Source organism: Apium graveolens, chromosome 6 (genome assembly GCF_009905375.1).
Source record: "Apium graveolens cultivar Ventura chromosome 6, ASM990537v1, whole genome shotgun sequence".
In the NCBI taxonomy this organism is placed as follows: domain Eukaryota; kingdom Viridiplantae; phylum Streptophyta; class Magnoliopsida; order Apiales; family Apiaceae; genus Apium; species Apium graveolens.
Genome location: NC_133652.1, coordinates 67,898,091 through 67,970,179, shown reverse-complemented (window position 1 = coordinate 67,970,179; position 72,089 = coordinate 67,898,091). Strand labels below are relative to the sequence as shown.

Sequence of the window (72,089 nt, the reverse complement as noted above, 5' to 3'; positions counted from 1 at the left end):
TCATGAGTAAGAAGGATATTGGTGTAAAGATTCCAATCCTGGAAAGAGATAATTATCATCATTGGAAACTGAAGATACATCTACATCTTCTCTCTCAAGATGAAAGTTACATCAACTATATTAAAAATGGTCCTCACATCCCTCACAAGGTAGCCACAGCTGCAACTGCCACAGTTGCTGTTGGACAGTCTATTTCCAAGCCAAAAGCCTGATGAAGATATTGAAGAGGTTCACAAGGACAAGAAAGCCATGAACATTCTGTTTAATGGCCTAGATCAAGATATGTTTGATAATGTCATTAACATCCAAACTGCTAAGGAAATTTGGGATACTGTGCAACTTTTCTGTGAAGGTACTAAACAAGTTAGAGAAAATAAAATGCAGCTTCTCATTCAACAATATGAATACTTTCATTTTGAAGAAGGAGAATCACTGAATGACACCTTCAATAGATTTCAGAAACTGTTGAATGGATTGAAGCTGTATGGCAGAGTGTACCAAGTCAAGGATTCCAACTTAAAATTTCTGAGGTCTCTACCAAAGGAATGGAAACCTATGACTGTTTCACTAAGGAATTCTCAAGATTATAAGGACTTCACACTTGAGAGATTATATGGAATTTTGAAGACCTATGAACTTGAGATGAAGCAAGATGAGTTGTTGGAAAAGGAAAAGAGAAAAGGTGGATCAGTTGCACTTGTAGCTGACAATGAGAAGACTGAAGCCAGGAATGAAGGAAAGACAATGCCAAGTCTCAAAATTGGCACAAGCAAATCAGAATCAAGCCAGGGAAAGGAGCAAGTAGTTGAGGTTGAAGATAGTTCCAGTCAAGATGACTCTGATGATGTTGACGAACATCTGGCTTTTCTGTCCAGGAGGTTTGCAAAGATGAAATTCAAGAAAAATGCTAGATTCACTAAGCCAAACAAGAATATGGTGGACAAATCTAAGTTCAAATGTTATAACTGTGACATAAGTGGGCACTTTGCAAATGAGTGCAGAAAGCCAACTTCTGAAAAGAAGAAATTTGAACAAGTGGATTATAAAAAGAAATATTTCGATCTGCTCAAACAAAAGGAAAAAGCTTTTCTGACTCAGGATGACTGGGCAGCTGATGGAGCAAATGAAGATGATGATATGGAATATGTCAACCTAGCACTGATGGCTAATTCTGATGAAAATGAAACTAGTTCATCAAGCAACCAGGTAATTACTACTGACCTCTCTCAGCTTTCTAAAATTGAATGCAATGAAGCTATAAATGATATGTCCAATGAATTATATCATTTGCGTGTTTCTCTTAAATCACTAGCTAAAGAAAACACAAATATTAAAGAGAATAATTTGTTTTTAAGTGATATGAATGTTGTGTTAGAGGGTAAGGTAATTGAGCTTGAAAAGATTAAAATCAAATGCTTATCTGTTAAGAGTGAACTAGAAGAATCTGTTAAGAAAATAGAAATCCTTCTAAATAATTAGAACGTGAGCAAGATGTAATCAAGGCCTGGAAAACATCTAGGGATGTTAGTGCTCAGATTGTCAAGGTTCAGGGAATTGAATCACTCTGTGAGAATGCCTGGAAGAAAAACAAAAAGGAAGAAGAATTAATTGATGGATTGTCAATGGATGTGGAATCAACGGATGATGAAAGTTATTCGTTGAAGGAAAAAAAGGAGCATCCGTTGAAGGCTCATCAAATAAAACAGGCAAGTGATTCTAAAAAGAACAATTTGAAAAATCTCAATAAGAAGTTTGGTTCAACTTCCAAGAACTTTGTCAAAGAAGAAGCTAGCACATCCAAAAATGCCAGTAAGGTGAATATAGGACACATGACTTTAGATCAGTTGAAAAATAGGCTTAAGTTGGTTGAGAATAAAAAGGAAACTAAAAGGAAATCTAATAGAAATGGGAAGGTAGGGATTAACAAACACAATAATTTCACACCTGATAAGTATGCTCCTAGAAAAAGTTGTGTGCATTGTAAAAGTGTTAATCATCTATCTTCTAACTGCAAGTCTGTTAAGAATGCTCCCATGCCTTTAACTCCTTCCATGCCTAACATGTCTATGTTACCTCTGCATGCTATGGCTGTTATGTCTCAACAGAATCCTCATGCACATTTTGCAAACATGCCATATGTTAATAACCCTTATTTTGCTGCATTCAGTATGCCTCAAATGTCATACAACATGCCTATATGGAATAATATCTTTGCACAATCTATGCCTTATCAAATTCAACCAAATGTGCTAAATGATTCTGTGACTAACCCTACACTTCAACCAACTACATCCGAGACCAAGGTTGACCCAAAGTTACCTAAGTCAAAAGATGCAGGAAGTATGAAGTCTAGGAAAAAGACTAACAAGGTTGGACCCAAGGAAACTTGGGTACCAAAATCAACTTGATTTGGTTTTATTGTGTGCAGGGAAAAAGAAGGAATCTATGGTACTTGGACAGTGGTTGTTCAAGGCATATGACAGGAGATTCCACTCTGCTCACAGAATTCAAGGAGAGAGCTGGCCCTAACATAACCTTTGGAGATGACAGCAAAGGGTTCACTATGGGATATGGCTTGATTTCAAAAGAAAATGTCATTATTGATGAAGTTGCATTAGTTGATGGACTCAAACATAATCTATTGAGCATCAGTCAACTATGTGACAGAGGGAATACTGTTTCCTTCAATTCTGAATCCTGTGTTGTCACAAGTAAGAAGGACAACAAAATGGTTCTAACTGGAGTTAGAAAAGGGAATGTGTACTTGGCTGACTTCAACTCTACAGATGCAGAATCAATTATTTGTCTTTTCAGCAAAGCAAGTCCGGATGAAAGTTGGCTATGGCATAAGAAGCTGTCCCATTTGAATTTCAAGACAATGAATGATCTAGTCAAAAAGGACTTAGTTAGAGGAATGCCTCTAGTGGAATTCTCAAGGGATGGACTGTGTGATGCTTGTCAGAAAGGAAAGCAAAAGAGAGCATCATTCAGTAAGAAGCTTGAATCAGCAATTGATGAACCATTACAACTGCTACATATGGATCTTTTTGGACCAGTCAATGTATTGTCAATTTCAAGAAAAAGATATTGCCTAGTGATTGTAGATGATTTCTCAAAGTTTTCATGGATCTACTTTCTTGGATCAAAGGATGAACCTAATGAAATCATTATCAATCACATCAAGCAAGTCAACAATCATCCAGATTTCAAAGTAAGGAATATCAGGAGCGACAATGGAACTAAGTTAAGGAATTCTACCATGAGGTTGTTCTGTGAAGAAAATGGGATCATGCATGAGTTCTCAGCTCCAAGGACTCCATAACAGAATGGTGTGGTGGAAAGGAAGAACATATCACTCATTGAAGCTGCAAGAACAATGCTTGAAGAGTCAAAACTCCCAACATATTTTTGGGCTGAGGCTGTTAACTGTGCATGTTACACTCAGAATATTTCTCTAATTAATCAGGAAAAAGGCATGACTCCCTATCAATTGTTCAAGAGAAGAAAACCAACCTTAAACTTTCTTCATGTCTTTGGTTGCAAATGCTACATTCTAACGAATCAACCCGATCACAAAGGGAAGTTTGATGCAAAGGCTGATGAAGGGATATTTGTTGGTTATTCTGCTGAAAAATCTTATAGGGTCTACAATCTAAGAACCAACATTATTATGAAATCTGTGCATGTTGTGTTTGATGATAAAAAGATTGATAGACTAACAGATGAGGGACATCATGAAGGACTCAAATTTGACAACATTGAGATATATTATGATGATATTGAAGATGAGAATGATGGAGAAGGCACCTCGAAAAGGATTCAAAATCTGCCTTTGGATAATGCACAAAATGCTGCATCAGTTGAAAGTCTTAATTCAACATCCGTTGATAGAAGTAATGCAGCATCCGTTGAAAGACAAAGTGCATCATCCGTTGAAGTACATAATGAAGCATCCGTTGATCATAGTATATCAACGGATAATCAATGTACTTCATCAGTTGATAGAACTCCCAGTTCCTTTTAAAGGATCAGTAACTCAAGGGGAGTTTCAACCAAACAACACTCTATCTCACATCATGACAATACTGAGGCAACCTCATCTAGAGCTAATCTACCACCTCAAAGGAAATGGACCAAGAATCATCCTTTTGAATTGATCATTGGTGATGCAACATCTAAGGTGCAGACTAGAAAGGCTACTCAAGATGAATGTCTATACAGTAGTTTTCTATCACAGGAGGAACCTAAGAGAGTGGAAGAAGCTCTATTGGATCCAGATTGGATTTTAGCAATACAAGAGGAGCTAAACCAATTTGAGAGGAACAAGGTATGGAAGCTGGTACCCAAGCCAAAGAACAAGAGCTCTATTGACACAAAATGGGTATTCAGAAACAAGATGGATGAAAATGGCATTGTAATAAGGAATAAAGCTAGATTGGTTGCCAAGGGCTATTCTCAACAAGAGGGAATATATTTTGATGAGACATTTGCTCCAGTTGCAAGACTTGAAGCCATCAGAATCTTTCTAGCCTATGCAGCCCATGCCAGTTTCAAAGTCTATCAAATGGATGTCAAGAGTGCATTTCTGAATGGAGAATTGGAGGAAGAAGTTTATATAAGCCAACCTCCAGGATTTGAAGATCCAAATTTTCCAGACTATGTGTATTATCTGTTGAAAGCACTCTATGGACTAAAGCAAGCACCTAGAGCCTGCTGCAGATTATGCAGGTTGTAAAATAGACAGGAAAAGTACAACTGGCACCTGTCAATTTCTAAGGAATGAGTTTGTGTCATGGTTCAGCAAAAAGCAAAATTCTGTTTCTACATCAACAGCTGAAGCTGGGTACATTGCTGCTGGTAGTTGCTGTGCACAGATACTGTGGATGAGGAATCAACTATTTGACTATGGGCTAAATGTTGACAAAATTCCAATATTCTGTGACAACACAAGTGCCATTGCCATTACTGAAAATCCAGTACAGAACTCAAGAACCAAGCACATTGACATCAAGTACCACTTCATAAGGGAACATGTGATGAATGGTACAGTGGAACTCCATTTTGTTCCAAGTGAAAAGCAGATTGCAGAAATATTTACCAAGACACTTGATGAATCAACATTTACAAGATTAGTAAGTGAACTAGGTATGCTTAATTATTCATAAATTCATGTCCTTATTATAATCTGTTTTGAAGCCTGAAATGAATTTGTTGCAAGAACAAAGTTGGTTTTAAGTAAAGTTTATTCTATCAATGGATATTCCCTATCCGTTGAAAGCCAAAATTGTTCTATCAACGGATGTTCATTATCCGTTGAAAGGCAAATATATTTCTGGTAATTTTATCCTTCAATGGATAAAACTGTGTTAATCTTCAACGGATAACTGTTTACCTCATCCGTTGAAGTGTCACATCAGTTGTTTTAAGTAAGTCACAGCCGTTGATTCTTTTACTTAACCGTTGATACATATATATATACACAGTTGTATGTATTTGTATTAAAGGCAGTTTTTAGAATTCATACGGTTTTCTTTATTCTCAAACGGCTGTAGTTTACTTAAAAATAGTGTTTAATCATTTTCTTTGTGTTTTAATCTGAGAAAGTATAAAAGCTCTTTGAATTCTTATTTTCACTTTACACTTTCTTGCAATTTTTCAATGCTTTTACTCTCTTTCTCTCCCAAAACTCTCAACTTTTCTCTGCAACCTCTACCCACTACAATGACACCAGTAGTAAACATAATGTCCCAGTCTGGATTTGTCTATGAGAAAAACAATTTCGTAGCTTTGGTGGAAAATAATGAAGCCCACTCAGATTATCACAAGATGATGGACTTCATCAGGAACTGTAAACTAAGCTATGCAATGCTGGAAGCCCCAACTATTTATTGTGAGGTAATTGAGGAAATTTGGACAACTGCAGAGTTCAACCCCACTGATATGACCATCTCTTTCACTCTCAAAGGTAAAGATTACTGTATTAACTGTGATGATATACAGTCCTGTTTCAAACTACCTGAGAACAATACCATGACACCACACACTGATAATAATGTATCTAGCATGTTAGATTCCATAGGCTATTCTTTTGATTCTGCTAGTTTAGGGAGTATTAGAAAAAAAGGCCTTAGGAAATAATGGAGTTTTCTTGGTGATGCCTTTATCAAGGTTTTCTTTGGGAAAATTAGTAACTTTGATGCAATAACTTCATCTCTTGTTAATATGCTCTATATGCTAGTTTCTGATAGGTATTTTAAATTTAGCAGCTATGTTATGCTAGAATTAGGTACCAGGTTAGGTAACAAAGCTAATAGACCTCATAACATCTACTATGCTAGATTCTTTATGTTATTGGCTAACCATGTTGCTGAAGGTTTGGTCATAACTAATGAGAGTAATAAACTCAAGTGCTGGGCACAAGAGAAAAGGGTCCTTGCAGACCTTTTGAGAATTAACCTCAACAATCAGGTGCCATTGGTATATTTACCAATAATGAATGCACCTCAGGTAAGTGAGGTAAATACTTTTTCAACTCTTACTACTTCCAACCCTATTATTTCTTTGCCTTCAAGTGTGGCCATGGAATCTGTGTCTTTGTCCCAACAGATTCCTACCAAGGCCACCAAACCTAAAGTTTCAAAACCAAAGTCAAAGAAAGCCACATATGTTGTTTCTCAAAAGACAACAGTTGTTACAACTACCATAAACCCTGAGGGGAGTGAACAGGGTGTGAGTGGTGAGGGGAGGGGTGAACATCAAGAAACCCCCTAGGATAAGGTAGGAGAGGTAAGTGATACCCCAGCTAGCCAAGCCACAGTTTCTCAAAAGACTGTGGTGGTTGAAAAGGATTCAAACTCATCCCTAGTTGCATCCTCCCAAAAGGGTGCAACTATTGAAAATAGTCCCCAACCAGGGACACAGAACAAAAGAGGGAGGGACACTGAAGCCACACATTCACCTGTAAAAGCCTTTACAACAAGAAAGAGGGTCAAAACCTTAGTTTCCACACAGGGTGCACACACTGCACAGATACACTCACCTGTATCTATGCTTTCTCAAATTCAGCTTGATGTGACTCCAACAAATGTGGAGTCACAGCCCCATTCTCTCAAAATTGACACACATCAATCACCAAATTCTCCATCACCATCTCTGGATGTGGACATGATATTCACATCAATTCCTGATTCTTCCTCTTTACAACTCAGGGAGGAGCCCCACTCAAATACTGGTGATCATCATCTGTTAGATGATTTGTTGGATCAACAACCAATTCTTTCAGACTTAGTTGAAGAATCTGTGTCACCTAAATTAAAATCAATCCACACAGATTCAACAATTATGTCACTTTCAATTTCTACTTCTTTTCCTTCTTCAACGGATATTCCTCATCCGTTGACAAGTGGTTGTTCTTCGACGGATAAGCTTAACAGCAGTTATCCGTTGATACCATCAGTTTCTACTTTAACGGATACTCCCTATCCGTTGATAGTCTCTACACAAACAACTGACTCAATTCCAAGTGTAGAAGACATGGTTACTGTACAATCACTTCTGGGATTGAGGGAAGGGAGTGAAAATTTGAGTGAGAGGCTGGGTTGCTCCCAGGAAAAAGGAGAGGTTGAGAGTCTAAATATGCATGCTATTTCTTCCAGCATGGCAAAAGAAAGTGAGAGGAGTGCCACCTTGTAGGTGAAGGTGAGGGTGTGAGGAGTGTGAGCCAGGGGGAGCCCCTGATGCAAGAAAATAGAGAAATTGAGAGAAAAGCAGGTACAGAAGGTATAAGGGTGGATCCAGCCATTGCTAATGAGTCAATGATTGTGGATGATGTTGAAAAGGAAAGACAATTTCAGCAACATTACAAAGTTGTAATTGATAACATTTCCTTGGATGCTGACACTTTTACTCATCCTGTTTCAGCCTATCAATTATTGGCTACTCAGGGCAATGAGGAGGCAGAAAAGACTTTGAATCTAGTACATACTTCAGAATCTCTTCAAAGGGATAAAGCTGCTGTCAACTTGATGCCTTCTACAGCTGGTGAGCCATCTGAAGAATTTTGAGTAAATTCTAATGATGATGACTCTGTTTCATTTGATGGAAGCATGAACTTAGGGGGAGATGAAGGCCCAAGTTCTATTCCAGATTTACCTGAATGGGAATTGACAAAGGAGTCAACACCAGGACAATTTAATGTATCATTAGTCAAACAAATCATGTCTATCTAAAAAGCCATTCAGAACACCTCCAATGCTGGTACCAAGGCTCTTCTTCAAGCCCACCTAGATTCTCTACATCTCATGAAGCTACAACAATTAAGACAAAATATGAGTGTGGATGAACTCAAGAAGGATATAGCTGACTTGAAATCCTACAACTCTGAGAAGCTGGATTCAGTCATGCCCTATGGTACCATGCAGGACTTGTTACTGAGACTGAGAAGAGAATCAGATGCTGAAAAGAGGCTGGCCAAGTTGGAGGACAAATTTCAAGTCATTGAAAACTCTGTGGTCACCATTCTTCAAAATCAACAGTCTCAAACAAGTCTTCTAATGCAACTGGCTAAAGCAAAAGGCTTGACTCCTCTCCTTGATGATAACAAAAAGGGGGAGAATAAAGTGGAAGGGGGAGGGGAGTCATCTACAAACATTCAAATATCCAAAGTGCTAGTTCCTGCCATCACTACTTCTCCAACACTCCAAATCAAAGGAAAGCTTGATGGAATTGATCTAATCCAGCTAGCAGCAGCTGAGATGAAGGTGAAGGAGCAAAGGAGAAAAATTGATGAAAGGATGCAACAGATGTTTGTCTCTATAACTTCAAAATCATTATCTGTGAAATATAGCACAAATATTGAACCAATCATTATGGAGCACAAGCCAGTAAGGAGGAATAAGGTTGGAGAAACTTCCTTCAGGAATTTGAAATCCATGGTACTCAAGCCATCCACTAGATTCAACAGGGATTCTACAAAGAACCCTCTAAACTTTAGTCAATCAAAAGAAGTAGATTTTCCTCTTCCAAAACCTGATGAAGACAAAGTTTTGGGTGGTAGCATCATAAAGCACAAAGAGACCAATGATATAGTGGAAAGAATGAATGTGGCTATCATTTATAGAGAGGGAAAGAGTATCTGTGTGATGCAAGGACATCCCAAATTCTCAAAAGCCAAGAGGGAAGAAACCATGAGGTTAAAGGAAGAAGCTAAAAAGCTGAAGGCTGACAAAAGAGCACAAGCAAAGCTTGAAAAACAGCTAAAGTCAAGTCAGGATGAAGAAAAGAAGAAGATTAAAGACAAGAGTGAAGAAGACAAGATTGAAAGCAGAAATATGGATATGGGAAATGTGGTTGGTGAGAGTGTGGAGGAAAGAAAGGAATGGCAGAAAGGAAACAGAAAGAAGGCCAATGCAAAAAGGAAGAGTGAAGATGACACTGTGGAGGCCCAATCAAAATATAAACCACTACCTTCCATTCCGGAGCCTTTTATTGTTGATCTTAGTATAAATGTCCATGGTGAACCAATCATCCCTAAAGAGGAACCTATTGATTGGGACACCATCAACTTGCCTACCTTCCTAACTACCTCTCCACCACCAAAGAAACTAAAAAGAAAATCCAAATCTACACCTCCCCTAACCTCAAATAAATTCACTCAGAAATACAAACCTAAGCCCAAGCCACAAGCCTCAAAGGATGATTATGTTCACATTTGTGACATAAAAGAGTTTATAGATATTGAACTCTATCTGGATGAGCTGGAGGAAGTAAGGGGAATAAGTGCATACAAATAGCTCCCAAAAAGGCTAGTGTTCAAATATAAAGGAACTGAGGAAATGACTTGGCCTCTTCAAAGAATTCTGAATGAAGGCTATTCTACCTTGATTAGAGTCGACTCAGCTATCAAAAGGGATTCTGGCTTTACCAGGACTGCCAAAACTGAGATTCTCAACAAGATTGCCAGCATAAGGAAATCTTGGTGGGAGTCTAATTCCTTGCCTAGAACATTACTCATCTCTGAGCATGGAATTGCAGTTCATAAATCACCTCATTGGCTGATGGAGTTCAGAGACAATAAAGGAGTCAGAAGATTTTTCAGACTTGAAGACCAGCTTAAAATTTCCAGTAATGAAACTCTCAAGGACATGCAATCTAAGTTGGATATCAGTGAAGAAGATGAAGCTAAATTCTACAGACAACTCCAACTCCAAGTAGAGGAAAATGACAGGAGGCTAGGGAAGAAAACAAGGGATCAAAGGAAAAGAAAATAATTTGCTCAGCCTAAAGGAGCATCCTTGAAAATAATGTAATTCTTCAATTCTATCTCAGTACATACACTTTTGCAGCACTGTTGAATTTCTACTTGATTTCAGTTCATATATTTGTTAAGTATTTTGTTATCATCAAGTTAAACCCAAATTTATGCCTACAATTCTAGTAGACACAAATAGGGGGAGATTGTTAGGAATATGTGTATTAGTTTGATGATAAGTTAAACAAAACACTTAAGTAAAAATCTAGTGTTTGTAGCCTCAACGGACAAGACCACTCTGGCTATCCGTTGATGGAGTAGCATTACTTAGAAATAAGTTTAGTATTGTAGCACATTTCAGTTTCTGTATTTAAGCTATAATTCTTAGATGTTGTGGGAAATTATAAGTCATGTTGACTACTAGTGGATATGCAAATAGGAGGGCTAATTGTAAATATTTCATGCCTTGTAATTTTGTATAAATGAAGTATTATCAACTGATAGATTAAAGGCTTTTAACGGATGAGAAACAAAGCTTCAACGGATGTCTCTAAAGCTTCAACGGATAACATCCATCAACGGATGAGTGCATCAACGGATAAAGCTTCAACTGCTAATGCATCAACGGATAAAGCCATCAACGGATGAAAGCTTCAATGAATGCTAAGTTCAATAGTAGTTGACAGTGACAATTCGTAAGCTGACAGAGGCACATGGGTTGACAGAGACAATTGGAATGTGGTAGCCTCTTGGAGGAATCAAGAAAATGCAGCATTTCCATTCTGGTGCAAACAAGAAAGTATTCAAAGATTCACAGATTATCCTAGATTGCATTGGATAGAGAAATGAAGAAGAAACATGTGAAGAATCTTTTAAATTGTATTTGTGCTTTTGTCTTCACTTGTAATCTTGGTGATATATAAACCAAGTTGCAGCTAGTAATTAGATAGTGAATTTTCCAGAGCTTTTTATAAAAACATAGAGAGAAAATCATCTAGTTTGTACTAGGACGCAGCTGTGATCAATTCTTTTGAATCACAGATTTTCTAAAATACACATCTCTGGTGGAACAACAAATCCACCAGAAAAGTTTTTAAGGCCTTTGTGTTCTTTACATTTATGTCTTGAATATATATCTGTCTGCTCCTGCTCAAAGCAATTCACACACAACTGTTCATCAAAACACTTAGCCTTTGAAACTGCTCAAAACTTGAAAAAGTTTTGAGATTTACATTCAACCCCCCTTCTGTAAATCTCATTGTTAGTTCCTTGGGAATAACAATGGCCTCTAGCCATCTCTCAGAGTCTGAACTGTTCATAGCATCTTGGTAGGTGAGAGGCTTGTCATTATCCGTAAGCATCACATCACCATCTTGAGTCAAAAGAAATTCATAATTTCTCATGGGCTCATGGTGAATCCTACTAGATCTACGAATAACCTGTGTTTCTTGGACGGAATTACTTTCAACATTTTGATGTACATCCTAATCTTATTCCAACTCTGGTTCAATGTTATCATGTGGTTCTCGATCTTCATCGAGATGTATTGTCCTCGCACTGATTTTCTTAGAAAGTAGTTCTGTTGAGCAAGATTGAAGCTATACGAATAACTCAACAATACTTGTTGGAATAACTCAACATAGAACAAGGACTTTGAAATAATCTATGTTCCACTAAGATCAGTACAGATTGGTTATTGGGTATATGCACAAAAGGTTCTGTTAGTTGCAGTGAAGAAGACGTCAACAGTGATCCGTATGAAGTTCATTAATATGTTCAGGCATCGGCGGAATAAGGGTGGAGTCATTCGAAGCAATTGTCAGAATAAGTGTGAAAACCCCAAGGATTCCTAGTGAAGTTGGTTATATTTGATAGAAGACTTAACATTGGTTTATACGGGTATAATACCAAGGCCTGAGAGCGGAACTAGTCGTCTGTGAACCAGACCCGTGCACTAGACGTCAGTGATCCGTGAAAGGGAAACGGAGTATTATATTTAAGGAATACTGTTAAGTGGATTTTGTACTCCAGGAGTCTGGAAATATTTTGAGGTACAAAATTCAGGAGATTAGAAGGCCTGCAGATACAGAGGAGTACAACCCGAGGATTTACATGATTTATTTTTTTAATCAATGACTGATTTTTTATTAAATGAATAAATGGAAATCAATTCATTTATTTAATTTTATATCACAATTGATTTTAAAATAAATAAAGTAAAAAATGATTTTTATTAAATGAATAAATGAAACTCAAAACATTTATTTATTTAATTTAATATCAACTTTTAACTTTGGAAAAATAAATTGAGGTTTGATTTTTAATTAAATAAATAAATGAAATCGAATATCATTTATTTGTTTAGTTAAATTAAAAATCAAATATTTTTTTTTAATTATCAGCCAGATTATTGTACTTGCATGCATGAGTTTACTCGGGATTAAAAACATAAAGGAAAACATAGTTTGCAAATCAAAAGATCAAAGTTTGGCAGCTTGAATTTCTTGTGATTTGTTTAGTGCCCTGTTAGGTCACACAACATTGTAGAAGGGGGTTGAATACATTGTTTATACAATCAAATCGATTTAACACAAGTATGTAACAAAGATCAAGTATATTTTATAAACTCGGTTACAATATGAACTGTTGTTCTCTCTCAGTGATGAACAAATATCACTAAGAGCTGCTAGGTTACAATGTATAATCTTCTCGATAATGATAACACATATAGTGTAAAACCTAAGTTTGTGTTTATATAGTACACAGTTACAAGATATATTCTAATTGATATGGAATATAATTATGTCTCCTAAAATATATCAATCAGATATCTTCTACAAGTCTTCCAGTCTTCTAACTCTTTTTATGCATATCTTCTTTTGTTTTAGTCTCGATCTTCTCCTGTAAATCAGCTTCATTCCTTAACTGAAAGTCTTCCCGCACTTAAGTTCTAATATGACCTTAAGTTATGATATTAAGTTCTGACTTTCGGTAAGTCCTGATTTTGGTAAGTCCTGATTTGTCCTGTTGTTAAGTTCTGAAAACTAAACACAAATCATATTAGACATGACATCTTAAATATATCTAACAATCTCCCCCAACTTGTAAATTATGCAAAATATACAAGTTAATAAATTTGATGATGTTAAAAATATTTTAAGTATAAATGCAATCAGAGTTTAACTAGATAACTAACTACAACTTACAATTATTGTAGCTTTTACCAATCTCACTGAGTCAATCTTAATCCAAAATGATTCTTGACAAAGCTTGATATCAGCTTTTCTTCTTTAATCCTCAGGACTTGAGCTATTGCAGTCTTGACTTGCTTCATCTCTTCATGATGACTTCCAATCTGGTAGATTGCAGTCCTTAAAGCAGAGATATGGTTTCTTTCTAAACCATCATTCAGTCTTATTACCCTTGGATGAGAAGAATCTTCATTGTAGCATATACATTTCTCTTCCAGTATCACCTCAAGCTTAGCAGAATCCTTCTTCATTGGAATTTCACTTCCATTATCTTCAACAATATTAGGAATGAATTTTGTAACCCTTGAACCAGAAATTCTAGTTTTATCTCTTATGGTCTTCAATATGAAATTTGACCATCTCTTGGTAATATCATAATTTACCTCTAAAAGGTAATGAAAGAATTGAAGTTCTTTCAGTGATTTGTTTAGCACATCTGATTCTGACATCTGATATGTCCTTCCATCTTCAAGAAATAAAATCAAATTTTCCTAGACATTGTGCTTGTCATGAGCATCCGGTACCACTTGAACAAAGATAACCTTATCGAGGTGTTTCTGTGTAACATCTTCAAGAGGTTTGTCAGTTAGAAAAAATGGATCTCTAGTAGCAACTTCAACTCATGTCTTGATCTTAGCTTCATCAGAACCTAGTCCAGCCCTGTCTCTTGGTTCTCTAGCATTTAACCCAATAGTCATGAAATCAGACAGTAATTGGCTTTTTTTGGATATGATGGTTTGACATTTTTCCACGGGAGTTTCTTTTTGTCAGCTACTTTCATTTTGTCTAAATCAACTTGAGCTATACCAGTGGTTGATGTCTTGATGAATTTGTCAGAACTTGTTGTTTCCGTTGTAGCTTGTAGTTCTTCACTCTGAATAACTTGAGCCTTGTCAGATGTTGTCTTTGATTCTTCAGAAATCTTCCTTCTTTTCAGAGTTTGAACAGATTCATCTTCAGCAAGAGTATCATCAGTAACTTGAACCATTTTGTACACTGGTTTCATCAGGATTTGAGAAATTTTCATCTCCAGTGGCTTGGTTGGTTCATCAACTTTTCCCTTCCCTTTGTCTTTGGGATCAATCTCAGTCTGTGATCTAGTTTTGGGCTTTGATGCCTCAGTATTTGACTTCTCCTTGATCACAATGCCTTTTACCTTAGGCTTTGGAGGTTTCTTTGCAACATAAGCTTTTGTCTTTAGATTTGTCTTTTCAGCTTTAAATCTAGCTTCTTCCTCCTTGAGATTTTCTAAATCCATTCCAGGATTATGCTTCAGAAATAATCTTCTAGCAATTTCCTCATCAAGTGTCTGAATCTTGGGATCCTTGTAGTAGACTGTAGTCTGCTTCCCCTTTAGCTTCAGAGTTTGCATAAAATTTTGAGAGTCTTGACTTCCACCTTGTATCAGAACATCAGGCTTTGTCAACAGACTTTGCTCATCAGAACTTGATATCAGATTTTGATTATCAGCACTTGCTATCAGATTTTGAGTTTGAGCAGCTTATAAAACTTGTCCTCTTTTGAGTAGAAGATTTGCTTGCATCAGTATTTAGTTTCCTTGAAGAAAAATTGTTGCTCTGCCCTTGACCTTGACCTCTACCCTTGCTAGGGTTTCCCTGGTCATCAACTTCATCATCTTTCTTCTTCAGTACTTGATCATTAGAGCATTTGGACTTAGCTATCTTTTCCCCCTTTTTGGCATCATCAGGTAATAAGAGAGAGAGAGAGAGAGAGAGAGAGAGAGAGAGAGAGAGAAGAAGTTCAACTGAAGATTGGATTTCATCCAATTGAGATTTTTGAGAAGCTTGATTTTGTAGGACCTCAGTAATTTGGGTCTGTTGCTTCTCCTAAACTTTCTCAATTGCTTCAACCTTTTCAGAAATAGGTCTGATAAACCTCTTTTTATGAAGCTTGATCTCCATATCTATCTTTTCAGCTTTTTCAAGAAGCTTGTCAACCTTTTCTTGAGTAGCAGAGTGTAGACCTTGAATATTTTTGGTAGACAGGGCTGTGACTTTGAGTTGTGTCTTGAAATCAGAATTTGTGAGCAACTCATCAGCTTTTATAATATGGTCTTTCAGTACTTTTGGAGCTTGGAATGAAATCAGTTTCATTCCACGTCTTGGTCCACTCCACACCTCTGTGAGTATCTTCCCAAGGAATAGGAGGAGCTTGCTCAACAAACTTCTCAATAAGTGTCTCATTTCCTAGAATGAGAGCTGGAGTATCAACAAAAACACTGTCCCCAGTACTGGAAGAAGACTTATCATTCTCTGATAAGACAAGTGTATGTGAGGCAATGGGAGATTCTGGAACTACCTCATCTAAATTCTGATATTCAGGTTCCTGATCAAGAATTGGTGTGGATGGCATCTCAGCATTTATCTGTTGGGTTGACCCTTCAGCTTCTGTTTCTTTCTGAAAAACCACAATTTCAGCTTCAACAATCACAGGTTTTGATGCATGAACCTGTGCTTCCTCTTCACTATCAGATTCATCCCTGAGAATCATTTTCCTTCTCTTTTGTGGAGGTTGAGGGACAGACTTTGCCCTAAAAGGTTTGGATCTTGATGCTTTAGCATATGGTTGTTGTTGTGAAGATTGAGCTGATGGTTGGAAGTAAGTTCTGATGGTAGGTTGAGTTGGTTGAGGTTGAGAGGAGGTTGATTGTGTAGTTTTTGGAGGTACTGATGGAGGTTGAGTTGGTTGGACATCAGGATATAAGGTAGCATAGGTGGCTGGATCAGAATTTACCAAGACTTGTTTGACAGATGTAGGAATTTAGAGGGTTCTCAAAACAGTCTTCTTATTATCAGTAGATAATAAGTCAGTAAAGGCTCTATTAGCAAGTTTAAATGGTTCAATTAACTCACTTTCTAGTTGGGGTGCATCAGAGCAACAAAAACTATAAATAAGCTGACAGAATCTAGCAAAGTAAACTGTATTTCTATCTTCTGTCATCCTATCCCCAATAAATCCTAAAATAGCATTTGCATAATCAAAATGAGTTTGATTAATGAGAGCATACCCGATTTGTTGACTGAGAATTGGGATTGCATCAAAATTAGAATATTTGTTGGCAAAGGCCTTTGTGATGCAGTCAAAGAAGAAACTCCATTCCCTCATAATGTGAGGTCTCTTCAATTGACCCAATTTTGCCAAAGTCTTTTCATAGCCCAAACTAGTCATCTGCTGAAGGGATGGCTCCTCAACTGTTGAACTTTAGACACAGTTTTCTGGAAAATGTAAAGCCTGCCGAACTGTAGCCAAAGTCACTACATGCTCAGTCTCCCCTGTTGAAAAGATAATACTTGGGACCCATGAGCACCACCATCATCATACATGCCATTTCTCCAAAACTCTAGCACTTGAGTCTTAGAGATTGCTTCTGGTTGGGTCAAAGCATACCCAATCTCAGAGTTAGCAATGAAGTCCTGAATGAAGTGAAGTTCTGAATGAGCTTCACCCTTGCTAAGCATAGCCAAGTAGTTGTTGGGAACAAACTTAGCTCCATTGAAAACAATGTCTTTTGGTGCCATTTCTGTGAAAAATCAAATGAGAAAAAGAGTGTTTGCAAGGTGTTTGATAAAATTCCTGTATGAAAAATAGCTTCAGAGAATATTAGTGGGTGAGAGAAAATAAGAAAGATGAGAGAATAAGAAAAGTAGGTAAAAGATTAGAAAATCTTTTAACTCTCTTATCTATACAGCCCATGTGATAACAACTATATTTTTGAAACATGGCAGACAATTTACACGTGACAACATGTGAACAGTCAGTAAAAAGTTAAAGCAGGAGTTAGTGGGCACGAGCACTAAGCAGTAATTAATGTGCACATGCAGTTTTTCAAGACAAACACGTTTCCCACTTAACCAAATGATTATGACTGTTTTTATCTCACCTAATTATATTCTGATAAAATATGACCGTTTCAGTATTTACCACAAATAAGTCAAGTAAATAAATAATGCCACGTAAGCATCAAAGTGTCCATCAGGATTTGCATCAGAACTTGACTAACATCAGAATTTAACGATCATCAGAACATGGCTTCTGTACTCAATAAGTGAATGTTTGTTACTGTGATTCTTCATACAAATACTGACTTGTTTCTTCAGAGTTTAATCATCAGAACTTCCATCAGAACTTGTCCTCAGACTTTATGCAAATGACATTTAACTGTTTATCTAAAACAACTTAATCACCACAATAATTTTCATCATTCATATGGAGTGATAGTGTGTGCATTAACAATATATCTAGATAAAGATTAAAGTCTGATAAACTTCAATACATCTTAGAAATAAGGCATAACTAAGAAAAGTGCTTAAAATATGTCACTAATAAGGAAGTCTACTATAGAATAAATTTATGCAAAAATCCACCTCAACTGTTTGTGCTCATTTTATGCATCTTTTAAAATTCCTTTTTACAGTGGCTTCTCGGTGTAAGTGAGTCACAACTGCTATCAGAATTTATGTTATTATCAGAGTATTTCTCCGGTAATCAGAGAATGTGAAAAGTCACCAAGAAAAATTTATTTGCTTTTCTAATGCATATTACTTAATACCAGCAATGCACTTGGGTCTTCCCTTCCACATATTTACTCTAGATCTCAAAGGAGTACTTAACTTCAATTTTCTTTTCTTTTCTTTTCTTCGGATAAGTGAGGCTTATCAAGCATGTGGTTCATCCTTAAGATTTACTGACATCAGAATTTTACAGATAAGAAACAAGAATCTAGTTTGTGACTTAGTAATAAGATACACAAAGTAAATTTGACTAAGCTCAAAATCAGAATTTGCTTGTGTTAATGAGTTTCCACATAAACAACTAATTCAAACATGGGATTTCTAGTATGTTAAAGACTACTAGGTCAGCATCTAGCACAATTATCCTCATTGGATTGAATAGTCACAGAACATTCAAAACACAATCAGAGTATATAGATCCACATCAGAGAACAATCAGTATTTAATGTATTACAATTTAAGCACAGATTACATGAAGATAAGACAATCTGGAAACACTGATCATAAAGTCTGATGCATGTGAACAAAAACTAAGCAGATTTAGAGAAAGAACCTGAAACCATTCCAAGTTCATTTACCAGTCTTGTAAAAGTAGTTTCACATAGTAGTTTTGTGAAGATATCTGTTAGTTGTTGATCTGTTGAAACAAAATGCAATTCCACTATACCTTCCATCACATGTTCCCTTATGAAATGGTACCTAATGCTGATGTGCTTTGTCATTGAGTGTTCAACTGGATTACCTGTCGTAACAATAGCACTTTGATTATCACGGTAAATGGGTATTTAGAAAATTCTAACCCATAGTCCAGTAACTGATTCTTCATCCAAAGAATCTGTGCACAACAGCTTCCGGCAGCAATATATTATGCTTCTGCAGTTGATGTGGAAATTGATTTCTGTTTCTTGCTAAACCAAGAAACCAATCTGCCTCCAAGAAATTGGCAGCTTCCACTAGTGTTTTTCCTGTCTATTTTGCATCCTGCAAAATCTGCATCTGAGTAACCTATTAGCTTAAAATCTGATTCTCTAGGATACCATAATCCTAGATCAGCTGTACCCTTGAGGTACTTGAAAATTCTTTTCACAGCTATTAGATGAGATTCTCTTGGATCATCCTGAAATCTTGCACAGAGACAGGTAGCATATATGATATCAGGTCTACTTGTAGTTAAATAGAGTAAAGAGACAATCATACCTCTGTAGTTAGTAATATCTACTGATGAACCATTATCTTTATCTAACTTGGTTGCAGTGGCCATGAGAGTGGATGCAGTTGAACAGTCTTGCATTCCAAATTTCTCCAGTAAATTTCTGGTGTACTTGGATTGATTGATAAAAGTACCTTCTTCATTTTGCTTGACTTAAAGTCCCAGAAAATAGCTAAATTCTCCCATCATACTCATTTAATATCTTGACTGAATTAGCTTTGCAAACCTTTCACATAGTTTGGCATTTGTAGAACCAAATATGATATCATCAACATATATATGTACCAAAAGTAAGTCATTTCCATGGTTGAGGTAGAACAGTGTTTTATCAATTGAACCTCTGTGAAATCCACTTTCCAGAAGGAATTGAGCTAAAGTCTCATACCATGCTCTTGGAGCTTGCTTAAGGCAATAAAGTGCTTTATCAAGCCTGTAGACATGATTTGGAAATTTTGAATCTACAAAGCCTGGAGGTTGTTCAACATATACCTATTCTTCCAATTCTCAATTGAGAAAAGCACTTTTCACATCCATTTGAAAGAGTTTAAACTTTTTGTGAGCAGCATAAGCCAAAAAGATTCTTATGGTTTCCAATCTAGCAACTGGTGCAAATGTTTCATCATAATCAATACCCTCCTGTTGAGAGTAGCCTTTAGCAACTAGCCTTGCTTTATTTTTGTAATTATGCCATCACTGTCAGTTTTTTTTTCTGAACACCCATTTTGTGCCAACAATTGATCTGTTTATTGGTCTTGGCACTAGGGTCCAGACTTTATTTCTTTCAAATCCATTCAACTCTTCCTGCATTGCTTGCACCCAATCAGCATCTTGAAGAGCTTCTACCACTTTCTTTGGTTCAGTCTGATATAGAAAAAAATGATAGAGACATTCATTTGATGTTGTTGTTCTAGTTCTGACACCTGCTTCAGGATCTCCAATTATTAAGTCAGGTGTATGTGCTTTAGTCCACTTCCTTGCAGATGGAAGTTGTTCTCTAGAACTGGATCCTCCCCCATGATCCATGTTGTCTCCATCAGCATTTTCCGATGCTCCCCCTATAGTTATGCTCTCTGAGACTTCAGAATTTGAGTTGGATCCTTCAGGATTTGAAGTATCAGAGTTTCCAGAATTATCAGAATTTGGCTCATCAGAACTTGATGAATCATAACTTGAAGAGCCAGTGATAGGTTATGATGCTTCTTGAGAGTCTTGAGTTGTGGTAGGATCTTCAGCTTGCTCCCCCTGGACAGGTGCATTTTCCCTTGGAGTAGCTACCACAGTTTCAATGACATTAGAACTTAACCCGTCAGAACTTACAGGATCAGGATTTAGGTCATCAGAATTTATAGAATCAGAATTTAAATCTTCATTTTCAAATCTCAGCTGATCATGATCATTGAAATCTTCAAGTCCAGTAATCTTCTTATCATCAAAAGATATATTGATAGATTCCATGACAACCCTTGTTCTTAAATTGTAGACTCTGAAGGCTTTTGTGGAAAGTGGATATCCAACAAAAATTCCTTCATCAGCTTTTAAATCAAATTTCGACAGCTGTTCAGGATGAGTCTTAAGAACAAAACACTTGCAACTAAATACATGAAAGTATTTCAGATTTGGCTTCTTTTTCTTCACCATCTCATATGGTGTTTTTCCATGCTTGTTTATGAGTGTAGCATTCTGTGTAAAATAAGCAGTCTGCACAGCTTCAGCCCAAAAGTAAGTTAGTAGCTTTGCTTCATCAAGTATAGTTCGTGCAGCTTCAATGAGAGTCCTGTTCTTTCTTTCTACAACTCCATTTTGCTGTGGAGTTCCAGGTGCAGAAAATTCCTGCTTAATTCCATGGTCTTTGCAGAACTCTTCCATTATTAAATTCTTGAACTCAGTGCCATTATCACTTCTTATAATTTTGACAGAATCTTTGACCAATTTTTCCAGCTGTCTGACATGATCAGTTAGAGTAGATGCAGTTTCATTCTTCTTGTGCAAGAAATACACCCAAGTGTACCTTGTGAACTCATCCACTATAACCATAGCATATTTCTTCTTTGCAATAGACATGATATTGACTGGACCAAATAGATCAACATGCAGTAGGTGATAAGGCTCAAGAATTGAAGATTCAGTTTTGCTCTTGAATGAAGATTTCCTTTATTTTGCCTTTTGACATAAATCACAAAGGCCATCAGGAGCAAATACTGATTTTGGCAGTCCTCTCATAAGATCTTTCTTTACTGGCTCATTTATGTTGTAGAAATTTAAATGAAAGAGTCTTTTGTGCCAATTCCAGCTTTCTTCAATTGATGCTCTACTCAACAGACAGATTGCAGAACCATAAGAACTTATTGAAAGTCTGGCTTCATAAATGTTACCATGCCTGTAACCTTTCAGAACCACTTTGCCTTTAGAATTGCTTACAACTTCACAGTGTTCTTCAAAGAAATCCACATGATAACATCTGTCACAGATTTGACTCGTACTTAGAAGATCGTGTTTAAGTTTTGAGAGAAGAGCTACTATTTCAATGATGACGTTCCCAAGATTGATATTGCTATATCCTAGAGTTTTTCCCATGTTGCCATCTGCATAAGAAACTCCTGGGCCAGCTTTCTCCACAAAGTCTAATAACAGGGCTTTATTTCCAGTCATATGTTCTGAACATCCACTATCTAGCAAAAGGATATTTTTCCTATTTCCCTGCAATCACAAAGACCACTATTGGTTAGTTTTAAGGACCCATACTTGCTTGGATCCTTTGGCCTTTTTAAGTTTATTAGCATTTGAGCGGATTTAATTTCAGAGTTTATGCTAACATGCTGTTTATCAGAATTTATATCAGACTTTGCATCAGACTTTACACTAGAAGGAATAATACTGACTTTCTTCAAAGAAGGTTTTATTTGATAATAATCATAGTACAAACTATGATATTCCTTACAAATATAAATGGAATGCCATAAACTACCACAATGAAAACAAGGATTTTGTGGTTTAAACCTAACAGACTGACTCTTAACTCCTGATTTAAGAGGTAAAGAGTTTATATCTTTATTTTTCCTGCAAAAAAAAAGCAAGATGGTTAGAGTTTCTACAGTTATAACATTTCTTTCTAGGAGCATTAGGAACAGGCATATAATTATTGCTTTTATTTACACCTTCCTTTCCATTCCTATTTTTTCTAGCTTCCTTTACCTTGTTCACATTTCTAATCTCTTTCAGCTTATACTTAAGCTGCTTCTTTGTCATTAATCCTATGTTTACTTAGCTGGTTTATCCTGTTTCAATTTGTCAGAAGTTGACTTTTCTTTGACTTCTGTCCTAGACTCTTTCATCTTTTCAGAATCAGACTTTACAGTTTTTGCTACAAACTTAACAGGATTTACATTTGGCTTAGCAGTCTGTTTAACAACAATTGGCCTAATTTGTTCAGTTCCTTTCTCACTTTTATCATCTCCATAACCAAAGCCCTCTTTCCAGTTTCCACTACTTAGTAAATTCTGAGTTGTTCTGCCAGAGTTAGTCCAAGTTCTGATAATCTCTTTTTCCTTTTCTAAGTCATCATTTAGAGATTCATTCAATTTTAACACTTCATCTCTAACATACAAAGCATCATCTCTTTCTTTCTTAGTTTGATGAAGAAAAACTCCTTTTCTATATAGTCATTCCTATTTTTAAAAGCAAGATTTTCAAATGTTAATCTTTCACATGTTAAAGTCTGATCTCTATAACTAATGAACATGGTTTTAAGATATAATCTCAACTCAGTAATATCATCAGTATGAAAAGCATAAGTTGTTTGAGGTACTTTTAATTCAGCAGTTTCAGGACTGCTATCAGCATTTTCCATCAAGGCATAGTTCACCTCATGTTCAGAATCTGAAGTATTTGTCCAGCTTTTCTTCTTTGTGACAAGTGTCTTGCCTTTATCAATTTTTTTTTCTTGCAGTCAGGAGATATGTGGCCTCTTTCACTACAATTGTAGCATTTGACATTTGAGTTGTCTCCTCTGTTAGACTTTCCTCCTTTGCCTTCAGACTTTCTGAACCCTTTCTTAGCAGAACTTCCACCTTTCCTGGAAAACTTCTTTCCCTTTCTGAATTTCCTGTAGGCTATTTTTGTGATACCTTTCACCATAAGAGCACACAGTTGCATCATCTCTTCATCAGCATCCATTTCAGGTAAACTTTCAGTTTCTGAACCATCATCATCAGAATATAATGACTCTGAATCAAACTTTATGATGAGATCCTTTGCTTTGCCCCTCTTTGAGGCAACCACTTTAGGAGATTCCTCCTCAGCTTTAAGAGCAACTGTCCTTGACTTTCTTCCATGCCTCTTGCTCCTTTGATCCATCTCAAGTTCATAAGTCTTGAGCATACCATAAATTTTATCAAGAGTAGTTTCAGTAAGGTCATAGTTGTCTCTTATGGTAGTAGACTTCAAATCCCAATTTTCAGAAAGAGCTAAAAGAAATTTTAGATTTGAATCTTCAAGATCACATTCCTTGTCCACAGTGACAGATCATTCAACAGTTTGACAAACCTGACATATAAATCAGTTAATGACTCATCAGCTTTTGAGTCAAAGTGCTCATACTCTTGAGTGAGTATAATCCTCTTGTTTTTCTTGATTGCATCAGTTTTCTGGCATCTTGTCTCCAAAGAATCCCATATTTCCTTTGCAGTCTTGTAATGAATTACCCTGTTTGACATGACATTATCAATGACACTATGCAGCAAATGCCTTACCCTTGCATCCTTAGCAATAGATGAGATGTCTTCAGCTGTGTAATCACCTTTCTCCTTTGGTATGGACTTTTCTAGTTGATCTGCAACTGCAACAAAGAGTTTGGTAGGCTTATATGGTCCTTCATTAATCCTATCAAGGTATTCTGGATCTGTAGCTTCCGGAAACATAGCCATCTTGACTTTCCATATGGGATACTCAGAAGTTCTCGGTATGAGAACTCTAATAGTCTCATATCGACTGTGGGTTTGAGTGTTTTGAGTTTCTTAAGTTTTTGTGGGCTTGGTTGGAGTTTGTGCTTCTTCAGACATGATTGTTTGGATCTTTACTATATGTGTGTTAACAGAAAAGCTCTGATACCAATTGTTGGGTCACACAACACTGTAGAAGGGGGTGGAATATAGTGTTTATACAATCAAATCAATTTAACACAAGTATGTAACAAAGATCAAGTATATTTAATAAACTCTATTACAATATGAACTGTTGTTCTCTCTTAGTGATGAACAAATATCACTAAGAGCTGCTAGGTTACAATGTATAATCTTCTTGATAATGATAACACATATAGTGTAAAACCTATGTCTGTGTATATATAGTACACAGTTACAAGATATATTCTAATTGATATGGAATATAATTTTGTCTCCTAAAATATATCAATCATATATCTTCTACAAGTCTTCCAGTCTTCTAACTCTTTCCATGCATATCTTCTTTTGTTTTAGTCTCGATCTTCTCCTGTAAATCAGCTTCATTCCTTAACTGAAAGTCTTCCCGCACTTAAGTTCTGATATGACCTTAAGTTCTGATATTAAGTTTTGACTTCCAGTAAGTCCTGATTTCAGTAAGTCCTGATTTGTCCTGTTGTTAAGTTCTGAAAATTAAACACAAATCATATTAGACATGACATCTCAAATATATCCAACATGCCCGCGTACAGCTTCTCTGCAACTTGCATGCATTTGTTCACCGTGTACCTGTAAAATGCAAAGAATAACAAAAGTGAGTCAAAGTGCATGTACCTGTCGCCACAGACGAAAATGTGTATCAATTGTAAAAGGAGGCTGCCTTTTTTCTTTTGCGCGCGTGAACACCACGTCTAGCGACCGCCATGTGTTTATTTCCTGGCGTGTGACTCACAATTACTTCCCTGGCGCCTGATTTATCCCACGAGAATACAGCTATCCTCACCTGTACAAAGAGAGAAAAACAATATAACTGATGTGTGTCTTTCTATCGCCATAGGCGAATTGTTAAGTCAAAGGCGGCGTTTTATTCTTTGTATTGCGACTCGTTCTCTCTTTCCCGCCTATTGTCACCACACAGACACACTTGATCGCCACAGAATTAATCATACAAGCTGTACCATTTAAAACAAATGGACAAGAGGCAGCCACGTAGTCTCTTTTATCTCTCCTACAATTCTACCACTACAAAACCAATTTTCAGCAGATTGAAAAAGAACACTTCTCAGCAAAATACCATTAAAGCTCTGCAGAATTTTTCTTGTAGAGTGGGTTGATTTCATTTATTGAAATTAAGGAGAGAAGTGCTGCCCAATTTATTTCACACCATTAAAGCCTTACAAATTTGTAACACTCCCTTACAAGTATTTGCCTTGGTGCGTAACACAAGGGTCACCACCTCAAAATAAATGTAATACCTACACAACTTATCTTAGACAATAACTCCCCGCTATTTATTCAAAGTTGTTGTAGAGCCTTTGTGTGGACTTGGCTTCCTTTGCTTTTGTCGGTCTTGGATCTTAGTGATCCGGTCTTGGGTCTTTCCTCTTCTTCACGATGCGAAGACTACTAACTTTCCGTTAGTACGTCTAGGACTTGGGTCTTAGAACGAGAATCACCTCACGTCACTTCACCTCACTACAAAACTAATAAGACAACCCAAGAAACAAAACAAGTAGAGAAAGATTTGTGTTGAACTAGTATGTTACGGTAGTAGACCACAAGATAGTATAATATTCAAATAAGAATATTGAAACTAAATAAGAATACTTGACTTAAGATAATCAATAGTAGTCCAAGTATTTTTATAATTACTCCTTTATAGATTAAATAAATTTGTGGAGTAATATGAGAAGTCTTTTATATAAAGCACTTATAGCTTATGACTTCTTTAGTATTATTCTTATTTCGATTAAGTATTTATAGATCGAAGAATAATTTAGTTACAATCTGAGAATTGTAACTTATCCTTTAAGCTCATAGGCTTAAGGATTTTAGTATACTTATCTTTTGACAATTATGTAGTCAAAGTATACTTTTAACTTCAAGCACTTGTATCAGATTTATGAGTCTTAGCCAAGATCCAAATAAGAGAAGTGCAAGTAATTGGCGTAAGATCGTGCTTTTGAAGTTTAGACGAATAATTACGAGTAGTTTATATATATCGAATAAGAACCCCACGAAACACTAAAGATGTTAGAAGGGGCTTATACGATATGTATCGTAATTATTTATATACACGATATGTGTTAGCCAAGATCCAATTAAAGAGCGTGAAATTAATTGGCTAACTCATGGATTTAATTCGTCTTTAAATAACGGATGATTACAAAGTGTTTATAGATCGAGTTATAATCCCCCGGAACACTAAAGATGTTAGAAGGGATTAAACTATGCTTCGCAATATTTTATGTGCACGGTATTTTTTAGCCAAGATCTAATTAAATAACGTGAAAGTGATTGGCTAACTCGTGAACTTAATCCGTTTTGATATTTGACAAATTACGAAGTGTTCATAGATCGAGTTGTAATCCCCAAGAACACTAAAGATGTTAGAAGGGATTAAACTTATGCTTCGCAATTATTTTATGTGCACGAATATTTATTAGCCAAGATCCAATTAAAGTGCGTGAAAATAATTGGCTAAATCGTGAATTTGTGTCAAATAAAATCTCACCCTTGGAGATTAAGTACTTATCTTTATATATCTTCTTGTTGAAATGATTTTTACGAAGATCAGGTACTTATTCGAATTTCGAGTTCGAATCTTAGTTCTCTTTTCGCTTGAGAACTTTCTTTATAAGAGATCTTGTATTAGAGCTTAAGATGAAGCAGAGAAGTTAAGTACAAAACTCAAATAAAAAGAACTCAAATAAGAAGCTAAAAGTTACAACTTTTGAGAAACAGTCGGAAAAGTTCGCCGGAAAAATTCGCCGGAGGTTCGGCCGGATTTTGGCACTTTGGACAAACTTGGGCAGCCCTTAGGGAGGCCGGGAAGTGGTAGTGGATGAGCTCACTTGGTGAGATGAAGTTAGGTTGGGTGAAGTTAAGCTTGGATTTCAAAAACCTTGTATATATGTAAGTATATAGAAGAGAGGGAAGGTTTTTGAGAAGAAGTGTGTGTATAGAATTTGAAAGAGATGAAGAGATGAACTTCTTGAAAAAATCCCAGAAACTTTGTGGTTCTTTAGCTTGAAGAAAATGGGTTGGGGTGGTGATTTATTTATAGGAGAAGTTGGGTGGATTGAATGGTCAAGATTTGAGAAAAATGGATGGTTGATGATGTATGTCACTTGGATTGATGACATGGAAAGCAAAGTGTGTTTCTTTTCAACTTGCCATATGAGACAAACAACTTTATGGGTTCAAAAACTCAGCTGATATATTTGAATAAATATATATTTTTATTTTCTTTTAATCATTGTTTAATCACTTAATTAAGGATTAAATACCATTAATTATGACCACCTTAAAAACTCCTAAATTAATACCATAAAAAATATTATAATTACTTAAATTATATAAAATAATGTCCTGCAAGCTTTGGTCAACTTTGGTCAATGGTAGCTGGGTCAAACGTGGTCAACTGTGGGACCAACTACCTCGATTTTTGTGCCCGAAAAAAATTCTCTGAATGTTACGAATTTTTTATCATATTTAGAAATACCATTTAAATGATTCATACCAAATTTCAAGTCATTCTAGCATGTAGAAGTATTTTATTTAAAATAAAACTGTTCTGTCAGCCTTTTCTTCCGAGTAAAAATATCACAGGTCTTGAAAATGAAGGAGATTGATCTTTTGACCAAACTTTTGACTGGAATAAATACTTAAAATATATTTCCTAATATATAAAATATATTTGGATGTTAGGAAATATTTATGAGTATTTTTGAATAATTTTCTCCGAAAAATGTTGATTTTACGAAACGGGAGAAAATTGCTGTAGGTGTACATGAAATGAGTTATACACCTGGATATTAATTTTCCAACTATGAATATTAATACTCTTTGAATAAAAACTCTTTTGATATATGTAGAGATATATTTTGGAGCGAAGAGTAAAATATTTTTGATATAGCACGAGACCTCTAAAGAATATTTCTGATACATTCCTTATTCGAGCTTGTTGCCATATTCCTATTGCAACACAGATCTCAGAAATGTCATATCTTGATATTTCTTCTTTGATCATATTGCCTTAGAGATATATTCCATAATAGATATAATTTTGATATTTTGAAAAATTGGAATATCTCTTATATATATATGTGTTTGATATAAATATGTTTTGAAAGAAATAATTTTGCTAGTTTGACTTTTTGACTTTGATTTGGATCAAAGTAAATTTATGTCCTAATGGAGAGGATTTATGTGTAATTAAATTTATGTTTAATCGTACAAATACCAAAATGAAATAACATATCCAAGATATCCTTTCAGTCTTATCTAATAGGCTGAAGAAAATTTTACCAATTATTATTTCGGAGGAGCAATCCGCCTTTGTGCCAGAGAGGAATATTACAGAAAATGTTCTAGTAGTTTTTGAGTTACTGCATTTTATGAAGCGCAAAAATGGAGGTCAAGAAGGGGAGGTAGCTCTTAAACTTGATATTTCTAAGGCCTATGACAGAGTGAGTTGGGATTATTTGCGAAGCAGAATGCGATTGATGGGTTTTTCTGAAAGATGGATGAAATGGGTAATGTTGTGTGTAATGACAGTTTCTTACTCAATATCGTTTCAAGGTACTATGGTCGGCCTAATCCTTCCAAGAAAGGGGCTCCGACAAGGCGACCCGCTATCTCCGTACCTATTTTTGCTTTGTGTAGAAGGTTTATCTTTGGCTTTAAAATCAGCTACAGTTAATGGAAGTATTTCAGGATGTTGCATTAGAAATTCGGCTCCTTCAGTGACCCATCAGTTGTTTGCGGATGATAGTTTCTTATTCTTTAAAGCTACATCTTCAGAGTCGCATGTAATTAAAGAGGTGCTGAATTCATACGAAGCTAAAGCTTTCTCCGATCAAGCAATTAACTATCAAAAATCTGCAGTGTTTTTCAGCGCCAATGTTCGGAGGGACAAACAAACAGAGATTAAGCAGGTACTGGGGATCTTTAATGATATAGGTGAAGTAAGTACCTTGGTTTTCCTTCTTTAATTGGTAGATAAAAAAGATGGTATTTAAGTACCTGAAGGATATAGTTTTTCAGATAATACAAGGTTGGAGTGCTAAGTTACTCTCTAGAGCAGGGAAAGCTGTCATGATAAGGAATGTCGCTTAAATGATACCATCTTATACTATGTCCTGTTTTCTCATTCCTAAAACATTGTGCCAAGAGATTGAAATAATTATGAACGCTTTTTGGTGGAAATCTGGTTCTTCTACGAGTAATCTGATTCGATGGTTAGCATGGGAGAAGATGAGCATGTCAAAGACAAAAGGGGGGTTAGGGTTCAGAGATTTACATGGTTTAACTTGGCTCTTCTGGGCAAATAATGCTGGAGTTTAATTACCAAGCCAAATGCGTTAGTATCTAGAGTGCTTAAAGCTATATATTAATTGGACTGTCACTTGATTCAAGCTTGTAGAACAGGAGGATCTAGCTATACGTGGTCAGGTATTTGGGAAGCAAAGGAAGTTTTTAAAACAGGGCTGAGATGGGTACTTGGCGATGGTCAGGCAATACGTATTAAGTCTGACAGATGGTTGCAGAATAAGATAGACTTCTGCGTTGATCAAAGAAGTACTACTGTAGGGCTGAACACGAAAGTCTGTGAGTTTTTTAGTGAAGATAAGAAGAGCTGGGATGAAATGAAAGCAAGATTGTGCTTTAACCAAGTTGATGCAGATGCTATATTGACTACTCGTATTTCTCATAGTGGTACAAAAGACAGGGTTGCCTGGTGTCATTCAAGTAATGGTAAGTACACGGTGAAAACGTGTTATCAACTGTGGCATAAAAATCATATTGGTGATTTAGGGTTGTAGCAGTCTAAAGGATGGAGTAATATTTGGAATATGGATGTCCCCCATAAAAATCAAAATATTCCTGCGGAGGTTTTATCGTAATAATGTTCCGGTTAGAAATTTACTCAGGCATAGAGGAGTGCAGGTGCCGATTGGATGCAATATGTGTGTGGGGGACATAGAAAATTTGGCACACTTATTCTTCGACTGTAGATTTGCTCAAGAATGTTGGAAAATAGTGGGTCTTGAGTACGACATGAGAGAGGTGGAATATGTAGAAGATTGACTACTAAACAAGCTGAGTAATGACACGGCTGAGAACTTGGGGAGAATAGCTGCAGTTTTTTGGGGTGCGTGGTTTGCCATGAACAAACACATTTTTGAGAACAGATATATGTCTCCAGAAGTAACTATGAACTGGATCATGACCTAAATTAGGGAGTGACGTGATGCAAATAAAAAACGCAATTGTATTCTGCAACATCACGAACAAAGATGGGTTAAACCAGAAATGGGTTCTCAAAAGATGAATGTTGATGCAGCTGTCAAAGAAGGTCATAACTCATTTTCAGTGAGACTGGTTCTTAGGGATGACAAGGGGCAATATATTGCAGGAAAAACGAGACATTTTTCAGGGTCCGTTCAAGTAGTAGAAACAAAAACAATTGCCATCCTTGAAGGTTTGTTATGGCTTGAAGATCTTCCAACTGGTCTTATTATTATCGAAAACGATTCTCTCCTCAGTGTTAATGCAATCAATTAAAACTGTTTGGACTTTCTGGAGTTTGGACACTTGGTGCAACATTGTAAAAATATAATTAATAGTAGAGAAGGAGTTTCGTTAGTTTTTGCTAGGAAGCATGCAAACAAGGTAACCAATCTTTTGGCTAAATATCCTTGTGAGCTTAATAGCTTCGTTATTAATTTGTCTCCCCCATCTTGTTTGTTGGAGACTCTTTTGTCAGATGCTTTGATGATTTAATGGAAATCGCTTTGTTAAAAAAATAGAGTTGTAATCGTTTGGTTAAGACGTGTATGTGATTGGAGTCAAGAATCGGATTAAGATGGTATAAATTTGATATATCATATCTGATATCATGTGTTTGGTTAAGTGTGAACATTTTAAATTTAAAATATTTTAAGTCAATAATTTTAATCAAATTTAATACATTATTTTATTATTATTTTATTATTATTTTAATATATTTTTGGTTCATATTTTTTTTGGTATTAAACAATAACATTTAAATACATAAATAGAAATTAAAAAAGCAGTTATAAAATTGATTTTCATATCGCTCTCTCATATTCACCTCCCCCTCGAATATGAAAAACCCATACCTTGGGAGTTCGAGGAATGGGTATCAATTTTTTTTTCTAAACCAAACACCAATATAGGTTGAAATGATTGAAACTCATACTTGATTCTAGAATTAGAATTTGGCGAACTAAACAATCCCTAACTAGTAACGGAATTAATAAATGAAAGGTTGATGAATAATATGGGAATGTAATAATTGAAAGGTAGCTTGATGAATTGAGCATGATTATTTTATTTTCTAAAAGTAGGATGACAATTATTTTCTAAAAGTAGGATGACGAAAACATAATTGGATCAATAAGTTAAATTATATATTTTTTATTATTTGCTGCTTACACCACTAAAAAGACTCCAACTTTTGAACAAGAATAACAAAAAATAATTGGGGTGAGAGAGGCTCGAACTCTCGACCTCAGGATTTCTCTAATGCTATGAGACCTACGCGCTAACCAACTGCGCCACCACCCCATTTGAAATAGTTTTATATTTTTACAGATAAATATCGATTCTTCGGTATAACTGGTCAGATTAATAAATTATCAACAGTATTTAAATTTTTTTTTAACTTCTCTTAAATTTTATACTCGAACCTTACCAGTATCTTAAAGGAGAGAAAAAGTAAATCATAATTAGTACACAAATTATATATTAGTAAAACACAAGCTAAAATAGATGTATACATATATATTTATACACATATAATCAATTATAGTGCAAGGAAATACCCTGTTTTAGAAAATTCCTCCAAATTTACAAAAACCAAAATGAAATTCGAATTGCTGAAGAAAGGCAAAGTACCGTAGAGTAAATCCAACAATTTCTAATATATGTCTTATAAATATAATAAAAAGATAATGTCATTGTTTAGGATATTATTTCAGTATATAAACTCCTTCATATCTTATATTTTTGCCTAATTATTAACATGATAATATATTTGAATCACAATTAATGTTTTGGTCATTTAGGATATTATTTTAATATATAAAATTCCACATCTCTTAGATTTGTGCCTTATTATTAAAATAATAGTTTATTTAAATTACAATTAGATGGAAAAAGATGCAACGGAATGATGGGTAAATAGAAGGAATATTAATTTTTATTAATACAAGTGAAACATGTAATGCATAATGGTGCCTTACAAATAAGGCATGCCCGTACATGTGCCGGTATTTTTACCAAGGTGCTAAACCCATTGATATTGATATTGCCAGAAACCATAAAAGATTTTGGAAGGCGAGCTGCGAGCATGTATATTTTTTTGGCAACTTTTTCACTTGCAAGTGTGGACATTTTGCACCTGTATTTATTTAACTGGATTCTGCAACAATGTATTTTACTGCTATTATGGTTTTTAAAAAAAATAGCTTTTTTAACTTATGATATTCACCAGCTGCCATTAGTAATAATGAATTTAGTATTTGTAGTGTAATATGGGAAAAAATTAATTACAAAAGCAACCCGGAGCGGAGGACAGCGGCCCCCAACTGAACTGCGAAGATAGATTCATGCTGAAATTTGAAACTGGCCCTGTTAGGTAAATTCTACTAATCAGAATAAAGTTTTGAATAGTAGACACTTTCTTTCAAAAAATGAAAAAAGAATAGTAGTAGACACAACATAATATAAACCTTTATTTTTTTTCAAGACTAACTTTATATAATACATCAATAGACACATACTCTGTTTCAATTTGTTACACTCGTCAGCTGAAGAATCTAAAGTTATAAATAGCAACACTCTGACTTCAGCGTAACACTACACTAAAAGCATTTCAGAATTTTCCGTGTCAATTTCGACTTACCCCCAGATTTCTTAACATACTTTGCTCCCCCTAGATTGGGCTATACATGATAGAAATGGTGTAAAAACGTTATTTTACATTAATAATAAAATGAATGCACAATAATTCATAAAACTTCAAATATTGATGGTGGATTATCAAAGAAACCATTTCCATGTCACATCTCCTATTACACCATCTCCCCTTTCAAGTTTCTACTTGACACAGTTGAAAGCTACCAATTTTGATGACACACTATATTGTCTATATACCGTCTTTCCCAGTCCCCTTTAACTAAAGACATTTCATCATTTATTTATACAAGCTTATAACCCGTAATGCACGGGTATTCTTCAATAATTTTTATTTATGTTTTATACTCCCTCCGTCCCGTTTTTCTTGTCCATCAATCTAAATCCATCTTTTATTCAATCATTAAGGGTCATAATATAAAACTAAAAAAAATAATTATTTTCCATTTATTTACCTCCGATTTACCTTTTATTCAACTTTTATTTACCATATTTATCAAATTGGACAACTATTTCGGGACTAGGGAAAATGGTAATACTGGACAACAAAATCTGGACGGAGGGAGTACTTATTTTTATTATTCTAATAATTTTTTTTATCTTAATCAATATCAATAGAAATATTCATAAAGCTAGTCGTATTAAATAAAAATCCGCTTATGTAATAGTATAACCTAGATATTAGCTAATGAATTTAATCTTTAAAATATGGATTTTCTTTGATTGAGGTTCTATCTGTATCAATGTGCATATATGTAAATTCTGGTTAAGACTCAATATATGTAAAGTGCTTTTATACATGTCTTGAACTATATATATTTTTAATTTGGTCAGGACTTCAAATTTGCACTGTATTTTAAATATGGGCTTAATATGGCCCAGAGTATGTACTTCCGCCTACTTACGAATTTTTCCCAAGTTCGGTTAGAATAATATGATACATATTGTTTTGCCTTTCTTCTTTTTCAGATTAGACTATAGATTCTGGTTGTGTGCTTAAAATTAACGAAAAGAATGTTCAGTTACGAAAACTAAAGCTACGATATATGGAACTAACTTTAACTCAAAACCTGTCTTCAACAAACATTACGCTTTTACAATTCAAAGCAACATGCCACCCTATGTGACCACAAGCCAAGAACGTATCAGATTTTGGGATGAAAACTTACAGATTTTGGGCGCTCATTAGCCTGACTGGGCAATTAAAACCTTCCTTGGAGAAAGTGTTTTACCTCAGAAAAATTATCTGCATACCTGCACACCAAATATCATATGATACAATTTAATCAAATAATATTTCTTGGTATGATTTCCTATGGAAAGCCTAGTCAGTAAACTAAAAGTTTTTAACTCCTCATATAAAAGAAAAATGTCCAATCGATAACTAAACTACAAGTGTCTGGTCCAAACTGACCCGGGGAACTTGCTTGATAATGCATCAAGGGCCTAAAGAATGGATTGCTCGCACTCCATCTTGATGCTCAGCATCAGTCTACATTTCAGTTTTCAATAATTCAATCACCATGTAATCTTTGTGCAAAGCCAAGAAAACTGTGGGATGATACGGAGAAAGCCCTCTAGGACACAATATATTTCCTTACATTGCAGATTTGCATGATGATCTTTCAATCCCCACTCCGCGGTTGGTACTGGTAAGAGAAAACAATTCATCCCAGCTTCAATGGTACTTTCAACATCATGAAGTTAGATCTAACCGGAAATTATACAGGTCTGTGATTCTCACACAGAAATATGTTTGGAATCAGTCTTAGTATACTTCAACTAATAGTAGTAATACTATTTGTAATGCAGTACAGCAGTAGTAGTAAAGCGGTATGACAGTAGAGTCATTAAGGGCATTTTAGTCTTTTGCTTAATTGCTATACTGGTATGATATCTATAAATACCTGATGTAAACTCTCGTTTTCATTATGAATGAATATATGGAAATGGCTTTAGCCACCAATCTCTTTCTCTCTCTATGAGTGATTCTTAATTTCTCTCTCTAGGATTTCTAAACCCACTCTATCTCTCATCTCTCTCTAAAACTCTATCATCTCTCTCAAGTTTCTCTCTGATCTCTACCTAATCTCTCTGATTCTATCTCTACCCTCTCTGTTTCTATCTCTATTCTGCTCTATATCTCTGTTTCTGAGCTTACTTTAGCTGTTATTCTACCTAAATAAACAGAAAACACCAAAAATAGACACAAAATTGCCCAGGAACTAATACGTTCGACAGTTCCTGACAAAATACCACACGCAATTTTGAAATAGAAAGCAGATAATTTAGCTGTGAGAACGATGCTTTTCCACAAGACACAATATTTTCTAACATCAAGAACACGGGAGTAATATAAACACATGAAGGTACAGTTTTATCCACTTAAAATACACTGAGGCGGTGTACAAATCCATATTCTGACATCTCAATCCTCAAGTACAGAAATTTTAAAAGGGCTCTGTGGTAAACAATACGACAAGTAGGGATGCTCCTTATTTCCAAACACTTAACACTAGATATTACTTTAAGTACTTCTATGAAATAAAAAAATTCAGCTTCTCCTTCATTAGGCAGGCCATGAGTCCATGAAAGCTGCTGAACGATCTTCACCAGTTGTAAGACCATGAAAGAACCTGCACAATGTCCACAGTTGTATTTCCAGAAAGGCTAGTTGGGGCGTGATGACAAGTATTAAGAAACTGAAAAGGTGGACAAAGTCTTGTCACCCCATTTTGCAAGTCCAGTAAGCTTCACAACAGAACTTTCTCGACATCCAAATTTATAAACTACACAATATGAAATGGTTTGGGAAGTCCAAAATTTTCAATCGATTGATCATGTCTCGGCAAAGACAAAATTTTCAATTTGAGAGAATCATTCATGAAACTTGTTCAGCATTTCTGAACGGGGAGAAGAGAGGCAATGAGAGTTCATTTTGTAACATGGAGTGGAATGCTAAAACACACATGAGGTTCATGATTTATCTTCATTTGGTAGTCATGACAGGTATAGCAAACAAATTTCATATATTAACAGTAACTGGGATGCTAAAACACATATGAGGTTCACTATTTATCTTCATTCCAAAGTCATGACAGGTATATAGCAAACAAATTTCACATAATTATCAGTTACTCATATAATTGAAATCTCCAATTACCCTCAATACGCTTTTAAAGCAAAAAAATGGATCTTTTGAAAACTTTACATGACAGGAATAGCAATTAAATTTCATGTTAATAGTTTCTCATCTAATTTAACTCTCCAGTTACCCGCAATAGGCTTTTTAAAGATCAAAACAAAGAAAATATATCCTTTAAAAAAAATCATGGCAGCTTCTACCTTTTTTTATATGTTATCATTCTAGTTCATGACCATTAAGTTTATGACAGTGCTAATTATCATGTTTTGCCATAGTGGATGACATACATAAGTTGACAGATTCTGCAGATACAAGCGCATAATCTATTGATGGGCAGCAGGACTCTGAAATTGCAACGAGATGTTACCAGATGGACAATAAGAGGGAAAACTTGGCCGACCAATAGATACACAGATACTGTGAGTCTGTGATTGAATGAGGTATGAGCATTCTGCACAAGAAGGGGAGAATACCTCTACTGGTTTGTGTTTAGGATGCCTGTAAAAGTTCAACTCAACTGGGAACTAGAAGGGAATTTGGTCTGAGAAGAAGTACTTAAACTGGAAGGTGATCATTAGCATACTTTATATATAGTTACAAGTCCAGGCCCCAGTTGACAACAGTGGCTACTCTTTATACAAAAGCGCCGGTTAGAGGAAGGATATCCAAAAGATAATGGCAGCAGAATTTGTGCTTTAATCAACATTTGTCAATAATGTGTTGCTAATCCATCAGTCTATTTAAGCCACAAAGGGGATTGCTGCTAAGTACATAGGTATGTTTTAATCCACATAGGTGGTTGCTGCTAAATCCATCAGCCTATTTTAGACCACATGGGCAATTTTTTTTTTCCTAAATGCATCAGCTTATATTTTAGGCCACACGGGCAGTTGATTCAGCAGGTTAAAAGTGAACCAAATGACTTATTCTTAGCTAGGTGAGTAAATAGAGGTAGCTGCGTAGACAGATGAAAATGGGGAAGATCCACGAAGCATGTCTATTTTTACATATTAGCATTAGAACAACTGTAAGGACCACTTGTTTACAAAAGAATGTTAAGATAAGTGATGTTGGTTTGAAGGACATCAAGGAGCTTTTTCTAACCAAGTAGGTAAGCAGATTGGGGTCAAAAAATCAATTTAAACAAGACTAGGAGTGAGATGGCTAGTGGTATCGATCATTATAACATACCCTTTAGGTGTGTTGAAAGGTGGTGTCCCACCTGGTAAAGACACATCTCATATCATAGTATAATTAAGTCGTATAGATGCTATTAGAATCACATGTTACCCTGCAAAAAGTTAAAGAAAAACAACCTTGAGGGAAAACTTCAATAATATGGGATTGTCTATAGGGACGCCATGAATGTTGTTTAAGAGGAACGGAGTGTAATATACCAGGATGTGTACTAAATATGGAATAAAAAGAAGGAAGGCAGTAAATTAAATCACCAGCATTTCTTAGTCAAAGGAGACAAAGGACATTTTTGTCATGAAGTGCATCAAGGACGAGGATCAAAAGTCCCGTCTACAAAAAAAGAGATGCAGGAGAACAGTTTGGGGTAGTTTGGTCATGTCAGGTGGAGAGCTACTAGTGCATTTTGCATTTTAGCGAGCGGAAACTTTGAAATTAGGAATACTCAAAAAATGGGAGATCAACGAATACATGGTCGGAGGATATTCGCATATACAAAGCAAAGAGAGTAACTAAGGACCTGCTGACAGAGGTAAACTAACAGAGGAGGTTTTATTTGACCAGTCTTACACAAACTATGTGTACTTCATGTTAGTCCACCGCAATTTCTTGATTTTTTGCGACAAAAGATAGGTCATTGAGGTAGTTGGTTCCGGGGAAAAAAAGAAGCCAAGACCAAATTCTGCATAGTTTCTGTTTCACACTTGTCACATACTTCAATAACTTTATAAGAGGCCAAAAAATGCTGGCAACTAATTTGACAACATTTCACGCATCTCCGTTATATAGTTAAGAACATAACATGTACATCTACACATGCAACAACAAAATAATGGGACCAGTATCATGACTAATTTCTCTCCCCTGTATAACGTACCAAAAACTGTTTAGACGGGATTGTTGAACCTTTTCTACACGTTGCGGAGAATTAATGTTTGGGAGTTGGTTCATTTAAGAAAGGCAAGACTAGATATAATGTAATCCATACATGACTAAATCTTTGCAAATTCAACTTAAAAAGTAACAGACTTCTATATCAAAGAAAATCAGGACTGAATATAATTCCTCAACTTTAGTGATGTCATAGACAAGTTTTATCATCTAGAAACTAAAAGTCTACTAAAAACGGTGGAGCAGAAATCCCCCTAAACTCGACACTTGTCAATTTTGCAACCAAGAGGCCAAGATTTAACAGATATAAAGACTTTTCTATATTTATTTTCTTTAATAATGAGATATAGTAATCCGGCAAGTGATTATTTCATAAATACTAAAAAATGTTTAATCATACAAAGTGAAGCTCACCAAGTACTATATTCTGTAGGTTTCTTTTATTAAAATAAAAGGCCTCACGAAAAGTTTCCCATGTATAATTGTTTATGCAAGATATAAAAAGTAATACCTGAGTTTCACATGTTGCCTTTCAACATATAAAGTACAGCAGCTGAAATCTTTTTATCTGCATATCATCAAGAAAAAAAAATATCAGTAGGAATAGAAATTAATTCTTAAAAACAGCACTTTACACAGACAATTTTATGTAGATATTTAATATAAGTAGGTTGATGGAACTACTCGGGTTGTGTTAAACGTAATGGTAACAGTTTTTTACCATTATTATGGGGACAATTGCGAAGTTAATTACATTATACAATTAGGCAAAGAGTCCCCCTCCCATTACTTCCATTTCCAGATGGAGTTGATGGATATCCGATTCAACAAATAATCATATCCTATGATACATTAACATTTTCAAACAAAATGCTTTCTGTACTCCTCATGCTAAGGAAGTGTGCATTTAATAAGCAAATCTAAAAGTCTTCTCAGAAGCCTACTCCTTTTTCCTGCCAACTTTCCTTGGGAATAATTAATTTGACCAAAATCGGGTAAACGTGGGAAAAAAGGGCTCCTATTTTGTTAGGTTTTCGTGCTACTATACAAGCACTTGCTAATTCTTCACACCCTGCACAAAGAACAAGGCATGTACAATCCTGTTAACACACATACTCCCAGATGTAGAATACTGGTAACAATCTTCCTATGGTTTGCAACATTCAAGTAAGATTCTCCCTCATCATTAGACTGTTACTTGCTATCATCTCATCATCTTTGATTCTTCTCTTGCAAACTAAATTTTCCATCACTTTATTTGACTGTTACTTGCTATCATTGCATCATCTTTGGTGCTCAAATTGACTTCTATGACCCATTGTCTGCAAGTTGATATCACCAGGATTCTTATTTGTCACCTAAAAACTAGAAGAGACCACTTTGGAGAAGCTGCGTGTCTGCCGCATATAAAAGCTTAAAATTTTCTTTCAATTATTTTACGCATAGACATTAGTCGTAGCATGATGCTAAATAGTAACAACTCAGCATCCCAAAAGAATTCAAAGCTAATTTTTACTTAGCAATTCTGCAAATTGTACATCATCAGCTACAAAGGTAATTTCGTTTATAGATAACTGGTTGAGGAAAGCGCATGTCCGGTTCAAACTTCAAAACTTCAGTACATGTCAACACATCACCTAAAGTAATTTATGTTTGCGAAAACTACCTTTTCCAGGCTCCATTGATATTATCCCTTAATTCCTAAAAGTATTCAACGTGGTAAAATACTGATACCACATTTCTCTCACTCAAATATGCCTCTTAGTATATCTCACTAACAATGACAGTTCAAAATTCCAGAGGACAATGTTCCAGAAAATCAAATATCCTAGAGCAGTTATTTTGACTTTGCCTTGCAAACTGCACCCTCATAGCAGAATAGATAGCACAAGAATTTCGAGAAAAGAGAAAGAAGGGGGCCCATTGCTAAAGAGGGGGGGGGCAGCTATAAAATTGAACCCTATTATTATAGTAGAAGCTCTAGATACACCTTCGTATACATAGAGCACACTGTCACGCCCCGCCAAGGCCGTGGCAACACGCCAACGACAAAATCTAAGTTTTCTAAAGAATTGATCGACATTGGTAGTTGATAGAAGCATCTTTCAGACAGAACACATCAGTGGCTCACTTTGGTTTTAGATAGAACCCATCAGTGGCTCACTTTGGCTTTATTCTTGACGTAGCGTTAACGTAAGAAACACAAAGAGTGAACTTGAACTTAAGATTGACAGGAGATTATGTTTTAGTGTTTTCCTTGTAGATCTTTCTTTTTCCCTATTCCTGTACATGGTCTTGTCTATCTTGACATTTACCTCTAATGGTCAAACCTCGATCAAATTCTATATGCATCATTCTAATCCTTCTACTCTATTTTTTAATAATAAGTTCCTATTGTTCTTAATTATTCTATCATCATCTGTACAAGGGTAGTCTACTAGAGTAGTGTAAAATGTGTTGCCTGATAATGATCACCCATCGCATTCCCCACTTCAAAACTACTATAATCCTCATTCGATTGCAATAGCTAGTCTAAAGTTAGTTGGCCCACATTTTAAGTCAATTCACTTTAAGCTAAACCAAGTTGGTAGCTCAACACACAGAAAGAGATCAAGAACGGATCTAAATAAAAAACAACAGAGACAACAAGAGACCAAATATGAATCTAATTCAGAATGAAAAGACAAAAAGGTATCACATTTATATCATAAACCAATAAATTAGAAGTTATTGAATCCATAAAACAAAGACAATAAACTTGCCTATGATCTTCAGACCAGAAGTCATGTCAGCCCCACTTCAAGAGGTATGTCCTCCCTCCTACCCTCCAACACTCCAAGCTGATAGTGTTCCATAAAAAGGCGATATGTGCAGCATGAGGACAGCCAGAAGAAGCAAATATGGCAACAAGGTGCTGGACACTTGACTACATAACTATTATAATAAATGGCAAAGAGAAAGGTACATGATAAAAAGAGACATATGGATACTCAATTTAGTTGGTTGTTAACAAATTACAGCCATTTCTTGTAGCTAAATAGTTGCCAGCCTTGAATTCATAATGTTCAATATGGGATGGCACCATTATGGTCCTTTCACTGCTTATAACTCAAACTACCATAACGCAACTCTTCAAGAACTTATATAACCATCTGTGGCAAAGGCAACTCAAAAGCAAAGTAAATGCCTGTCATCAAGTAGAACAGAGAGAGACCAAACATTACAGAGCAACTTTCCACAAGCAATACAATTGTAAATCCCACTTCCTACATACAAGTGGTACTCGCACCACCTAAACTTCTATTCCAGCTAAAAAGGTATTCCTGTTGACATGCATCCATGTAATCTACTTGTATACTTATAATGATCTTTAACAAAATCCGTCTACTACTACACACGCCAGTACGCTATGTCCTTCCTATTAATGACTGGATTTACAACTAAAAGTCTTAGACAGAGCAGGAATCATATCAATAGACTAGGCGCAAGTGTCACGATACGATTTCATTCTACTCATATAAAGCTTCCAAGACTCCTACCCTTCAACTGTTGCTTCATACCAATTGCAGCTTTTACCATTTCACAGCGTACAAGGAAAGCCAATAACAGCTAATTTGAATCTGAATAGGCTCGCTTGAATAGGCTCGCTTAAATTGGTAGGCTCGCTTGAATAGGCTCGCTTAAATTGGTTCACTACGCAGGGAATGCGAAATGCCAATATATACCTATAAATCCAGTACCAGCACTAACATTTTCATCCAACATGGCATTATTTTCTACCAAGGCCCAAAAAAATGTAGAACTAGTAGAACACGAATATTTGATTCACAGCCTACCAGAACCTTGGACAACTGGAAACTTGATGGCTTGAAACTCGGCATACTACTTATTTGGCTATGCAACTAAAACATCAGACCATGAATAAAAGCAAAAAGCTTATTCGCAGAGTACCGAGCACTTCAACCTCCAACATTTTAAATCTAATTACGCTAAGATATGTATTTGAGATACTGTGCACTATCCATACTAACGCAAGCGCAAGCACTTCTATCAAAAATCAGTATAAACTCCATCTTGCTCTGTGCATCAGCATCAGTTTGGTAACATTCAATATTCTTCCAGGAAGCATGGCTGCTTCTTTAGCTCACTAATAACGCCATGTAACGACTCAATCAACAAATTAGGTGAGGAGGATTTTTCCGCGTGTAGTAACAGGAAGATTTTTCTCAGCAAATCTTACGAGCTTAAATGTGAGGAGCTCATTAAAGAATCTAAATAGCTTCCGCAAAAGGTTCTACCGAAAAGGTTTCAACTAATTGCCCGGACAAAAAAGTTAACCAGAGAAGGATGTAAATCAGAAATTGACAATAGTAAGTTAATACATAGCACAATTGAAAAGCAAAATATTCATTTCATATTATACACATAGGTCTTAGAGGAAGTTATGAAATATACTTAACTCTACTACCAACCCTGATAGATATATAGGCTAATTAAAACAGTAAAGTGAACACAAGTACTGCCGATAAAAGACAGAAACCTAAAGAAACCATACACTTTAACATCCATTTTACACTGAACCCGAACAAACAAGTGAGCCAGATGCTCCATTTCTGATATAAAAACATAGTTCCAGCTCTCTCAGCGACGAGTCATGCGAGGCTTCTCCAGTGCTCCCCAAGCACCTGGACCCGATCCTGAACCCGAACCATATAGAAGACCCTTATCAGCAGCACCCTATTGCGCCATAAATATATAATTTGGTTATTCATGCTGGATAAGAAATGTTGGAACAAAATATTAGCAATGTACTACAACATCTGTACCATGTGACCCCGGTATCCGTCACCAAATGATGCATGGTACCCTCCTTCAGAAGTGTTGAGATTCATTCCATAGTTTCCACCTATAGCATATATAACATAGTATCACAACATGACTAATGAATACATCATAATCCTAACTCCTAAAAGTCTAATAGCTGTTTCTTTGTGCCTCACTCCACATTCACCATCATAACACACTTATCTAAGCATATATATTCATTGGTTCTTAGTAAGACAGAATCAAACACATAACAATGAGCTGGAAGGTTTCTTCAAGATAATAGAATTCAACAGATATGGAAGTCCACATTCATCCCTTAATCCCTATGCATATGCAGCAACCAGAAGAAGCCCGGTGCCCCTTGTAATTGTAAATCTCTTCATGGAGAACCAATTTCATGGATTAAAGCAGAAACAGCCACACACCGCATTTGATGTAAACGCACGAATTCAAAGGTCATGCAGATTCCAGGGAACCACAAGGATGGGGGTTGAGGCAGGTGGAGTAGGGTTGAAACTTTAGAAATGATAATTTGATATTGTTCAAAAAGGTTTCCGATTGAAAAGATCCGCGAATTCCAGATTAAACAGCAGTCCTAGAGTCGCTAACTAAAAATATCATTTAATTTCACACATTCAAGTTTTTTCCTTCGACTCCCTAAAGAATTTCTCCTTGCAATTTCTTTCCACAAAAAAACAATTTTAGATCAAAGAACTAGCTGTTATAGTAATTAAATTTTAATCCAGCTTCTACACAGGAGACCCATTAAAACTAGGTTCATATAGTAACAAAATATCTTCAAGTATATCATGCTTAGCCATCGGCTTATGCAAAATAGTAATTGTCCTTGCAAGCAAACATGGTACAAAAAATCTTTAATTAACAAAAAAATGGTTGGTAAATCTTTTTCCTTTTTAAAGGAAATATATCCTATGAACTCATAATCAATATATTGCATCCAAGTTGCATGTCTAATCAAAAAAAGACCCCAACAGTTGGGACTTAAAAGCTTATGAGGGGAAAAAAGAAATGATTCTATGTAAGTGTGAGTGTGAGTGCGTGTTTTACTCTACAGTAAAACCTCTTTCAAATAATAATCAAGGAACCGAAAGTTTAGGAACTTAATCTATACTATTACACTATTCGTCCATATATATGGTAGCTGTAATCAACAAAATATTATTGACTAAAGGTTATAATGTACTATTCTAGGGAAACAGTAAGAAACTCCAAAATAAAAACCACTTTGCTTGTAAAACTCAGATGTTCGTATTTCAAGACTTAATAGACTACACTTCAGTTAGACGAATAATTAAAAATCAGATATTTAATTCATCTAAAAAAATTCAATAAGAGTTGGCTTGCATCATGTTTCATGTACATCTACTTGTGAAGAAAACAAGGAATAAGGCACATCAGTTGCATCAGGTCGTTGATCAAATTTAAGTATTGTACTAACTTAGACAACCTTTCTTTTGTCTGTACTGTAAGCAATATTAGCAGAAAAGAAAATGATTGGCATAAGATAACATTACCAGCAGACCATTGTCTCGTATCAGCACTTGCATGTTCAGCACGAAGCTTTTCAACTTCTCGTGCCATGGACACCAGGTTTTTCTCCATTGCTTGTCTCTGCTCCATCAGCTCCATGTTTGCTTTCTTTTCATAATCAAAAGTATTTCTATAACAAACAAAATCAGTATCAGCAGTTAATAAAATATAAGCAAAAGCACAGTTCACTAACAAGCAAGCACGTTCTCAACTATCTAGATTCAAAAAAAAAAAATACTAACCTAGCACGCATAAGCTCCTGGTGCAGTCCATCAACCTCAGCCCTCAAAAGTGGAATCTGCTGATTGTCCGATTGCAACTTCCCAAGTTCTTTTGTAAGGGATTTCACTTGGACAGACAGATCCTGATTAATGGAGTTCAGTTTCTTAACTTCAGAACGGAGATGGACAACCTCCTTTTTCAAAGGCTCGGCAGCACGAAGTTCATCTTCAAGCTTTAAACCTCTCTCAATAAGCTCCCTTGAGTGAAGGTCTTGTTCTGCACGAATATCATTGATGACAAGATTCATGCGATGAAGTTCTTCTTTAGCAGCCCCTAAATCTCGCTGCATTGCTATTCGATCATCAACCAGCCTCCTATTTTCACCAAAAAGCCTCCGGATTTCTAGATGTTGCAATTCAAGTTCTTCTTCCAATAATGCAGGATGAGGTGGCATTGGTTGAGGCAACGGGCCACGAACATGTCCTTCTGGGAGATACATGCGACGGTCTTCATATGCCTCCCGCGGAATACGGTTTCTACCAGCCATTACGAACCAATCTACTCACTGAAAAAAAAGAGTTAATGTTAAAATCTCAGGGGAAAATGTCCATCTATTAGAGATCGGAAAAGGATATTGTTCAACGTAAACAATCATGTATCATTCTTGTGCATTATAATAAGAACACGTGTGTTATTAAAAATATCAACAGAACCTAATTATGGCATTTGTCGCGATCCTATTAAACGTTAAAAGATACCACAGAATAAAAAGAAAGGGAAACAGGTTGGTATCTCGTACAATGTAGTATTACAAATATCTTTCAAGATCACATTTTCAATAGTGCTAAACTTAGTAGCACACTCCATTTCGAAAAGTATGTAATAATACCTTTTCAAGGTATTCAAAAAAACGGTTTGAAAACAACTTTTCAACCAACTTCTAAACCCGATATTACTTTACTAAAAGTCAGAGCATGAAATAACAATTAGAAAAAAACAATAAAAATAACACTTGTCATTAATTTCACCCACACTTAACAACAACAAACATAACAATATAATTATCTTCAATTCTCCCAAAACCTCGCATTTTTAACTAAAATCGATAAAATCAATAATTCATCTCACAGCAAAAACAGTGAACTAACATCATAATCATCTACACCTATTAACCAAATTAAATAAAAAAACTTAAAATTCACCACTATCAATCAAAACAAATTCAATTCCTTGTTGCTACACAACTAATAAATTCAAAACCCTAAGTTGAAAATTGAAGCTATAAACAAGATTGAATAATAATGATACACACACATGCATGTATATAAATTAAAAGTCTATAGATTGTGAATTAAACCTTTCTGAAGAAGCGAAGACGATGAACAAGCTCGCAACTTCTGGTCACGCGGTGTGTGTTGTGTTTTTGTTTCGCCAGCCAATTTCAATACTTGAACTCAATTGTCAATTTGGACCTGCTAAAGTAGATCCGTTCAGATTGGGCTGGGCTTAGCATAACCGTAAGGGCTCGAAATCTGTTTTGGTATTTAGTTTTGTAAGTGTTACTCACAATAAGCTCCGAATTTAGAAAACTAAAATTTAAAAAAAGTATGTTATGTAATTAATAAATGTAAAGAGGATAAGAGAGAACTTAAGATTTCATACATCAAGATAATGTACATGTAAGTTTTTTATACGATTCTAAAACAAGTGAAAAGGCAAAAAAGTTTGTGTCAGTTAATGGGATAAAGATAAAAGGCGAAAGAATATCTCGAAAGTTAAGAGTCATACAATAATGTCATAACACTCCCATTTGGATGACTTTGTACAACAACATGCCTCGTTAAAACCTTACTAGGAAAAATTCGGTGGGAAAAACCCTAGTGAAGAAAAAAGAGTACATGAGTTGTACAAATAAGAGTATACCATATATGTCTCCCCTTAATCCAAATATGACCACAAAATTTAGTAAATATCTCGAAGTCTGCGCATCCCAATCATGTGCACTAACTTCTCGAAAGGGGTGGTAGTAAGCGCCTTTGTAAACAGATCTGCTGGATTCTCACATGAACGAATTTGACAAACATCGATCTCTTTTCTTTATTGAAGTTCATGAGTAAAGAAGAACTTTAGGTCTATATGTTTCGTCATGTCACCTTTAATGTAGCCTTCTTTAATTTGTGTTATACAAGCTTCATTGCCTTCATACAAGATAGTTGGAATGCCCTTCTTTACTACAAGACCTCACGATTCTCGTACATGGTGGAGAAGAGATTTTAGCCATACACATTCCCGACTGGTTTCATGAAGGGCCAAAAGTTCAGCATAATTTGAAGAAGTTGCAGCAAGATTTTATTTTGTAGAGCACCATGATATTGCAGTATCACCATATGTGTATACGTAGCCTATTTGTGATATTCCTTTACGAGGATCAGAAGCATATCGTGTTAATTTTGCATTTGAGTCTTTTGAATAAAACAATCTCATGTTCATAGTTCCTCGAAGATATCTAAAATTTTGTTTCACTCCAGTCCAATATCTTCGAGTTGGAGCAGAACTATGTATTGCCAATAAATTAACAAAAAATGCAATATTGGGACGTGTACAGTTGGCAAGGTACATGAGTGCACCAATGACACTAAGATATGGTACTTCAGGACCAAGAAGTTCTTCTCCTTCTTCTCTAGGGCGAAATGGATCATTTTGCTTTTCAAATGAACGAACAACCATGTGTGTGCTCACTGGATATGCTTTATCCATAATAAACCGTTTAAGGATCCTCTCAATATATGATGATTGGTGAACGAAGATTTTTTTAATAAATGTTCAACTTGAAGCCGTAGGAAAAGTTTTATTTTACCCAAGTCTTTCATCTCAAATTCTTTTTTCAAATATGTAATCGTCTCATTAAGCTTGGCAGGAGTCCCCATGATGTGAATCCTCCTTTTGTCCTTGTGATAAAAAATATGGACATATTGCACTATTAACGTAATGTTCTTTCAAAAGGTACTAACTCAGATGGTATACCACATTCGTCCTGGTTGTTTCAATCTGTACAAAGATTTTCTTAATGAAATTGAGAATAGCTCTCGGGGTTGTGAATTACATGCTTCAGGCATCTTCTACCTCTACACACATACACACACCACTGACATATAAAAGGTCCCAAAACCCTAAATTAGGAGCCTATAAAAGGCCCCAAAAAGGGGGATTTTAGGGGTTATTTCTTCTACCTCTACACACATACACACACCACTGACGTATATTTAATAACTCATATTTTATCCTTCTCCTTCAATAAACCCTTTTCTCATCCTCACGCCGGATGTGCCGCGGGGACGCCATCCCCTCCGGTTCTGTTATGCAGGAACCCGACCAACAACACAACCCCACATGCCTTCATTTTTGCACAAACAAAAGTCGAGTTTGGACAGGATAGGGAGAAGGAGCCGGGGAAGAAAATGGGTTATCATTATGTAAATTAGTTTGATTTATCTACACGTAATTTTAGGTATTTTGACCACGTAGTTATAAATATTATTTTATAAAATTTTCTATTTCTAAATAAAAATTAGAAAGTGATGTTTTTGTTCAAAAAAATATAAAATATAAAATTTTATTATATAGTTAAAGTACCTAAAAATTTGTATTAATAAGTCAAAACGACTTAAATAAAAGATCAAAAAAATATACATTTACTTCAATAAAATAATAAATTTGTTAAAATAATAGTATTTATTTTTTTGGATCCCAAATTTAAGTAGGTTTAAGTGTAGATATGATTAGGACTGCTCATGGGTTACGTAACCCGCAAAACCCAATCCAATCAAACCCTAAAGTGTGTCGTTTAAACCGAGGCGATTAAACCCATGAGTTAGTTGAGTTATTTTTTACTTGGGTCATTTATAATGGGTTGGGTCACATTTTACCTATTTGAAACCCTAAACCAACCCAACCCGGTTTTATTATTAAACCTAGCCTATTTCAAATTTATTACACCCCGTCCCATTTGAATTTTATTACATCCCTGACAAAAAAACCTAGGAAAATATCCGTGTGTTGATAATTATAATATACAACTTATAATCCTAGCAGTAACAGCCTTACCCCTCATCTTACAAATGCTTAAAGCCATATAATTCATACAATCAACCTTGTAAAGCTCCACTTGAAGTTACAAGAAAACCTTAATAATAGAGCCGGGCTGAATAATATATATATATATATATCTCCGAAAATATTTAGAGAAGCAAACCTGAAAACGTTGCGAATAATTATCAACTAAGGTAGATATAAATTATGGCATTCTGTTTAAGATCGATGTGAATGCTTTGGTCTAACTTTACTTGCACATCCATACATATATTTGGTTATATAATTATATTCACATCCTGAGTTTATGTAACACAGTAAATGTAGTTGCATATCGTTAAAATGATTATCATAATTTTATTTATTTCTCCTACAAAGATAAAGTGTTTGGCATGCTGTTATCTTTCTTATTTGTGTTTACAATGTGTGCTTACACCTTCATATAACGTGTAACAGAATAATGGAAGTCATTCCCCAATGCAGACCGTTGATAAAAAATACGAAAAAGACGCTTGCAATCCGATCAACCCAACTCTAACCAACCCATCACATAATTAGTAGGGTTGGGTTTTATTTTTTTTCGAAATTAATGGTTTGATATTTTTGTAACCCGTACTAAATGGGTTGGGTCATTAACATAATCAAACCGACTCAATCCAGCCCATGTGCAACCCTAGATGTGATCATCAAGTTAATAGCCGAAGATATCAAAATGAAGGGGATGCCGGGGATAAGTGGGGGAACATGACACATTCATTGATATCGTTTGACTAACAATCGAGAAAAAGATGCACCATTCGCGTCCCCTGTGCCTTTGCCTTAAAGCATATGCACCCGTTTACTCCATCGATCTATCAATTCATCAATTGAATCAATGGCGTTGGTTACTATTGTTAGGAATATGTGTATTAGTTTGATGATAAGTTATACAAAACACTTAAGTAGAAATCTAGTGTTTGTAGCCTCAACGGATAAGACCATCTTGGCTATCCGTTGAAGGAGTAGCTTTACTTAGCAATAAGTTTAGTATTGTAGCACATTTCATTCTCTGGATTCAAGTTGTAATTCTTAGATGTTATAGGAAATTATCAGTCATGTTGACTACTAGTGGATATGCAAATAGGAGGGCTAATTGTAAATATTTCATGCCTTGTAATTTTGTATAAGTGAAGAAGTATCAACTGATATTGAAGACCTTCAACGGATAAGAAACAAAGCTTCAACGGATGTCTCTAAAGCTTCAACGGATAATATCCATCAATGGATAAGTGCTTCAACGGATAAAGACTTCAACTGATAATGCATCAACGGATAAAGCTTCAACGGATAAAGCCTCAACGGATAAGGCATCAACGGATGAAAGCTTCAACGGATGCTTAGTTCATTAGCAGTTGATAGTGACAATTCATAAGCTGACAGAGGCACATGGGTTGACAGAGATAAACTGGAATGTGGAAGCCTCTAGGAGAAATCAAGAAAATTCAGCATTTCCATTCTGGTGCAAACAAGGAAGTATTCAAAGATTAAAAGCTAAGCCTAAATTGCATTGGATAGAGAAATGAAGAAGAAACATGTGAAGAGCCTTTTTAATTGTATTTTACAGTTTTATCTTCACTTGTAAACTTGGTGATATATAAACCAAGTAGCAGCTAGTAATTAGATGTGAATTTTTCAGAGCTGTTTAGAAAAATCCAGAGAGAAAATCATCTAGTTTGTACTAGGAAGCAGCTGTGATTTAATTCTTTGAATAACATATTTTCTGAAATAACACATCTCTGGTGGAACAACAAATCCACCAGAAAAGTTTTTAAGTTCTTTGTGTTCTTTACATTTGTGTTTGAATATATATCTGTCTGTATTAGCTTCAAGCCATTCACACACATTTGCTCACTAAAACACTTAGCCTTAGAAACTACTCAAAACTTGAAAAAGTTTTGAAATTTACATTCAACCCCCCTTCTGTAAATCTCATTGTTAGTCCACTGAGAATAATAATTGGTATTAGAGCAAGCTCTTAACATACAAAGAGTTTAAAGATCTATTATGCTAACATCATGAGTAAGAAGGATATTGGTGTAAAGATTCCAATCTTGGAAAGAGATAACTATCATTACTGGAAAGTGAAAATGCATTTACATCTTCTCTATCAAGATGAAAGCTACATCAACTGCATTGAAAATGGTCCTCACATCCCTCACAAGGTGGCCACAGCTGCTACTGCAACAGTTGCTGTTGGACAGTCTATTCCTAAGCCAAAAGCAGAATGGACTGTTGAAGATATTGAAGAGGTTCACAAGAACAAGAAAGCCATGAACATTCTGTTTAATGGCCTAGATCAAGATATGTTTGACAATGTCATTAACAGCCAAACTGCTAAGGAAATTTGGGATACTGTGTAGCTTATCTGTGAAGGCACTGAGCAAGTTAGAGAAAACAAAATGCAGCTTCTCATTCAACAGTATGAATATTTTCATTTTGAAGAAGGAGAATCATTGAATGATACCTTCAACAGATTTCAGAAACTGTTGAATGGATTGAAGCTGTATGGCAGAATGTACCAAGTCAAGGACTCCAATTTAAAATTTCTAAGGTCTCTACCAAAGGAATGGAAGCCTATGACTGTTTCTCTAAGAAATTCTCAAGATTATAAGGATTTTACACTTGAAAGATTATATGGAATTTTGAAGACATATGAACTTGAGATGGAGCAAGATGAGCTGTTGGAAAAGGGAAAGAGAAAAGGAGGATCAGTTGCACTTGTAGCTGACAGTGAGAAGGTTGGAGCCAGGAATGAGGAGAAGACAATGCCATGTCTCAAAATTGGCACAAGCAAATCAGAATGCAAGGGTAAAGAGCAAGTAGCTGAGGATGAAAACAATTCCAGTCAGGATGACTCTGATGATGTTGATGAACATCTGGCTTTTCTGTCCAAGAGGTTTGCAAAGATGAAGTTCAGGAAAAATACAAAATTCACTAAGCCAAACAAAAACATGGTGGACAAATTCAAGTTCAAATGTTATAACTGTGGCATTAGTGGACACTTTGCAAGTGAGTGTAGGAAGCCAACCTCTGATAAGAAGAAATTTGAGCAAGTTGATTACAAAAAGAAGTATTTTGATTTGCTCAAACAAAAGGAAAGAGCTTTTCTCACTCAAGCTGATTGGGCAGCAGATGGAGTCAATAAAGATGATGATATGGAATATGTCAACCTAGCCCTGATGGCTAATTCTGATGAAAATGAAACTAGTTCATCAAGCAACCAGGTAATTACTACTGATCTCTCTCATCTTTCTAAAAATGAATGCAATGAAGCCATAAATGATATGTCCAATGAATTATATCATTTGTGAGTTTCCCTTAAATCACTAGCCAAGGAAAACACTAGGATCAAAGAGAATAATGTGTTTTTAAGTGATAGGAATGCTGTGTTAGAGGATCATGTAATTGAGCTTGAAAAGATTAAACTTAAATGCTTGACTGTTGAGAGTGAACTAGAATAAGCTGTTAAGAAAGTAGAAATTCTTTCTAAACAGTTAGAAAGTGAGCAAGAGGTAATCAAGGCCTGGAAAACATCTAGGGATGTTAGTGTTCAGATTGCCAAGGTTCGGGGAATTGAATCATTCTGTGAGGATGCCTGGAAGAAAAACAAAAAGGAGTTGGAATTAATTGATGGATTATCAACGGATCTGGAATCAATGGATGATGAAAGTTATCCGTTGAAGGAAGAAAAGGAGCATCCGTTGAAGGCTCGTCAATTAAAACAGGCAAGTAATTTCAAAAATATAAATCTCAATAAGAAGGATGGTTCAACTCTCAAGAACTTTGTCAAAGAAGGAGCTAGCACATCCAAAGATGCCAGTAAGGTGAATATAGGACACATGACTTTAGATCAGCTGAAAAATAGGCTTAAGTTGGTTGAGGATAAGAAGGAAACTAAAAGAAAATCTAAAAGAAATGGGAAGGTAGGGATTAATAAATATAACAATTACACACCTGATAGGTATGCTCCTAGAAAAAGCTATGTGCATTGTAAAAATGTTAATCACCTATCTGATAATTGCAAATCTGTTAAAAATGCTCCCATGCCTTCAAATCCCTCCATGCCTAACATGTCTATGTCACATCTGCATATATGCCTGTTATGTCTCATCAGAATCCCCATGCACATTTTGCAAACATGCCATATATTAATAATCCTTATTTTACTGCATTTAGTATGCCTCAAATGCCATACAATATGCCTATGTGGAATAACATGTTTGCACAATCTATGCCTTATCAAATTCAATCAAATGTGCTAAATGATTCTGTGACTAACCCTACACTTCAACCAACCACATCTGAGATCAAGGTTGACCCAAAGTTACCTAAGTCAAAAGATGCAGGAGGAATGAAGTCTAGGAAAAAGACTAACAAGGCTAGACCCAAGGAAACTTGGGTACCAAAATCAACTTGATTGATTTTGTTGTGTGCAGGGAAAAAGAAGGAATCTATGGTACTTGGACAGTGGCTGTTCAAGACACATGACAAAAGATTTCACCCTGCTCACAGAGTTTAAGGAGAGAGCTGGCCCTAGCATAACCTTTGGAGATGACAGCAAAGGATTCACTATGGGATATGGCTTGATTTCAAAAGAAAATGTCATCATTGATGAAGTTGCATTGGTTGATGGTTTCAAACACAACCTATTGAGCATCAGTCAACTATGTGACAGAGGGAATACTGTTTTCTTCAATTCTGAAGCCTGTATTGTCACAAGTAAGAAGGACAATAAAGTGGTTCTAACTGGAGTTAGAAAAGGGAATGTGTACTTAGTTGACTTCAACTCTACAAATGCAGAATCTATTACTTATCTTCTCAGCAAAGCAAGCTCAGTTGAAAGTTAGCTATGGCACAAGAAGCTGTCCCATTTGAATTTCAAGACAATGAATGATCTAGTCAAAAAGGACTTAGTTAGAGGAATACCTCTAGTAGAATTCACAAGGGATGGACTGTGTGATGCTTGTCAGAAAGGAAAGCAAAAGAAAGTATCATTCAGTAAGAAGCTTGAATCTGCAATTGATGAACCATTACAACTGCTACACATGGATCTTTTTGGACCAGTCAATGTATTGTCAATTTTAAGGAAAAAATATTGCCTAGTGATTGTAGATGATATCTTAAAGTTTTCATGGGTTTATTTTCTTGGATCAAAGGATGAAGCTAGTGAAATCATTATCAATCATATCAAGCAAGTCAACAATCATCCTGATTTCAAAGTAAAGAATATTAGGAGTGACAATGGAACTGAGTTCAAGAATTCAACCATGAAGTTGTTCAGTGAAAAAAATGGGATCATGCATGAGTTCTCAGCTCCAAGGACCCCACAACAAAATGGTATGGTGGAAAGGAAGAACAGATCACTAATTGAAGCTTCAAGGACAATGCTTGAAGAGTCAAAACTCCCAACTTACTTTTGGGCTGAGGCTGTTAACTGTGCATGTTACACTCAGAATATTTCTCTAATCAATCAGGCAAAAGGCATGACTCCCTATCAATTATTCAAGAGAAGAAAACCAACTTTAAACTTTCTGCATGTCTTTGGTTGCAAACGTTACATCTTAAGGAATCAATCTGATCACAAAGGGAAGTTTGATGCAAAGGCTGATGAAGGAATATTTGTTGGTTATTCTGCTGGAAAATCATATAGGGTCTACAATCTAAGAACCAACATTGTCATGGAATCTGTGCATGTTGTGTTTGATGATAAAAAGATTGATGGACTAACAGATGAGGGACATCATGAAGGACTCAAATTTGACAATATTGAGATATATTATGATGATAGTGAAGATGAGAATGATGAAGAAGGCATCTCAAGAAGAATTCAAAATCTGCCTTTGGATAATGCACAGAATGCTGCATCCGTTGAAAGTAATAATTCAGCTTCCGTTGAAAGAAGCAATGCAGCATCCGTTGAAAGACAAAGTGCATCATCCGTTGAAGTTCATAATGAAGCATCCGTTGATCACAGTCTGTCAACGGATAATCAATTCACTTCATCAGTTGATAGAGCTCCCAATTCCTTTCAAAGGATCAGCAACTCATGGGGAGTTTCAACCAATCAACATTCTATCTCACATCATGACAATACTGAGGCAACCTCATCTAGAGCTAATCTACCACCTCAAAGGAAATGGACCAAGAATCACCCTTTTGAACTGATCATTGGTGATGCTACATCTAAAGCGCAAACTAGAAGGGCTACTCAAAATGAATGTCTGTATAGTAGCTTTCTATCACAGGAGGAACCTAAGAGAGTGGAAGAAGCTCTATTGGATCCAGATTGGATTTTAGCAATACAAGAGGAGCTAAACCAATTTGAGAGGAACAAAGTATGGAAGCTGGTACCCAAGCCAAAGAACAAGAGTTCTATTGACACAAAATGGGTATAAACAAGATGGATGAAAATGGCATTGTCATAAGGAATAAAGCCAGATTGGTTGCTAAAGGCTATTCTCAACAAGAGGGAATAGATTTTGATGAAACATTTGCTCCAATTGCCAGACTTGAAGCCATCAGAATCTTTCTAGCCTATGCAGCCCATGCCAATTTCAAAGTCTATCAAATGGATGTCAAGAGTGCATTTCTAAATGGGGAATTGGAGGAAGAAGTTTATGAAAGCCAACCTCCAGGGTTTGAAGATCCAAACTTTCCAGACTATGTGTATTATCTGTTGAAAGCACTCTATGGACTAAAGCAAGCACCTAGAGCCTGGTATGAGACTTTGTCAAAATTTCTTCTAGATAATCACTTCACAAGAGGTACTGTTGACAAAACTCTTTTCTTTAGAAATGTTAATGGCTCTACAATACTTGTTCAAATTTATGTAGATGATATTATATTTGGATCTACAAATGATAAGTTTTGTAAAAAGTTTGCTAAGTTAATGCAAAGTAAATATGAAATGAGCATGATGGGAGAGCTAACTTATTTTCTTGGTTTACAAGTTAAACAAGTTAGTGGTGGAATTTTCATTAGTCAAACTAAATATATTTATGATCTTTTAAAGAAGTTTGACTTAATGGACTGTTCATCTGCAAAAACTCCCATGGCCACTGCCACCAAGCTTGAATTAAACAAGGCTGAAAAGTCTGTGGACATTTCAAGTTATAGAGGCATGGTTGGCTCACTTTTATATTTAACTGTTAGTAGACCTGATATAATGTTTTCTACATGTCTCTGTGCTAGATTTCAAGCTGACCCTAAAGAATCTCACTTAGTGGCTATTAAAAGAATCTTCAGATATCTCAAAGGGACTCAAAATCTAGGAATTTGGTACCCTAGAGAGTCTGGTTTTGATCTAATTGGCTACTCAGATGCATATTATGCAGGCTGCAAAATAGACAGGAAAAACACAACTGGCACCTGTCAATTTCTAGGGAACAAGCTTGTGTCATGGTTCAGCAAGAAGCAAAATTATGTTTCTACATCAACAACTGAAGCTGAGTACATTGCTGCTGGTAGTTGCTGTGCACAGATATTATGGATGAGGAATCAACTATTTGAATATGGACTAACTGTTGACAAAATTCCTATATTCTGTGACAACACAAGTGCCATTGCCATTACTGAAAATCCAGTGCAACACTCAAGAACCAAGCACATTGACATCAAGTACCACTTCATTAGGGAACATGTGATGAAAGGTACAGTGGAACTTCATTTTGTTCCAAGTGAAAAGCAGATTGCAGACATATTTACCAAGCCACTTGATGAATCAACATTCACAAGATTAGTAAGTGAGCTAGGTATGCTTAATTATTCATAAATTTATGTCCTCTATATAATCTGCCTTGAAGCCTGAAATGAATTTGCTGCAAGAACAAAGTTGGCTTTAAGTAAGACTTATTCTATCAACGGATATTCCCTATTCGTTGAAAGCCAAAATTGTTCTATCAACGGATGTTCATTATCCGTTGAAAGACAAATACATTTCTGGTAATTTTATCCTTCAACGGATAAAATAGTGTTGATCATCAACGGATAACTATTTACCTTATCCGTTGAAGTGTCACATCAGTTACTTTAAGTGAGTCACAGCCGTTGATTCTTTTCCTTAACCGTTGATACAGATATACACTATTGTATGTATTTGTATTAAAGGCAGTTTTCAGAATTTCTACAGTTTTCTTTATTCTTAAACGACTTTAATTTGTTTAAAAGTATCATTTAATCATTTTATTTATGTTTTAATTCAAGAAAGTATAAAAGCCCATTGAATTCTTATTTTCACTTTACGCTTTCTTGTAATTTTTATTCTCCTTCTCTCCCAAAATTCTCAAGTTTTTCTCTGCAACCTCTACTCACAACAATGGCACCAGTAGTCAAAATTATGTCTCAATCTGGATTTGTTTATGAAACGAATAATTTCGTAGCCTTGGTTGAAAAGAATGAAGCCCATTCTGATTATCCAAGATGATGGACTTCATCAAAAACTGAAAACTAAGCTATGCAATGCTGGAAGCCCCAACTATCTACTGTGAGGTGATTGAGGAGATTTGGACAACTGCAGAGTTCAACTCCACAGATATGACTATTGCCTTCTCTCTCAAAGGTAAGAATTATTGCATTAACTGTGATGATATACAGTCTTGCTTTAAGTTTCCTGAGAATAATGCCATGACACCACACACTGATAAAGATGTATCTACTATGTTAGATTCCATAGGCTATGCTTTTGATTCTGCTAGTTTAGGTAGTATTAGAAGGAAGGGCCTTAGGAAAGAATGGAGTTTTCTTGGAGATGCCTTTATCAAGGTTTTCTCTGGGAAGATCAGCAATTTTGATGCCATAACTTCAACTCTTGTTAATATGCTCTATATGCTAGTTTCTGATAGGTACTTTAATTTTAGCAACTATGTCATGCTAGAATTAGGTTCCAGATTAGGTAACAAAGCTAATAGACCACATAACATCTACTATGTTAGATTCTTTATGTTATTGGCTAACCATGTTGCTGAAGGATTGGTTATATCTAATGAGAACAATAAACTCAAATGCTGGGCACAAGAGAAAAGGGTCCTTGCAGACCTTTTGAGAATGAACCTCAACAGCCATGTAATAACCCCAATTGTTGGAAATTTTTGAAACCCTTATGAATAGTGTTTTTGCTAAATGAGAAAATTTTTCATGCCAAACTATGTAGGGGTTCTGATATGGATATTCTGAGATTTTATTAGTACTTTATATGGGATATAAGTGTATGTAAAGATCGTCAGAATCCAAATCCGAACACTTTGATTTTTCCCGGAAATCCACTAGATACGGAAAGAATTGAGAAAAAGGTAACAGGATAAAAAGGATTTAAATTAAAGGATTATAAGAGAGGATCATAGAAGGAATACAATATATTGAGAAAGGTTAAGGGAACCTAAGTAATAAGATCCCGGGTATGATCCCTCAAACGATAAACGAAAACGAAAGTTAAGCGAACCGTATAACAGATCAGCGGTCATTAGGCAAACAATTAAAAGCTAATCAAAGGGATTAGTGGGGATGATGTCATCCAACCAATAGAAAGAGGACAAAGGAGGGGTGATGACATCACAAAGTGATGTAGGCATGACATGGGAAGGAAGGAGGTGTGGTTGAATGAGAACCACACAAATTCAAGGGCAACAAGGTAATTGACTAAATCAAACAACAAAAACCAACCAACCAAAAGCAAAACAAGGCAAAACACAAAAATCTCTCTTCTTCTTCTTCATGCTCTCGGCCCATTCCTTAAAAAATGAAGATCCAAGCTCCACCACTTACTATTTAGCAAGGTAATTATCTAAGTTTCCCCATGGATAGTTACATACTTCCTATAAGTTTAAGCTTCTAATTCCAAGCCAATCCTTTTCTATAAATCATGGAAGAAGATGGTGAATAGTGTTTTTCAAGAAATAAAATTTGTGTTCTTGAAGTTTTGTTTAGATTAAGCTTGGATAAGGACTTTAAGGGTGATTCCAAGCCATTCTCTTGATTCTCCACTCTCCAAGGAAGGTATAACTTCTCAAACCCTTAGTATTAAGTTTTGTTGGTTTGGATTTCATAATGTTAGATGATGGGTTAGTGTAATGAGTGTGTACTCATAATAGAGCTTTGTTTAGTAAGTGGTTTTGTTGATTTTGGAGTTAGGAATGATGCTTGTTAGATTTGAAGTTCTTGGTCACTTTTTTTTGACTTGGTTTAGATGAATAAATTGGTAATATTGAGTTGATTGGGGGCTGTTGTAATATAGTTTAGATGGAGGTTTGATTGGGTTGTGAATTGGAGTTGAAATTGTGGTTGTTTGAATTGGTAAAAAATTTGGGAAATCGCGTAAACATAGCCGTCGTAATGTCCGATATACTTTATACTGTTTTTGCTCTTAACATCAGGGCCCGAGAACTCCCTGTTAGGTTTTGACCATTACCATGATTAGATAGTTCATGTTACGAGCTTCGTTTTGATATGTGGTTCGCTTAAATCCGATGTACGGTTTAGGAGAAACGACCGTTTTAAGTAACGGCATTTCACGACCGAACCATTACCCCTCGCCTTACTTTGAAACCTTGGTTAAAGCCCTTAAATGACTAACTGGAATATAAAACAATTATGTAAAGTGGATTAGGCAGTTGGTAAGGTACTCGCGAAAGAATCGCCTTAAAACCCTTAATGGTTAATTTATTAAAAATGGTGGAGCCGAGGATACTCGAGCGACTTAAGTGAATCGTTAAGCGCGAAAGCGAACGTTAGGACTCTAAATGGTTAAAGTCTAGTTTCTTAAGCGACCGGGGTTTAATTCCGACTTATGTTGTTGTTCATAGGTTATCGGACCCACTCTAAGCTTAAGTCTATCCGGGAGCACTCAGGCAAGTTTTCTACCCGTTATAACTGTTGTTGTGATGTAAATATATGTATATGCATTATCTTGTGATAAGTGCATGATTGTTATTAGCAAATTTTGCGATATATTGGAGCATGCTGATATGGTATATATGCATGTCTGTTTCGTAATCTGGTTATCTATCTGTTGATTTCAATGCTTATAGTTGCATAATACCTATGCTAGAGATAAGCGGTATTTGAGTTACCCTTAGTATAGGGGATAAAAGGTGAACATATTTCTAAACCGGGAGGCGAGGCTCCCGAGTATAATATATATTTATATATATATATTGATATAGTTTTTAAAACTATTAATCGAATAAGGTTTATTCGATAACTTTATTTTATTTAATGAATATTATTACGAATATTCATTCGAGGACTTATGACTCCTTTTATTTTATTATTTGAATATTATTTGAATATTCATTTGAGGATCTATGACTCCGATTATTTGATGAGATATATTCTTTATTTTATTAAAGAATAATGTTTCGATAATCAAACTTATTTTCGATTATTCAAATAAAGATAGTACTTTCATATAAGTATATCTTTGGTTATTTAATACTCATTTCAAGTATAAGTCTTACAACTTCTACTTCAATTATTTGTATAAAGATTATTCTTTATGGGAATATTATTTAAATAATAATATTCAGATATTTTCTAATATATGGGGACTGATTTACTTCATTAAATCAGCATTACTCCAAACACTCTTTAAAGTGTTTTCGAGTCTTCAAAATGATTTTTAAAAGTTAGAGCGGATCCCAAAACTCATTTTTATATTTAAGATCTTCCTTTTAAAGGGGATTTAAATACTCGTTCAAAACCTGAGGGATCCGGCTCTATGGTGTATTTTATATTCGCAACAAGGTTGCTGTTTTGATAAATGAATTGATTACTTGCCCAATGTTCGGGAAGTAAGCCCATCTAATTGAGTCGGCATAAGCGACAGGCCGGGGTACGGTCTATCAAAGTGTAAGTGGCTGGGTGGCAGTCCATCAACGCGTGAGTGACCGGGTAACGGTCTAGCGCGAGGTCCAAATGCGGCCAGGGTGATGACCGGTGAGGAATTCATCCATCTACAGTAGAAAAGGTTACTTATTGGTATCTTTGCCTGATCAGCAAGATATCTGGTTTATGCCAAAATTCTTTTCCTTTCCAAAATTCATTGGATGTTACCAACTCTGTTCATACTTTACATAACAGAGGTTCCAGGAAATGTTTAAGAGATATATATGTGGATATATATCGGGACTAAATAAAGTATCTCGTAACTTTATTTCATTCAATAATATTTCAAAGATTGAATCTATTCAAGTCTTATCTTGTAGTCTCATCAGTGGGATGAACTTTTGAAATTAATTATAACTTGAACGGTGGTAGTTCAAGTAGTATTTGGAAAAGATATAAGTATATTGGAGTACCTTATAACTTCATCTTTTAAACTTATATCTAGTTAATAATTGTCTTATGAATGACAAAGATTTTCAGAAAAACGTTGAGACAAGGTTAGATATATTAGATCACCTTGCAACGATATTTTTATACAGTTATAAACTGTAACTTTGTGTATATTATGCATGGAAGAGGACTTCCCATATTTTGAAAAGTATATATGTATATATATATACTGAATATTTTGCGACTTCATCGCATTAAGATATCAACTTGGTTCATTTCTTTTGACCAAGACTTTCATGAGTACTATGAGAAGGCTCATATATTGTTAATCATTATACATATTATTTTGGTGGGCTTGCTGCTCACCCTTGCTTTATTTCTTCATCACACAACAACAGTTAGGAAAGATGGCTAGACTCCAGCAGACCCAGCGCAAGCGCGTGGGAAGCGTCCCGCGTCTTCCCGTTGATGTTGTAGCTGCTATAGCTGCAGAGGTAGATCTATTGTAGATCAGACCATCTACTTTTGAGAATCAATTATGTATAATTATAACTTGTGGCTATAATGGCAATAAACTGTAAATTTATCAAGTTATCATTTTGAGTTGTAATAACTTTTAAATTGTGGATTCAAAGACTTGTACTTATTTAAATTTCATCTCTGAGACTATAGCGGGTTGTGGTGTGTGTTAGTGTGGGGTCACAGCATAAGGTTATTTATTATTAATTAAGTGAAGTGATATTGTGGAAAGAAAGACCGTGACGACCCGGATCCCCGACCCCGGATCTGGGGGTGTTACAGAAATGGTATCAGAGCTAAGCGTTATAAACCTCAGAGATGATGTGACGTTAAGATAATAAGTTCACTAAGATAATAAGAACTCTTGCCAAGTTGATAGTCGGGCTACCTAACGTAGTACTGACAGTTAAAACCCTTATGGGAACCCTTATAAATATCGTGATAGGAGCGTAGTTCGTTATCGTATATGGTAGCGGGACTCCGAACCCTGAGGTTGAGGAGCAACAATGCGATGATGTTTATTACTTATTAGAGATCAGATTATGGATCCGATAGAGCGTCCTAACGCGGGATCAGATGATGTTCATATTGAGGATATAGCGGTTGAGGATGTTGTCCTAGAAGGGATAGTTGCTGAGGAGGATCCCATGGAAGATCCTGACAAGAATGAATAAAGGACCACTGAGGAATTGATGACCATGGTTAGGGCAACTACCAGAGGTAGGATTGGCCGGTCACTACCAGAGGTTCGTTCAAGTTTGTAAAGATAGTAGCCCCCTTTAACGCGGCTTACTCGTAAGACTGAGAAGTTCGAATGGACAGAGAAATGCGAGAACAGCTTTCAAGAACTGAAGCAAAGATTGGTGACGGCCCCTATGATGGCATCGCCGGATGGAAAATAAGATTTTGTGATTTGTATTGACGCTTCGTATAAGGAATTAGGGTGCTTCTTAGCACAGCAAGATAATCGCGTCTGCGTCAAGACAATTAAGGTAATATGAAATTGATATCCCCACCCATGAGCTTGGGCTCATGGCAATAGTTTTGCCCTAAAAGATTTGAGGCACTACTTGTATGGAGAGAAGTGCGAGATTTGCACAAGCCATAAGTGCTCTAGTACATTTTCCCGAAGAAAAAGCTCAACATGCGCCAGAGGAGATGGTTAGAACTAATCAAGGACTACGATTATGAGATTCTTTATCATTCGAGGGAAAGCCAATGTGGTGGCTGATGCCCTTAGTAAAAAGGAGAGACTCAAGATGATAATGTCTTTGGGAGAGTTTATAAGAGATTTTGGAAATAGTAGTGAAGGTAACCGGAGCCGGTACCGAAAAGCTGTTTGAGATAGCAATACAGCCCGAATTATTGGAAAAGAACATATTGTGCCAGTAAAAGTGATGAATGAAGGCAGAGAGCCAACAAATAAATATGAGATTAATACCGAGAAAGATGATAAGGGAATAATGAGGTATTCCTATAGAATTTGGGTTCCGAAAGTTCAAGAGCGTAAGGATGAGAACTTAGATGAGAGCCATAGTTTGAGGAATAAGATTTAGAGCAAACCCTAAACGTGATAGTCAGGGAGGTCGCCATCAAGATAGAAGGAACCCATGACATATCGGAGTGGAAAATGAGGATTTTAAATTAAAAGATGACCCCAATTATGGGGAGTAGGATGAAACATTTCATACTAAGGAAATAGAAAGACGAGTAAGGAAAGGAGACCCGAGACGGTACTCCTATACGGCAATTCATGGACCTGTCTAGACAGAACTTAGACTATTATCCCCAACCACCACCTTGAGGAAACAATGCGATAGGAAATTCTTTCAGGACCTGTAAGTCTCTAAGCTCTCAGAGTTCCAAGGAACAGGTTGACCCAATCGAGGCAAGAGCCTGGCTAAAGGAAATATAGGAATCATTTGAGATTCTAAATGATTGACGAATCTCAAAAGGACTGTTTTTGTCACTTACCCTCCTAAGAGAGAGACCACCCGCTGGTGAAAGACCAAGAAAGGCACGGAGCAAGAGATTATAATAAACTGATTTAAGTCCAGTCAATTGTTTTCGGGAAAGTAATTCCCAAAGATAAGGAGATAGTGTAAAAGCTTTAGAGTCAGAACAAAGGCAGACGAGTATGATAAATTATGAATCTAAGTTGTAAAAGTTGTCAAGATTCGTTCTGAGGACACGAATCCAGAATGACGGGATGTTTGAAATCAATGCTTATGTTGTGTTGGTTCATGAAATAACGATAAGAGAAAGGAAAATAAAAAGAAACTGAAGTGGAAAGGAATATAAAGGCAATAGAGTTTGAGGAATGATAAAGGAATTGGGTATGAGGAAACCCTAAAGACTCGTAGCAATAGAAATAGAAAAGTATGTAATCGTCAGGATGAGGGTGATTCACCATGAGTCAAAATTGCTGGGTGAAGGCATAAGAGATACATATATTTTATCCCTAGTAAGTTGGGAGGATTCAAGGAAACCTTGAGATAGTTCGAAGGATAAATAATAAGACGCGGATAGACTAAGGAGACAAGAAAGTAAGAAGGTAGGAAAATTGGATGAAGGAAGTGACCTTCAAGAATGTGAAGTGTAAGACCGGTGGCTTGATACCCAGAAAGGGAGACGCCAGGTATGAAAGACATGCCAACGTTGAGATGACTGTTGAGAAAAAAAACAAAAGAAAATGAGGATTTATTAAGAAGATGTTCACGTTGAACACGACCAATATCTTCCAGAACATCCATATTATCATTACCAAATTAGGAAAGAAAAGCGGATAACCGTTGTTATCTTTTGGAGGCCATTTTGATTGACCTCATTTTGAATACAGATGTTATTGTGAAATTAGGCATATACTATCTAGGTGGGAATGATTAAATAAGACACCCTTATCAGGGATATATGACTTGATTTATCCATGGAAGGATGCATGTACCTTTTTAAAGGTGGAATTAAGGATAGAACATCGGTAACTAAAATGAATCCTAGGGGAATGCATAAAGGTTGGCATTTCACCCTTAATAGGGATAGTATGAGTTTTGACAGTATGAATTGGAAAGGATTAAGGTAATAACAACCTTTAAGAATCAGTGGAATTTTTTTTTTCAGAAGTATATAGACAATGATTTTGGTATTAATAAATGGTATCTTGATATGCCCTGTTTCTAGGGAATACAGGAGGAACGATTCAAGGAAAACCTTAGAGGTTTTACAAGGAGAAAGTTAATATTCAAAATTCTCAAGAATAGAAATTATGATAAAGGAAATATGACGTAATTATAATGATGCCAAGTGGGGCACATGTTAAACCACGAGAAAGTATGGATCGAACCAGTAAAGGTCGAAATTATTCAGGGCAATTAGGACCTAAGACAAAAGATGTTCTAAGTACGATCGAGAGTCAGTCGCGACAGTGATTAACCTCTAAAGACTGAGGCAATAACTTATGGAAAAATGGTGATTTTTTTTTCTCATCAGATTTTAATGAAAACATCTTCACATAAGCTGTGATGGAAATGAGATAGAAAATTTAGTTGAAGATGGTTAAAAGACATTGATTATAAGGAACTATGACTATCGGGAAAGGCCAAAGAGGTGGCCGACACTTTAAAGGTAAAAGGATAATTGTAGGCGCTTGTGCCAAAGGAATACAGTGATGATGGTTAAAGCTGAGATGGTTGTATTTTGGGTTGGAAGATTGTCATTCCTTCTGATGACTGTGCAATACCCAACCGTAATAGTAGTTAGTAAAGGTTTAATTCGTGTAATCGCCATGAGCGGGCTATCTATCTCAGAAGATACTATCTTGACATAAGCCAGGACTATGTTTCCAAAAGGACTAGACGAACCTTTGAGTTAAGTCTTCTATTTAAGGCATATGATTAAGAATGGTATTAACCTGCTATCGTTGCTTTGATTAAAACTCTTCTGCAATTTTATCTACTTCATGTCATGAAAGTACGTCAAGTTCAGGAGTGTTCTTCATGAATCATGAACGGTGATCATGTTACCTGCTTAGAAGAATTAGATACGAGATGTATGGACTCCGTATGGTTAGCTATTAAGACTTCATGGAAAATGAATGACTACAGTAGGTCAGTGGTGGACCATGGTAAGGCAACAATGATTATGCGAGTATTGAGCTGATTACAACCGTGAGAGTTGTATTGGAATGGGTGTTGAGATTGAGTACCACTAATCGGGTCGTGGTAGTGTATAAGTTATCATTGATAGACTAATTAAGTAGAGTATCTACCTAGTGAATAATTATTCTTTCTTATCAATAGAGAGTCGTATTATTATACGAGGAAGGTTGCGGTGCAAGCATAGAATTCTAGTAACGATGATGTATAGAATGAGATCCCAGATTCGATTTTCGATGTCGAGGGAGTTTCAAAGGTGATTATGTATAAGCTCGAGGAAGAGTGTGGGTCCATAGAATGATGGACGGGATAGCGAAAATATTTAGGCATGGGAAATACGAGGCTATAATGCTTAATGTTGATTTATATACGTATATGATTTGTTCTCCTATGACAAACCTCTATAGTTCAGAGGTAGGTTCCAAGCCAGATATTTTGTGGCAGTATATTTTTTTTTTCATATATACAATTCTCTTCAATTCGTTCTTTTCTCTTCTTTTCATTTCATGTAAGCTGAGAAGAACAACCCTTCCAGAAAGGGGAGGTATTGCCGAATGACTATCTATCTGTGTGATAGAAGCCTAGTAGGATACCAGCTATTGTTTAATTGCTTGTCAAGTACTAAAGGCTGGCCACCTTCTGTACTAACTAAGCGATATAACAAGTGTTCATGATCATAGTGATCTCTCAACAAATTCCTTTACTTCTATTTGATTGATCAAATTTTGGAAAATAGAAACAACTGAAAAAGGAGTAATAAAGTGGTGGTAGTATGCGGAATGGGAACACATTCGTGATACTAAGGTTGACGTGGTTATTAAAAGGTTATAGAACGCTAACGAGCAAAAGTATAACCAGTATAATATTAGGAACGGAAGGTAGTAGCGATTACGAACTGGAAAAGAATGGGTATTGAGAAGCAAAAGCTCTAATGCTAAAAGCTATAATGAGAGTCTGTGCAATAGACTTGAAAGAAATTGGAATGATCACTTAACACGGATTGAGTTTTCTTACGACAATAGATCGTATGTCAGGTATCGAGATGTCGTCTTATGAGATCCTTGAGGGAAGACAACGTCGATCTCCCTTATGTTAGGATGAAGTTGTAGAACGCAAGATGCTCGGACCAGCAGTGGTCCAAAGGACCAAGGATATGATAGATCTAATCAGAGGACGGCTGGTAGTAGCCCAAGATGGACATGACACGAAAGGATAAAGAGTACGAAATAGGGGACCTAGTAATGTTATAGGTATCCCTTGGAAAGGATTGATGAGGTTCGGAAAGAAAGGAAAGCTAAGTCTACAATTTGTTGGACCCTCGGATATATTAAGACGTTTGGGAAGTTAGCATATGAGCTAGCCCTACCCCCGAACCTGTAGCAAGTTCATAACGTGTTCCACGTATCAATGTTAAGGAAGTGTAATTCGGATGCCAGACAAATAGGGGCATATGAGCGCATAGACATGCAACCCGACGTAACCTATATGGAGCAACCAAGAAGGGTTATAGAGTGAAAAGGAACAAGTGCTTAGGGGAAGGATTATCAAACTAGGCAGAGTTTGGTGGCAGGACCATAATATGGGAAAATTTACTCGAGAGTTAGAAAGTGTAATGCTAAGAAAGTATCCCCATTTGTTTTCTATTTGATTCCGGGACGGAATCCTTTCAAGGAGGGGAGACTGTAATAACCCCAATTGTTGGAAATTTTTGAAACCCTTATGAATAGTGTTTTTGCTGAATGAGAAAACTTTTCATGCCACACTATGTAGGGGTTCTGATATGGATATTCTGAGATTTTATTAGTACTTTATATGGGATATAAGTGTATGTAAAGATCGTCAGAATCCAAATCCGAACACTTTGATTTTTCCCGGAAATCCACTAGATACGGAAAGAATTGAGAAAAAGGTAACATGATAAAAAGGATTTAAATTAAAGGATTATAAGAGAGGATCATAGAAGGAATACAATATATTGAGAAAGGTTAAGGGAACCTAAGTAATAAGATCCCGGGCATGATCCCTCAAACGATAAACGAAAACGAAAGTTAAGCGAACCGTATAACAGATCAGCGGTCATTAGGCAAACAATTAAAAGCTAATCAAAGGGATTAGTGGGGATGATGTCATCCAACCAATAGAAAGAGGACAAAGGAGGGGTGATGACATCACAAAGTGATAGGCATGACATGGGAAGGAAGGAGGTGTGGTTGAATGAGAACCACACAAATTCAAGGGCAATAAGGTAATTGACTAAATCAAACAACAAAAACCAACCAACCAAAATCAAAACAAGGCAAAACACAAAAATCTCTCTTCTTCTTCTTCATGCTCTCGGCCCATTCCTTAAAAAATGAAGATCCAAGCTCCACCACTTACTATTTAGCAAGGTAATTATCTAAGCTTCCCCATGGATAGTTACATACTTCCTATAAGTTTAAGCTTCTAATTCCAAGCCAATCTTTTTCTATAAATCATGGAAGAAGATGGTGAATAGTGTTTTTCAAGAAATAAAATTTGTGTTCTTGAAGTTTTGTTTAGATTAAGCTTGGATAAGGACTTTAAGGGTGATTCCAAGCCATTCTCTTGATTCTCCACTCTCCAAGGAAGGTATAACTTCTCAAACCCTTAGTATTAAGTTTTGTTGGTTTGGATTTCATAATGTTAGATGATGGGTTAGTGTAATGAGTGTGTACTCATAATAGAGCTTTGTTTAGTAAGTGGTTTTGTTGATTTTGGAGTTAGGAATGATGCTTGTTAGATTTGAAGTTCTTGGTCACTTTTTTTTGACTTGGTTTAGATGAATAAATTGGTAATATTGAGTTGATTGGGGGCTGTTGTAATATAGTTTAGATGGAGGTTTGATTGGGTTGTGAATTGGAGTTGAAATTGTGGTTGTTTGAATTGGTAAAAAATTTGGGAAATCGCGTAAACATAGCCGTCGTAATGTCCGATATACTTTAGACTGTTTTTGCTCTTAACATCAGGGCCCGAGAACTCCCTGTTAGGTTTTGACCATTACCATGATTAGATAGTTCATGTTACGAGCTTCGTTTTGATATGTGGTTCGCTTAAATCCGATATACGGTTTAGGAGAAACGACCGTTTTAAGTAACGGCATTTCACGACCGAACCATTACCCCTCGCCTTACTTTGAAACCTTGGTTAAAGCCCTTAAATGACTAACTGGTATATAAAACAATTATGTAAAGTGGATTAGGCAGTTGGTAAGGTACTCGCGAAAGAATCGCCTTAAAACCCTTAATGGTTAATTTATTAAAAATGGTGGAGCCGAGGATACTCGAGCGACTTAAGTGAATCGTTAAGCGCGAAAGCGAACGTTAGGACTCTAAATGGTTAAAGTCTAGTTTCTTAAGCGACCGGGGTTTAATTCCGACTTATGTTGTTGTTCATAGGTTATCGGACCCACTCTAAGCTTAAGTCTATCCGGGAGCACTCAGGCAAGTTTTCTACCCGTTATAACTGTTGTTGTGATGTAAATATATGTATATGCATTATCTTGTGATAAGTGCATGATTGTTATTAGCAAATTTTGCGATATATTGGAGCATGCTGATATGGTATATATGCATGTCTGTTTCGTAATCTGGTTATCTATCTGTTGATTTCAATGCTTATAGTTGCATAATACCTATGCTAGAGATAAGCGGTATTTGAGTTACCCTTAGTATAGGGGATAAAAGGTGAACATATTTCTAAACCGGGAGGCGAGGCTCCCGAGTATAATATATATTTATATATATATATTGATATAGTTTTTAAAACTATTAATCGAATAAGGTTTATTCGATAACTTTATTTTATTTAATGAATATTATTACGAATATTCATTCGAGGACTTATGACTCCTTTTATTTTATTATTTGAATATTATTTGAATATTCATTTGAGGATCTATGACTCCGATTATTTGATGAGATATATTCTTTATTTTATTAAAGAATAATGTTTCGATAATCAAACTTATTTTCGATTATTCAAATAAAGATAGTACTTTCATATAAGTATATCTTTGGTTATTTAATACTCATTTCAAGTATAAGTCTTACAACTTCTACTTCAATTATTTGTATAAAGATTATTCTTTATGGGAATATTATTTAAATAATAATATTCAGATATTTTCTAATATATGGGGACTGATTTACTTCATTAAATCAGCATTACTCCAAACACTCTTTAAAGTGTTTTCGAGTCTTCAAAATGATTTTTAAAAGTTAGAGCGGATCCCAAAACTCATTTTTATATTTAAGATCTTCCTTTTAAAGGGGATTTAAATACTCGTTCAAAATCTGAGGGATCCGGCTCTATGGTGTATTTTATATTCGCAACAAGGTTGCTGTTTTAATAAATGAATTGATTACTTGCCCAATGTTCGGGAAGTAAGCCCATCTAATTGAGTCGGCGTAAGCGACATGTCGGGGTACGGTCTATCAAAGTGTAAGTGGCTGGGTGGAAGTCCATCAACGCGTGAGTGGCCGGGTAACGGTCTAGCGCGAGGTCCTAATGCGGCCAGGGTGATGACCGGTGAGGAATTCATCCATCTACAGTAGAAAAGGTTACTTATTGGTATCTTTGCCTGATCAGCAAGATATCTGGTTTATGCCAAAATTCTTTTCCTTTCCAAAATTCATTGGATGTTACCAACTCTGTTCATACTTTACATAACAGAGGTTCCAGGAAATGTTTAAGAGATATATATGTGGATATATATCGGGACTAAATAAAGTATCTCGTAACTTTATTTCATTCAATAATATTTCAAAGATTGAATCTATTCAAGTCTTATCTTGTAGTCTCATCAGTGGGATGAACTTTTGAAATTAATTATAACTTGAACGGTGGTAGTTCAAGTAGTATTTGGAAAAGATATAAGTATATTGGAGTACCTTATAACTTCATCTTTTAAACTTATATCTAGTTAATAATTGTCTTATGAATGACAAAGATTTTCAGAAAAACGTTGAGACAAGGTTAGATATATTAGATCACCTTGCAACGATATTTTTATACAGTTATAAACTGTAACTTTGTGTATATTATGCATGGAAGAGGACTTCCCATATTTTGAAAAGTATATATGTATATATATATATACTGAATATTTTGCGACTTCATCGCATTAAGATATCAACTTGGTTCATTTCTTTTGACCAAGACTTTCATGAGTACTATGAGAAGGCTCATATATTGTTAATCATTATACATATTATTTTGGTGGGCTTGCTGCTCACCCTTGCTTTATTTCTTCATCACACAACAACAGTTAGGAAAGATGGCTAGACTCCAGCAGACCCAGCGCAAGCGCGTGGGAAGCGTCCCGCGTCTTCTCGTTGATGTTGTAGCTGCTATAGCTGCAGAGGTAGATCTATTGTAGATCAGACCATCTACTTTTGAGAATCAATTATGTATAATTATAACTTGTGGCAGATAATGGCAATTAACTGTAAATTTATCAAGTAATCATTTTGGGTTGTAATAACTTTTAAATTGTGGATTCAAAGACTTGTACTTATTTAAATTTCATCTCTGAGACTATAGCGGGTTGTGGTGTGTGTTAGTGTGGGGTCACAGCATAAGGTTATTTATTATTAATTAAGTGAAGTGATATTGTGGAAAGAAAGACCGTGACGACCCGGATCCCCGACCCCGGATCTGGGGGTGTTACAAGCCAGGTGCCATTGGTATATTTGCCAATCATGAATGCACCACAGGTAAGTGAGGTAAACACTTCTATAACTCTTACTATTTCCAACCCCATTGTTTCTTTTCCTTCTAGTGTGGCAATGGAATCTGTGTCTTTGTCCAAACAGGTTCCTACCAAAGCCA

At 35.8% G+C, this 72,089-nt stretch overlaps 1 protein-coding gene and 1 non-coding gene across 5 annotated transcripts; both read right to left on the bottom strand.

The window, feature by feature from the left end:
• Positions 1-31,909: 31,909 nt before the first annotated feature.
• TRNAM-CAU (transfer RNA methionine (anticodon CAU)) lies at positions 31,910-31,994 on the bottom strand. The gene is given in 2 exon segments: positions 31,910-31,945; positions 31,957-31,994. It is a non-coding gene; the product is annotated as a tRNA-Met (tRNA).
• Positions 31,995-32,664: 670 nt separating this feature from the next.
• On the bottom strand, positions 32,665-46,689 carry LOC141664370 (protein FLX-like 3). Of its 4 annotated transcripts, XR_012551997.1 has the most exons (10): positions 46,532-46,689; positions 45,195-45,739; positions 44,937-45,082; positions 43,401-43,480; positions 43,130-43,311; positions 39,086-39,142; positions 34,946-34,993; positions 34,759-34,836; positions 34,514-34,598; positions 32,671-33,059 (listed from the first exon to the last, which is right to left on the bottom strand). XR_012551997.1 is itself a non-coding variant. In XM_074470309.1 (5 exons), the coding sequence occupies exons 2-4, from the start codon at positions 45,719-45,721 to the stop codon at positions 39,093-39,095; spliced, it is 723 nt and encodes a 240-aa protein (XP_074326410.1). In that variant the 5' UTR covers positions 45,722-45,739; positions 46,532-46,689; the 3' UTR covers positions 35,159-35,980; positions 39,086-39,092. The 4 variants fall into 4 exon arrangements, 2 of the variants coding, with proteins under 2 accessions (XP_074326410.1, XP_074326409.1); XR_012551998.1 differs by lacking the exons at positions 43,130-43,311; positions 43,401-43,480 and having other exon boundaries at positions 32,665-33,059; XM_074470309.1 differs by lacking the exons at positions 32,671-33,059; positions 34,514-34,598; positions 34,759-34,836; ... (1 more) ...; positions 43,130-43,311; positions 43,401-43,480 and adding an exon at positions 35,159-35,980.
• Between the last annotated feature and the right edge of the window lie 25,400 nt (positions 46,690-72,089).

Bases quoted from the DNA above. Each gene is read 5' to 3' on its own strand.
- LOC141664370 (XM_074470308.1), bottom strand. From the start codon at position 45,721: ATGGCTGGTAGAAACCGTATTCCGCGGGAGGCATATGAAGACCGTCGC. The intron at 45,083-45,194 runs GTTAGTATTTTT...TGTTTGTTATAG, and splicing joins CAGGAGCTTATGCGTGCTAG to AAATACTTTTGATTATGAAA. The intron at 43,481-44,936 runs GTAATGTTATCT...TATATGCTATAG, and splicing joins TACGAGACAATGGTCTGCTG to GTGGAAACTATGGAATGAAT.